This window comes from Ruditapes philippinarum, unplaced genomic scaffold (genome assembly GCF_026571515.1).
Source record: "Ruditapes philippinarum isolate M1 unplaced genomic scaffold, ASM2657151v2 ctg1948_1_1_1_1, whole genome shotgun sequence".
NCBI classification, from domain to species: Eukaryota; Metazoa; Mollusca; class Bivalvia; order Venerida; family Veneridae; genus Ruditapes; species Ruditapes philippinarum.
In genome coordinates, this window is record NW_026856822.1 from 20 (window position 1) to 72108 (window position 72089).

A 72089-nucleotide genomic window follows, 5' to 3' on the forward strand; every position below is an offset into this window, starting at 1 on the left:
ATTTAAGGGACCGACTTTAGGGTCCCCCGGGGTTAATCAAACAACGCAAAATTCAGCATTCATTTACCGATTCATTTATTTGGGGTTACGAAGTTGTTACTTAAGTTTTTTTCATGTCACTATCACAAAGTTAATGGCACATTATGTCTTAGATATCATTAAAGAAATTCTTTCTTAAGAAAAGGTAAACATGTGTTAAATTATGTTTTAATAATGGGAATGCTTATCAGAAAATAGCGGTGAATGAGAAACGATTTTCTTTATAAAGGTATAACAAAATGTAAACGAAGTAGTATTATAACTTCCATACAAAATAAGATACTAAATCACTATAACTGTACTAATTGACTCAGATATATGTCAGAGAAATTATAACAGGATTCCAAAAATAAAAATAAAACTTTTGAGAAAGAACGATTTAGCACTTTTAAGGCTGAAGGACATAAATACATTGCAAAAGTCAAACAAATAGTGATTATTGTAGTATTAAAGTTTCATATGTGTAGAATCTCTTAATATAGCTATGCAGCATAGCAAAATATGTTAATGTGCTCGACATTGTGGATTCGATTTCAGGGCTGGCCAACTAAAATTACTAATCAGTCTTTCGGATGAGACTTCTTTAAATCGAGGTTCCCGGTGTGAGTGCTTAAACACTTGGCACCCTAAAGAACCAGGAGAAGCTTCTGGAATTTGGGCATCTTTCTGTATCTTGCACTTTCCTCCAAAAATATAAAATGACTAATACTCTTCTGGGGGGAAGGGGTAGGGGGTGGGGCTCGCCCATATTGGCAACAGGAGGCGGGTAGAAATAAACTTAAACACACACAAATATTTTAACGGCTCCTATTGTAAACTGATGTTGTGGTATAAATCATTGTTAAAAGGTCCGTTTCTAAAAGCCAAAACACATTTATAAGGCTACTTGCTTTAAATTTAACATGATAAACAACAAGTTTTGGTATTCGAAAATTTAACTGTTGTTCTGTTATATTGTTCATTTAAAAAAATATGAAATTTCTATAACTTTCTTTAAAGCATCACACTTTCATTTGATAGGCTTTATAAAAGAAAAACAATACGCTATTTATCAGAAATAGATTTAGTTGTTTAACAAGCCACACAGTAAATGCCAAAGTAAGATGACGTTATTTTTCAAATATAATTTTTTTTGAAATAATGAAATCAACAATGTTGTCAAAAGAGTCTTTATCTAAGAAATGCACACACGTTTTCCCTGGTCTCTTTTAGGTCGGAATATTTTGTTGCACTTTCCATGAGCCCTTTAGAATACTGACCATCCTCAAACACCATTGCTTCCGGGGCGTCAAGGGCGTGTGCCTACAATTTACAAAAAACAAAGAGTTTTGTTAATACTTCGCCCGTACAGTAATCAATGTTAAAACTGATAACGATTCGCCTAAGTTAAAGAAACAATATGCCCACCCACTGTAAATAAATGGTGAATGTACTGATTAAAGTAAAAATAACTTTTAATTTTTCCATACATGTTTTCATTTTTATATTTGAGCCGCGTCATGACAAAACCAACATAGTGCGTTTGCGACCAACATGGATCCAGACCAGCCTGCGCATCCGCGCAGTCTGACCAGGATCCATGCTGGTCGCTTACAAACCCTGTTACAAGTTGTGAAACTGATAGCGAACAGCATGGATCCTGATCAGACTGCGCGGATGCGCAGGCTGGTCTGGATCCATGCTGGTCGCAAACGCACTATGTTGGTTTTGTCATGACACGGCTCATTTTACTTCACGTGTACAATTAGGAACCCATGTGACCCAAAGAAAGGTTAGATATATACGTTGAAATGTTCCGGTAATGCTCAATGTATAAAAAGTGTGGCTCTGGTCTTTTCATGTTTTAACCAGGTTTTAAACCTTTAGAATTTTAATTTATTGTTTTATTTTATAATTATCAATCTTTTGGAATATATGGTTTATTCAGTTCACCCTGACATTGAAAATATTGAGCATAACGCCACTTTATAAGTGACGAGTAGCATCAAAATTGTAATAATCATCAAGGCTTCATTTTTTCAGTTCATTTATTTTAACAAAATTACGAGTATCTATGAATTTGCTAGAAAATTGGTCAGTTTTCCAAAATACTTCTTTTGTTTTGTTGAATTTTTGAATTAAGAGTTAGCATATTCAGTATAACAAGGACATATAATTTTGACCATGTAACTAGCTGTAAAAGGACTGTGCCGTTTGGATAGCCGATAAGGTGAATTGTTATATTATTAGTTATAAAAATATCTGACAGGTTATATGGTACAGAATAAATGATTGTAATGCTTATATAACCATAGCCGCTAGGTGAGGGTTATATTGCAAACAACCGTTTATATACGATCATATAACCTGGTAGCGTCTCTATAAAGAATTTATAGTAGAACATAATTATTTTGTATGTGTAAAAAGGGAAATAACTTTATAAATCTACAACAGCCGTGTATATAGATTATATAAACGTCGCGATTATCCAATGAGAAACGGCGTTACAAAAGTGCAGTATTATGAAATTAAAACTACTTTATAAAATGACATGTACAGGATTTGTGGTTAATATATCAGACAGCAGCGTTTTGCTATATAAACTTTTAAACAAAAGGCTTACATAAATCTGGAAATTAAATAATTTGATAAATCTACCAATCGAAACGTTAATCTAGCAGTTTATCATTTGAGATTAATTTATTTCCATATGTAACTTTTCAACTTAAAATCTTATCAGCCTTTTCGTTTACAGCTATAGGAAGATACGAAGATTAATATATCTGTACCATGTTTGTGGTTTTTTGAAGATGAAAAAAATTAACCCATCTAAATCTAAACTTCTAAATAGAATAAGATATCTTTTTTTTAAAAAATGCAAATAAGTTCAGAGTAATTTTACTTTTTACAAAAAAACCGTATATGCTGAATAAATTCAGTTTATAAATATAGTTTAAACTTACTAATTTTGCAAAATGATTTACTTATATTTTGTGTTGCTTTTTTATGGAGCGGATGTTGGATTCGTGACTAAAGTGACGTCATTAATGACGTTATACTTGTGTTTTTCGTACATTTAACCTTAACAAGAAATCAATATAACCTGACATTTTTGTTATTATAATAATACCAAATAATTCAAATTGACAGACAAAATCTTAACTTGTAATGGGCTATTCCCGTCTAAATTTTTACGTATTTTTCTCGTTATTTTGATCATTAAATGTTTCCACCTTTATACAGGTGTGTCAAATATTTCAGTTCTTGTCCCTTCCCATTCCATGTTATTAAGGACAATGTAAAATATTTGAAAATCTAGGTTGTTTACTACATTGTTTACATCATTGTGCATAACGTGTTTACGTTATTTTACGGAAATAGACGGAAACGGGCGGAAACTGACGTAAATGAAATATAAAACATACTTTGATAAAATTTACGACAATGTTGACATCCTCCTCCTGCGTGGGTCTGAACAATCCAATAAGAAGCCCATGCTTGTAGGTCAGTAAAGCGTATGGCTGAAGATAATAATACAATAGATAAATATTAATAAAAACATAAACCCATATGCTAATTTATCTAGAATAATAACTATCAAATAACATGTGTTTATATTTCTTTCTTTCTTAAAATTAAGGTGTTCTTTAATGTAATTTTCTTTTTGTATTCAAACGACATGGGTATAAATAAACGATATGTTTGTACTTGTGTGACTGTGGCTAAATAAACAACTTATTTTGACACAAGTTTTTTGTTTGATAGATTAAATTTCATGAACTTGCATAACCTAACAATCTAACAAAGCAAATAAATACAACTACGTTATATTATACGAAAGTTATAAATTCTGAATGCGCTGTTAGGATATATAAATAGAAGTTAATAAAGAAGTTATAAATAGTTAAAGTTAACACTATGGGCGATGTCTATGGCTATACTCAGTGTAGATCCAAAGCAACCTTTGGGTGGGGGTGGGGCGTGGGGGTGGGGTCCATACTGTCTGACAATTATCTATACCAATTTCAGTTATCACAGCATTCTATTTCACTCTCTTTAAATTGATAATGGACTTTTCCGTAACAAATTTTAACAGAACTAGTCCTTAAAATATATATATAATTTTCGTTTTTCATCGTAAGGTTAAAAAGGGCGTTTTCGATGTGTTTTATTGAATTTGGAAATCGAACTTGATTTTCGATGATTGATTAGAATCACCAGTGACAGAAATACACAACGGTTTGTGCCATAAAAGAGGAGACATTATTATTCATCTCAAAGATTTTAACAGACTTAAAAGTTGCCTACGTCTGAATAGAATCATTAATTACATAAAAGTTATATCTTTTTAAATGATGTCCTGCTCCTAAAGGTAATTAAAAAAAATGCAATTTTGCGACTCAAAATGCAACCGTACCTCGTAATTTATGGGGTCAAGGGAGGGTATTATTTATTCATTAAAATAAATTTTGAACTCAGAGCTCGGATGAAAATAAACTGTTTACCGCTAGAAGTCAACTTTTGAATGTTTTCAACTTGGATCCTCAAGCTGACTCAAAATTCAACTTTAGCATAATATTCTTTTTCTATATACATTGTACTTTGACATGGTATCTTTGAGCAGCGTATGCTCGAGACTTTGGATTCTTTCATGTGAGGAAGCTATCCAGCTAGCTTACGGAACGCAGGTGCGGTGGTTCTGCATGTGTTCGTCTGTGATGAGCATTCGACGCCAAAAATTGAAGAGATACGAGAACTGCCAGAAGCGGTGGCAGAACATGGGAACGTTTCGTTTCCCTCCGTATATCAACCAAACCAACTATTCTCAAGATGGTTTGAGGAAAGAAACGATAACGTTCCCGGATTTCCTCACTGCTGTAATTCTCTAGTGGGTTCGAACGATCCCTAAATATACCCGCCGATCAAATGGTAGGCTTCTTAAATAACGCAACCGACGCTGCCGTGACACATAGTCAGCCATTTTTCAGAGTGTATTGTGGGATTGATCTTTAAGTTGATCCAACTAAATACGAGGATCAAAATATGGATCAATTTGATCCATATTTTCGGATCAGATTTGATCGTAATTCTTTGTGAACACCAACTTTGATCTTGATCCGAAAATTGATCCAAAAACTTGATCTTGATCCAAATATAAGGATCAGAAATGTTAGTGAACATGGGGCCAGGTGCCCGTTTGTGCCTGAAATAATGCACGGACGGGCACCTGCGGTCTTCCTCCACCAGTAAACCTGGAAAGACGTCATATGACCTATACTCTGTTCGAACATTGTAAATAAATAAATAAATAAATAGAATTCTCCAAGTTGCTAAAATTTTGGATCCTCCAGCTGGCCCAAAGTTCAAGGTTCACTCAAAATCTAATTATTTTTTTTTTATTTTTGCATTAACTTTATGTCAGTAGATCTTAGATGTCCGATCTTACTTGTTGTTACCGATCTGCGGTATGTATCTTTATAATGCTTTGGATTATCTGTATTAAACTTTAATCCTTTGTGATATTGGCTGTCAAACCATGCTGCAAGCCCATATATCAGTTTTAAAAGTTTGGTTTTGATTAATGTACCTTAATAATGTAGTCATTCAGGGAGTGTTCATTGAAAACATACCCATACATGTCTACACCTAATCAAGTTTCTTACATGTTACATTTAGATAAGCTAAATAAATGGCCCTTTCAATATTTAATCTGGCACAATTTTTAATGAAATGTCTAATTAAGATTGCCCACGATTTATATCTTTGTCTTTGAAATACTATCATGTTTCTGTAAAATATGTGAATAAAAAAGCGGGAAAATGATGCAATTAGCTAAAAACAATGGAGTAAATGAAATTGAAATGTGTACATTCTTTTAAAATGATGGAAAATGTGAGAAAAATATTTTTTGAGCTGGTAAATTGATGCAAATTTTTTATTTGATGAAAGTTATTCACTAAATCATGTAAATGAACAAGATCATTTAAAATCCATTTTGACTACTTGAAAAACTGATTTTTAAAAAAAATAATTTTTTGCTCTTCTGTGTATCTGTCATCAGTGTATTGATATGTTCCTCTGACCAAGATATTGTATACATTTACTAAAATTTACAGATCAGTAACGAAAAAGTCAGAAAATAATAAAAAAAACAACACTATCACACCTTCGGGGCACATGTTTTGTGTCAAACCGGTGTTATCAGTGTCTTGACAGCCAAAAACTTGTAGAAAAATAGAACGTGTTCTAACTTTCTTGCAAGGAATTATCTTCTTGGATGTCACATAATTTCTCTTTAAAACTCATTCAAGTAGGGTGTCTTCATTATCCAATACAAGAGAATATGATACTTGCATTCAAGACTTGGATAGGTGTTATAAAAGGATTTGTTATAACGTCAACGTCAAGGTTGTTTCCTATAGAAATAATGAATATGTAAATAAAGACATTATCAAAAAACACTTTTTTTTTGATAAATTGTCCTTAAATTGTGTATGTTTCTATATATAGGGCATTTATTTATTCATTCATTTTGATGGGTTTTCAGTCAAACTAAAAATGTAAAGGTCATACGACGACCTTACTGATCTTCAAGCGGGATCTTAGATGCCCTAACGTGCATTATTATAGGGCATGATTGAATAAATTGTCCTTAAATAGTGTATTTTCTATATATAGAGCACATTTATTTATTTATTCATTCATTGTGTTGGGTTTTTTTTGCCAAACTTAAACTGTAAAGGTCATACGACGACCTTACTGATCTTCAAGCGGGATCTTAGATGCCCTAACGTGCATTATTTTAGGCCATGAGCGGGTCTGGGTAAAACCATCAATCCCCGGTGAATTTGCACGATAGCTGCCTCAAAAACCTGAAAGTATACGAACATGTGAAAACAGAAAGAAACAACACATTAAATTCAGACTTTTTGTCGTATTTATGTTACGTATTTTCGTTTTTTTCGCCACATCATGGCGTAAATCAGTCACCATAATCTTGGGTGTGTGTAACTGCATAAAACAAAGCGATTATAAGAACAGTTTGCGACAAATTCATAGAATAATCTAAAGCAAATTAATTTTCAATCTCACCATGTTTCGGGTTATATGCCTGTACGGTGTAATGATATGCTTTCCAAGACAGTCTCGAACCAATGACCTCAATGCCGCAAGTTCCGGCTTGTCTGCCATGCATGGGTGGTACAGCAACACGACCGCACCATGCTTTAATGGGAAAACAAACACAAACAGTAATAAAAAGAAAACAGTTAACATAATATTATGTCGCACTGTTGTATTTCTACAGCATATATTAATCATTTACTTTATTCGTGTACATACATACATACATACATACGTACATACATACATACATACATACATACATGTACGAAAAAATAATCTAAAGATGTATTAGGTTGCCTGTACAAGATTTGTTTATTGATATAAAACTTGTCCTACAAAACGTAATTCAGTTAATAAAATGATATATGCCTGATGTATTCTCTCCTACTTTTTGGCGTCTATTTCATTAGAAAGCCCTTTTTAGTGGGAATGCTTGATTAGTTTTTTTTTCAGCATGACTTGATTGTTTCGTGATCTGTCTAATTACTTTCTCTAAAAGTTTTATGCTAAACTATGACTCCACAAACACTAATAATCTAATATATAGAAAAGTCTACCTCTAAAGAATGAACCCATCTTTGCGGCGGAAGGTATTTATATTCTCCAAACATTGGCCACAATGGACGATGGCTTCCACTGAAATAAAAACAACAACAATTTTATCAGATTACCACTTTCGACTTCCCTTCGCGGCGTGCATGTCGCTCGGAAGGCATATGTCACACCAGATGGGTGACCTAGTTAGGTCACTTAGCTGGTGTGACCTAACCAACGGCGAAGGGTGTGGCCCTAAAGAGAGCTGCTGCTCCCGGAAGAGGTGCCTTTCCTCTATTGTCAACCATTGTTCAAGAAGCGAAGAAACGGGTCCTAGAGAAGATCTACGACGAACGACAGCATGAAAAGACCTCCGTTGCGGCTCTACGATCGACGACGTTGCAGGCGAATTAAGTCCTCCGTTACAGGCTCTACGACCAGCAATCGTAACAGAGGCCGATAGTCTGGGACATATGGGTTTACCGGCGCCCAGTATAAATAAAACTAAAACAACGATCAGTCTAACATTTTAAATAAACAAGCCCAGGATATAGATATCATTATGCATGAAAAGAAGCAAGAGAACGAATGTGAAAACTTCTTTGCAAAATTGCTCTTCCAAGTGAGATTTTTTTTCGTTAAAATTTCAAACGCTCAGAAAAAAGCCTAAAAAACCTTGAATATGAATTTCTTCCATAGATTGGCTAGAACAATTAAAACTGAAAGAATATGCAAAAGATCACGTTGAAAAATACTGAGAAATAAATTCTTTGCACGATTTTATTGGAAAAAAAAGCGTTGCAACGCTTTTCGATTTTTGAACATTTTTCACAATTAGAATAATCATTCTTGAAAAACGGAGTGGTGATATGAAATATGAAATTTTTCACACACGTTATTTTTCTAAACCTACATCAAATGGAATATTAATATTGAAAAAATATTTCCAGTCCCGTCATTCCAACAAACCTCAGTGGAGTTTTTAATGTGAGTTGGCCTAATGGAATATCTGTATTACAATGAATAACAATGTTGAATGTATTTAGATCCAGACATTTCAATAAACCACGAAATAATTATTAAGGAAGTTGTTGTGAAGTGTGAGATATATGATCCGATATAACATATATATGTAAAGCAGATAATAAAATGTTCTAGAACAAAAAATATACTATTCATCATATAAATGTTTTTTTAAACCTCTTAAAGGGACTTCACTGAGGTTTTTCGAATTGATGGAACTGAAAATATTTTTTGTATCATTTGATGTAGGTTACGACCACTAATCTTTGTGCAAAATTTCAGATCATACGAGCACTTTGTTTTTCCAAATTGATAATATTCAAATTGATAAAAAAGTGACCCAAAATGAAAAGCGTTTAAACGTTTTTCACTCCAATAAGGCTAAGAAAAGCATAAAAATACGATTTATTGAATAAAATGTATTTCTTAGCTATCTCTGCATATATTTCTATTTAAAGTGCCCCAGATCATTCATGTAAGACATTCAGATGGTATGTTTTTAGGCTTTTAAACCTCAATGGAGTCCCTTTAAGAACTTTATCATTTTTGTCATGCAACTTTTTATAAGAATATCTAAATGATACATTTTTTACTGTTCTTATCAATATCTGAAGAAAAATGTGCCCATTGTAGTCCTATCCACTTTTACTATTTTAAACATGTTTTATAACTAGAAATTAAAGAAGCTATAAAAACTGTACTGATGTTAATTATCTCATTTTACGAATATAAAGAACGTGAATGCCTATATAACACAACTTCTTATTTCAAATTTATATTTAGAGGAAATTGTGAACAAAATCGTGACATTTGAGAGAAAAATAACGAGTTTTTATTCGAGACATTTTCTAGGGAATTATGGTAATTTTGAGAGACAAAAAAGCATCAACAGTATATTGAGACATCTACACAATAAAGCAAAAACAGCGTTACAAATATACATTTGGTCGTGAAATGATATGAAAGCAACAACAGCTGCAACAACAGCAGCAACAACATAAACAAAAAAATGTTGGAAGAATGAATTGGGCTTTACTCGGGTGTTACACACTTCAAAACAACAACAGGGGTTATAACCACCCTATCTTATGAAGCTAAGAGATGCATAATATTATACTCCAGTTATTCGTACCTATTAAGTCGCCATGGAAAAACGGCGGCAGCAATTATTATACCTAAATCATTAAAGCAACCACAAGGGACACAACAACAAAATACATATAAAACGCAAACACATAACAAAATAAATATTATAATGCTTTTTATATCGCCTATAACCAAATTATTGAAAGTGTAAGAAATTGGTTTCGTAGATTTGTGTATGTACAGGCGATGACTTGTCGCGACGGCAATTATCAAAAGTAGCCAGACTAAATCGGTGACAAGCCTTCAAGAGTTGTCTCCTCGTTACGGCCGTGAATGTATGGGTAATTGAAGGAGACAACAAAAGACGACGCAAAACGACAAATGAATAGAATATTGAGCGTACGTCTTGGTTAAAATCGCCAACAACTATAATTGGCATTATTTAAAATGACCATGAAGAAGACGGAACCAGTTGATGTAAATTGAGGATGAATAATTGGCTAGTTGTATATAAGATCAAAGCTAGATTAAATTCTCGGAAATCGGCTACAGTCTTGAATAATTGGTGCATAATGCTTCCCCCACACCGTCTCCGTTCCTCTAAATACGTCAAAACTTGTAAGAACACAAAAGTCGTACTTTAAGCATAACTGGGGTGACAAAGCAGTCCGAGAGAAATCATCTAGTATTCTTGTTTTATTGACAAGACACTTCTTTTGCAATGATGACAAAGCTGAAAATGCTTCGAAGTATGAAAATAGAATTTACAAATGATAATTATGTAACAAGTTACTTAAATTATTTCACAGAAAACATGAAATTAAAGCATTACTGAATAACATAATGTCAAATTTAAATAATAACTGATAAAGGTAATAGATAACAGGCGAATACAAAAAATTAATTTGAAAAAAATTAAACATATCATAACATAAAAGGCAACAGAAAAATAAAACAACAAGAAACAGAAAGATCTAATTATATATATAAAAAAACAACACCAGCAACATTAACATATTAACAAAACAGGCAAAACTTACGGTATATAACGAATGCTTATTATATCAAAGAAAATAACATCACAAAAACAACAAAAATAGAAAAGACAAATTCATTACATAATTGATTCATATCAATGTTAAAACAGAGAACAACACATATAAAAAATTGAAATCAAACACTTAACGACATTACATGTCATAAATGAACAACATAATTATCAGACAAACAGAACATTACAGGAAACACTACCACCACCATCAACAACAAAGATAACACTCTCTTACCTTAATGGCAGTGGTGTTTTATATCGTATCGGCGTATTCAAACAAACATGTATTGGCTGAAAACATTAAGATTATATTTATGGAAAATGCATGTTAAAATAATGTAGAACTGTAGGCCAAACACTAATTTGGAGAATCTAAATGTTAACTTTCACATAATTTGAGATTTTAAAATCGTTTAACGCGATAAAAGAAAGCACGCCGGTTGCATTACATGATGACACTTTAACGTTTCCGTAGAAACTCTGATAAGATGTTCATAATGAAGAAAAAAAATTCGAATTGAAATGTTTCCGAGTTAATGTACAATGTATTTAAGGTGTGTAAAAAAAAACAACAAAAAAAAAACAACAACATTAATTTATTTTTTCTATATGTGTTTCAATTGTTTTTCGTTAATAATTATGTATTTATTCTTATGTATATGAACTGTACTAGAACTTTGTGTTGCTCTCTGCTATGCACGTGGCTAATTGTATGTAATGTAATTGACATGTATTATCTGTTGTATTTGTATGTATGCAAACAGAGAATATGTAAATAAAAACTTGAAAGTGTACAGTTATTTCACGGGTGTTTGTAGAACAGTCAAAACAGTTGCAATAGTTAAAAATGTTGTCCGGTCAACAGTTCATTTCATCATTGCGCATGCACAGAATTTCAGCGGTCCAATTAAATAGTTGTAAATAAGGAATTGTCTTTATAGAAGGCATTAGATAATAAATTTGAATATTAAGCGATTTCGGTATTATATTCAAAGCCGATGCAGTAAAACAGTTGGGATTTCGTTATCGAATTATTGATAATAAGAACAGTACACAGTCTAGTTTTGAAAAGCATTTAAATATTACCTCTTCATGTTTAGTTTCATGGACTTCTATAAAACGTGTTTCATTCTGGAAAGGAACAAGAAAACAACTACTCACAACAATAGTTTATATTAGAATAACATCTTTCGTCCTGTAACAGTCATTTCCGAACCTTTACTGTTCAGATTAACGTATGACAAAGTTGTCATTGTCAATTACGTTCTAGGAGTAATGAGTATCTAGACTCATCATCAACAGCTGCCATCATCATCATCAGTTGACATCATCATTAATTGTCATCATCACCATACCCACCACTATCACCACCATCATCATCATTATTATCATCATCATCATCATCATCATCATCATCATCATCACCACCACCACCATCATCATTTGTCATCATCGTCATTAGCAGCAGTAGTTGCCATCATCATCATCATCATCATCATCATCATTGTTATAGTCATAATAGATCAACATCATTTGTCATCATCATCACCATCATCATCACCATTAGCATTGTTAAAGTCATAAACATAATCATCATCAGTTGCCATCATCGTCATTATCTTTGTCATAATCACACATCATCATTTTCATTATCATCATTATTATCATCATCATTATCATAATATTCATAATCATCATCATAATCATCAGTTGTCATTTTTATGTTACTGTTATTGTGAACATGTAGAAATATACAGATTCCTATTATACAATCTAAAAACTTTTTTTTCAAACTTATTTAAGAAACAAAACACGATCTCAAATGATATAGCTTGTCAGTGAATGGAGTATTTCAAACACGGGTATTGTCGTATTCTGTTTAGTTTTTGCCACCACTACAAACCAAGACCTGCCAGCAGTCTGGCCAACCTGTTTACTGTTACATGCTCAATTTTTGTATTTTGATCATTGAAATCCCTTTAATTTTGAGTGGACTGTTCCAAAATCAAAGCTAGACAAGTCAATTAGGTAAACATAATAGTAATAATACATCTTTAAAAGAAAATCATTTTGGAAGGTATGTTTTGGAATATTTCTTGACGAAATGTTTACGTTTACGAATCGTATCTTAAATGATTTATTATCTTGAAAAAATGAAAGTTTTTGTGACTTTTTTTTTTAAATGCCGCTTCTCATCGGAAAGGGTTATAGCTTGCACAGGGCAGAAATTGGCTGTCGACGGTTGAACGGTGTGTTGTTGTTGTTGTTGTTGTTGTTATACGAACAAATTACATGACTCTATACTTCTCATTAAAATATAACTTAATATTCTAATCTTCGAAGTAGCACTTATTTAGCATATAAATATAAAAGAAAGAGTTAAACAATAATTATAAATGTACAACTGCTTACGTTTACATCGTCAGACGGTAAACACTTTATTTCTGCCTCGCTTCTTGGGTCCCAGTCCAGTTCTATGCCATGCTGCAGTGATACACAAATAGTAACATTAAAGGCACATAATGCCTCAGAAACGAATAAACTGAAACTCAAGTCGAACCATTTTCATAAGTGCAAATTGTTATCAAAGCACAGAAAGTACCGGAAGGTAGTGAAACGTTTGAGAGGAGAAATAAAAGCACAGATTATTTTTAAAAAAATATGTGGGATCAGGATATATTGGGAATTTTGACAGCAGTTGTTTTAATTGCACTTGAAACAAACAAAACAAAACGTACGTAAGACTTTTGCCACGACTTTTATATAGAGGGAAATTGCTACATAAATATGCACGTGACCAGGCTCTATATTGTTAGAAGTATAATTTGTAACTGAAATCCCTTAATATTTGAATGGACTGTTCCAGTTTTAAATAAAGACAGACGCATTTCTTAAATTTAGCATTTTAAGCGCTAAGCAGCTCCAAGTAAAAGCTCTGGCCAGACGGTATGGCTGATCCGGCTTTGTGAAGACTCATCAAGTCTTAAGCGCTAAGAATGCCAGGAAACAAATTTACAGGTTAAGAGTAAAACAATGACGAAGTTATACATACGACGCCGTCGTCACAAGGGGTAAAAGGAATTCCCATCTTGACACCGTGATCTGGATCATCTAGACGAAAGGGTTTGAGGTCGGCAGGTAAGTCTTTAAAGTCTGAAATGAGAATCATCTAAGATCAGTATCCAGCATAAAAATAACGTGCAACATTAAAAATTATAAACTACCAAATTTTTTTTATAAAAGGCGATGAAAATGGACTAAACGGTTTTTCTGAAACAAAATACAATATGTAGGGCAAGCATAATTATCACAGTTTAATTTAGAACCTCAAACTCCCCATTTAAAGGTAAAAATGACAATTTTTCATGCGAGTTTTCAAGTTTACCACAGAAACCCGTAACGTTTTCCAGGAACTCCGTGACAGTTATCATAAGACCTCCAAGTTATCATAAGAACCCCACCCTTCGTGTCACAGTTCCTTCCCCGTGTGTGTGGGAAGGTGCATTCCCTATTACAGATCAAGTAAAATTGGTTCTTTCTTTAAAAAAACTGGCAGTTTTTTAATGACACTATATATTCATATTGTACCCTCATATAGTGTAGAATTTAAAACATAGGCTAACATATCTTTTATATGTGAAGTCGAAACATGTTGATTTTATATTTACAAAGACACTGTGTTGAATCTTTCAATATTTTTGATATCAAATTTAAGCGTAATATATTTTTAAGTATTATTCACCTTTATTCTACCAGCAATTCTGAATCAATGGCATTGTTTTTTTATATTAAAAAATCATGCTTTTACGAATCGATTCTGAGACGTCTGCTTCTTTTGAACGTTATTTAATTTCAAACAATATCCGATTGCTTTTTTGCAGACTCCATTATTTAGATATCTTCAGAAGAACTTCTCTCTATTGCCGTGAAATTATTTTACGCCAGTATTTTACGCAGGGGACCTTAAATTGCCGAAAGTTTCAGTAATTCTAATTTTCTCCCAGAAATCCCCAGATAGATTATGTCTCATTCAACAAAATTATCTTGCAATTCTGATCATTCATTCTATAAATTATGAACCGAGGCTTGTCTTAAAATTGAACAAGTAGATATTAACAAAGCCTTAGGGGAAAATACACAACAGATGAAAGTATAAATGTTGACCGTACACACCTGAATTTGTCTAATGGACTTGCGCAGATTCCATTTCTGGAACTGTCTATTATCAATTTTAGGGTAATCAAGATAAAAAGTTCAAGCTAGCCTGGTCAGACTGAATGCAACAAATTATTAGATTCTATAGAATTTGTATTTATGATAACATTAAAAGGTTAATTTTAAATGAATGAATCAACATAAGTGAATTAATCAATGTGAATATAAATGCATCAATATAAATGTAGGAATGAATCAATATAAGTGAATGAAATTCATATAAAAACAAATTAATCAATATAAATGCACGACTGATAATATGAATCAATGTAATCCACATGAATATCAATGCATCAATTGCGATGTATAAATGAATTAACATAAGCGAATGAAATCCTTATGAATATAAATGCATCAATATAAATATATGAATAAATCAATATAAATGAATGAAATCCATATAAAACAAATATATCAATATAAATGTATGAATGAATCAATAGAAATGAATAAATCAATTTCAGTGAATTCATTTTAATGAATGAAATACATATGAATATAAATGCATCAATATTGCAATATAAATGTATAAATGAATCAATAAACATGTAAATAAATGAATCAATATCACTATGAATGAAAAAGATTTGCTGAGCTATTTTGCTGAATATTTTTTAATGAATACCATTTATTAATTAATAAGTACATATTGTGGCAGTATTACGATATACTCGTATATGTTAAAGGGGGTAATGTTAAAATGAAGGCGATAACTGGAAAATGCTATATACGTGTTATCTAAATTAACAAATTTCATCGATGCATAGAAACGTAATGTATAAACTTTTAATGACGCCATGAAGAACAGTTTGTGGCGTTGCGCCAGATAAATCGGGACAATGATTCAAAGCAGCAAAAGACCTGAATCAGGAAAAAATCTGTTTGTTTAAAACTGAACATCCAATTATGTTTCGTGAACACTGGCTGTTAAATTTTTGCTCATGGCCATACTTCTGATGAAGTTTTACCATCTGTCGTCAAAGTAATTGAAAAATGTCAAAAATGTTTATACATGTATATGAATTATGTGTAGTTCTGAAACAAACGTACAGATATGCTTTAGACTAGGTTAAAATTTTACCGTAATGGTGGTCCCCTTGAAGTATTTCGTCGAGTATATCTCCAGTATATCTGCACAAAACCACGTGCACAAGCAGTGCCACCGCCACAGCCTTTAACCGGACTTTGTTGATCATTTTCTGAAAGAAATATTTTAATTGATAAATGATGCTTTCGTTGATATTGGATATCCTTTTCAACCATGTTTTACAAAAGGCGCTAGTGGCACCCAAATGCTCCTCGAATCATATGCCACTGACCAGTGTAGGTTCAAATCTCGGTAAAGAATTGTTTGCATTTTTTTCATAGAAGTTATCCAGCTAGCAAACGGAACGACAGTGGTTATCACTCGGTCGTACCTGAAACAATGTATGAAGAATCGTTTAAAAACGTTACAGTAATAATATCAACTTCCTCCGCTACCGAAACTGAAACATCCGCGAGCAAAACTGGAACCTCCGTAAACAAAACTGGAACATCCGTAAGCAAAACTTGGACCTTTGAAACTAAATTGTAACCTCCGCTATCAAGACTGAAAGCTCTGCAAGCAAAATTGGACCCTAAATAAGCAAAATTATAACCTCCGTAAGCAAAGCTGGAAGGTCGCCATTTAAATATTACAACGCCGGTTCAGGTAGTATTCAGAAACAACAACAACAACAACAAAATTTAATATTAAACATAATTCTACAGTAACATTCATTCATCTTTTGATGCTTTTGTTGTTTTCTGTTTTTGCTGTAACAGTTGTTGATTCTTGAATCATATAAACATGCATCTGTTCACATTACCAGCGAGTGAAGACCTCACATATCTTCAGATTATAGCTTTAATGAGAGGCACATATATAGGCACCTAAGTGATACGAAGCACCTGTAAAGAGGCACCTGAGCGATGAGAATGACCTGTATAGAGGCACCTGGGTGAAAAGCACATACAGTCCCTATTAAAACCTTTATAAAATACAATATAATGTAATTAAAAATGTAAATCCTGTCTGAAAACTGAAAAAAATTACCTTGCCCGAAGAAAAAGTTTAGAATTTTTTATGAGTATACAAATGTTCATGTATGTTTCATACGAGAAACAGCACGTGATTATAATTAATGGAAAACATTCCGTTTTGTATCCATCAAGTATTGCTGAATTATGTGAAACGCGACATCTGCAATTATTGTCGCCAATTCATCAACATTAAAACAATTGTCACATTTCAGCTACCTAGCAATTATCAGTAAAATTTGTAGCCATAGCAACCGGTGATAACGCAAGAGATCCGAATTATAAAATTATTCAAGACTGATGACACCGTAAAGTATTGAGAATCGATTACAACAAATATTGCATGACAAGGAGTGTTCAAAGAAACTATGGTTATTTGCAATTAGAAGTTGCAAGATTTTCCTTGAAGAAACAGTAATTACTTTTTATATCTGATTGTCTTATTATTATCATTTTTTTAACTATTATTATTATAGTTATTATTATTATTATTATTATTATTATAGTTATTATTATTATTATGATTAGTATGATTAGTATGATTATTATTATTATTATTATTTTATTATTATTATTATTATTATTATTATTATCAAAATAAAAATCAATTTGGATCAACCTTATCAATATCAACATTTCTTGAAAAGAAATTAATAGTACATGTATATATATTGTATATCTTTTGACAAATCATGACCCCTTCTAAGGAAATGTACGGTATTCTGATGGTACCGGGTTCCACTTCCAGTCCGGCTGCGATATATTTATATATTTATCATATTAAACTTTGATAACGGTTTTGATAAATGAACTTTGACCTTGATCTTGCTCCTGATCGAACATACGGGGGAAGGGTAAGACTTATAGTTATTAAAATCGCGACTACGAAACTGTTCAAATCATTCACGTAGAATTTACTCTTGTTATCTCGGAGCCGCGAGTCCGGCGAACAAAAGTCAAGATAACGAAAAATCGAGATAAACGTGTAAACTATAATATGGGTTTAGTTAAAAAATTGAAAACGCTTTTAAAAACTACCTTCAGTTTTCAGGTTTAAACATATTTTATATAGAATAAGTGTACATGTTCAATTTACAACAAAACAATTATTTATAGTTTATTTATAGAATTTGGCCGAAAGCAAACGCTTATGGAAGCCATTTTAAAATGTTGACAAGATGACGTTTTTTAAAGCCTTTCCGTAATAAAACAGTAGGTGAAAGGAGACAACATTTATTTAATAATATCAGAAACGAAGTAAAATAGAATTGTTCAATTGCAGTAATCCAAAGAAGTAAGTATAGTAATAAGAAAAGTATGTCTGTAATTGAGATCGGTAATTAGCATAACCGCAACGCACTGCTACATATGGAAACCTGTTGCCTCCATGAATAGTTTCGAGAAGAACTACACTATCCAAGCATAGGCATAACGAAATATAGATTCTATGAAAAGTTCGATACCATAAAAGAAGATTTCAAAAATGTGTATAAAGCATATCAAATTTTAATTTTACATCTAAAACTGTGCACATCCAAATTCCATAGCTGCACATCAAAGAACAAGAAAGTAGGTCACATCTTCAAAATATAGGTCAGCTGATATAGCAAAGTTCAATTCTACATCTAAAGATTGTGCACATGGTCCAAATTTCATAGATGTACATCAAAATACAAGATAGTAAGTCAATTCGTCAAAATCTAAGTCAGCTGATATCAAAGTTCATTGTTACCTCTAAAACTGTGCAAATGATCAAAATTTCATAGCTGGAAATTAAAGAACAAGAAAGAAGAATTTTACCTTATGTTCCAAATATCATTTCTGTAGGGCAAAAATAAGATAAATTCATAATTTTGACCTTGAAGTTGACGGTCAATGTCTATTAAAGTCAAGGTCACATCTAAATTATTCAATATGTTTGTTTGGTAGCAATCCTTATTTTGTCCAGATATAAGTCAAATCTTTAAATTGATAACAAAATTATGACAATTTAACCAAAATTCAATATCTGACCTTGACGATCAAGGTCATTTTAAAATCGAGGTCAGTTCAAGGTCAGTTCAATCTTAAAGAAAGTCTTGTCCAAAAGGTTGTTTTGTCCAAGTATGAAGATAATCCACTTATTCATTACATTACAAGTTACAGTAACAATAATAGTAAAAATCAGTGAACATTCAATAATTCAACCTTCAAGGTCAAGGTCATATATGAGCCAAGTTCAATTTGAGTTTGATATACACGAAGTTCTAATCCTAAAAAAGGTTGTGTCTTAATATTAAGTCAACCCATTAATTAATAACAAAGTTTTAGCCATTTACAGCAAAAAAAATGAAAATTTCAATAATTTGACCATTAAGGTCAAGATCATTTATTAGTATAGGTCAAGGTCTGTTTGGTTAACTTCAAAGTCTATCCTAAAAGGTTATTGCGACTAAGTTTGAAGAAAATCCATTAAAAAATAACAAAAGTTATGGCCATTAATAGCAAATATCAGCAATAAAAAACAAGCACAATTTAGGCATTTGATTGTGAAGGTCAAGGTCATTTATGAATGAAGGTCAAGTTTAGTCTGGTGTGGTCTACTTGAACGTATTGTGGCCAAGTATGAAGACAATACACTAAGAACTTAAAAAGTTATGATCAACGTTAAAGTTTTGAGGACGCAAAGACAACACGATATGATTCTAACAATACTTCTACTTTTTCTTCGAAAAATGTCGACCTGAAAATGAATATTTTATTATGGCCTTTCATCAGTATACTTAAAGTACTTTGATTATCAATGACACGCTGATAATAAGCATTCATAATCAATATGACAATTATCAGATAGTTATCAGACTTTTTTAACAAATCCGAGTTTTCAGCTTTGTTACAGAATAGACCCTTGGCTATTTTTAGAAAAATGAATCAGAACGAGGCTTAGATGACAAGCTGATTAACCAGCATTATGCTTTTAGTAAAACATGACTGCTTATCTATGGTTCATGACATAAACTTCTCATTTCAAAGAGTTATACATTAAACAAAACAACATGACAAGTTGAAATCTGAAACTTAATTGCCTTATCACAGCAACGCGACGGTGCCGTTTGGATTCCATAGTTACAACCCACGCCAACTTGTACCGGCTTAAGCGGTATTAATTACTACAAATATCATGTTATCCTTCACGCATATGATTGTACCTTCTTATAATTATGAAAATTATGTCCGGATTTCAGAAGAAATTCGTTTATGATCGTCGCTTAAGACCTATCAGCTGTCGACAATTATGAGATATTAATTAGATTAAATGTAAATACCCCGTATTCGGGATATATAGGTGACCTCTAACCCGACCAAGCTGCTGCAATTTACATAAGTATATTCAAATAGGAGAGAAAACATAGTTCTAAAGCATGTTTTGTTGTTGTTGTTGTTGTTGTTGTTGTTGATTATGATGAGGATTCTTGTGAGGCCCGGTTTTTACGTCGCACTAGTACTAAAAAGATCCTATGTCAGATGATTTTTCCAGGCCTTTATTTATTAAAAAAAGGCCATTCCCGGTCCTCGACGCCGCTCCGTACATTTTGGACACCTATTTCAAGAACAAACGAATTTCCTCGATTATCAACACATGATAATAATCACCGGCCCTTAAGTTACCAGCGATGATGATCAAGAAATTCGAAGTAATTTAAAAGATGACGATTGTCAATTATGACGTCGATGGAGGCTGTACGATGACGACAACGGCCACGAAAGTAAAACCTTATCATCAGAACAACGATGACTATGATGATAATGTTCATGTTGATTCTTCGATGTCGATGGTGATGATGATGTTGGTGATGATGATGACGATGCTGATAATGAAAATATCGAAGATGTTGCTGCTGCCGTTGTTGTTGTTGTTGGCGTAAATTATGATTATAAAGTTTATAATGATGATGATGATGATGATGATGATATTGATGATGGTGATGATAAAGATAATGATGATGATGATGATGTTCATGATGGTGATCATCATCCTCATCATCATGATAACGATGATCATGTCATCTTATAATTGAAAAATGTAAGAAAAATATTTCAACTAATAAAATGAATGCCAACAGTTTTAAATGCCTCTTTTATTGACCGCATGTCTCTCAGGGAATAACTTCATACGATCAAATTGCTACATAAATATTTAAACAAGCTTTCACGAGCTATTTTATATCGATACGTTCCCAGAAATTGCATTTCCCCACACACATGTGCTTGAATGACTTCACTCTGATCATGATGAAACGGTACAATGATAGATGAATGCTCTTTTACAAAAGCAAAAATGCAAGAGACACGCCATTTAATAATTAATCAAACGTTGAATGCATTTTGCATTATTTGCGTCTGCTTTATATATATCTTTTTTGCAGCTGTAAGTTGTAACAGCACCCACCGTATCCCCACTTTTTAAGACCGGGGCAGGTTGTACATAACGGGGAAAACGAGTCGAGAATTCACATTTCGTCTGCCTTAGTACTGATGGGATAATGTGACGGTTTTGCTTTCGCGCAAAAATGGAATTGGGTCTTTGCAAAAATATCTGGAAATAAGTGATCCCTTGGAAGCATTATAAACAGCAAAATTACATGAAAATTGCAGACTCGGTTTGATTGAGTTTGTGGGATAATGAAAAAGTGCAACATCCCTCACGCCCACCATAGCACCGGCTTGAGCTGTACTTTACTCTCAACACTTAAAAGTGCTTGACTCAATTATCCCAAAATATAACAACACTAAATTGAAGTACGGGGCAACTTTTTACTGCTGCCATGCACACAGTACTTGGCACCTGCAAGTCTGTAAGTCGCAGTACGGGGCATTTCATCTCAATGTTACCACAGGGCTGACCTTTACCGGGGATTTGAACCTCTAAAAATACAAGTCTTTATCATGGAAGTCAAGGTCGTCGCTATTCTCCTGGAATCAGGGTTTAGTTACAATTTCCTGGCGCATTTCTTTGATTTCCTGTCATGAACGGGTACTGAAGTGATTTTTAAGTCGATTTAATTTCCTTCACTTTTATACTATATTTTTAAACAAAACCAACTACGCAAAAACGCCTTATTTTAAGTTTCATTGCCTATAAAAATTGACAAAAATCTGTTTCTATAGTAAAACCAAATTAAGCGATAACCAGTACATAAACATGTTTAATATAATAATTGACACACGTGCAGTAAACTATGTGTAAACAATATCAAATTTAATTTTCGATGTTTTAATAATGTTTTTCAAATACATGTTTTTTGTATATCTAAAACATATCTTAAACTAAGATAACGCAATAAAAAATAAAAGCATATTCGTTATTTACAAACCTTTAGTTAATATCCCATATATCCATGATCTGCTATAGCCACTTGTTTAATTCCGAGAACTGTTATGCGTTATATAAAAGACTGCAATTTCTCCGTGTTTATTGTTCGTCTCCGATGACTTTTCTGCGGCCCCGTGGACGTAATAAATTGTCTTCTTGTCATCTAATTTCCGAGAAAATCTGTCAGATTTATTATGAGACACATCTGTATCGTCATAGGATGACAAAGTAAAGTTTGATACTCGTCTGCTGGCTATTGGAATTTGTCGTCTGCTGCTTGTATTAAAACTAAATAATTCATCCAAGCAGACGCTTTAAAAATTTTCGAAAATAATTGATTCTTTATAACATTTTTTTTTGCCATCTTAAGCTTTATATGGTGTTATTTTTACTTTTTCACGTTTCATCCAATGGGAACGAAGGAAACGCGATTTACATTGATTATTTTCATAACCATAATTAAGATTTTGCCAATGTTATCTCTCATATTTATTAATTATTTACATCACTTGATAATTATTTTCATTGAAAAGGCTAGACGCATAGCTCATTGTTTTATACATTTAAAAGGTATATTTCAACGTTTTGGTATCCAAGGAGATGAAATATAGGTAACAACACTCTTGTGTTTTATGTACAGAACAGAACAGACATTTTATTTTAATACTTTAACATATCAGATCGCCATGCAAAAAGATAAACATAACAATTATCACACGTCATGCGTTTTTTGTTTGTGTTTTTAGATGTAAAGTTGTTGTGGAAATTTTAAAGTATATATAACTCCACTGAGGTCCAAAACCAAAAAAAAAAAAAAAAAAAAAAAAAAAAAAAATCTCAAATAGGGGATTTAATAGAATAATATGTAAAGATTAATTATGAAATATACATGCACAGAAATAAATTGAAAGTCGAATATTTCGGTTATTCTTAGTCCGATTTGAATAAAAAGCGTTGTAACGCTTTTCAACTTGGGCAATTTTTACACAATTAGAATAATAATATTCTTGAAAAACAAAATGAGGTAATGATTTGAAATTTTGCACAGAATTCGAAGTTATTATCAAATGGAAAATTAGTATCGAAAAATTATTTCAGGCCTGTCATGTCAATTTTTAAGCCTCAGTGAAGTTCCTTTAAGTGTATACTGTTCCCGTTTGGTCCTCGCCTTTGGAATAGTTCAAAATAATTATGTAGATCTAACTCTTTTAATTAAAATACCCAAAAGACATTAAATTTAGGCACTAAAAGTCTTACTACATATGATAATGATACTTATATTTGCACGATTTATTTTAGAATAACAAGGATCTGATTTTCAAAGAAAATGACGAAAAAATATAAAGTTTTAAATTGAAGTACAAGCTACGTCTATTTGTTGTCTAACGGCACCTAAAGTACACCATAAATTATATTTTGGGTGACTTACGGCGCCTAAAGTACACCGTAGTTTATAGCTCCGAAGTTTGACGGAAAATTCCGAATTTCATCGGCTCTTCCCATTGCGGATAATAATAGCCGAGGAGATCAGATTGTTTGTTTGCGCTCCAGTGCGCTTTCGGTTTAATATCTATTTCGATTCTATTTATAGAATATCTTCCTATACACAAAATGGCAGCAGTGACAGGGTCGCGTGTTTCCCGTCGTATTTTAACAAAGTTAGCAGCCGATAAAACATGGATACTACCAGGTTTGAATATTATTTATAAATCGACTTTAAAAATAATTATGCTTTGAGCAATTTTATCAAATATCGAACAGTATTAATTGTAATAATTGCATGACGTGTATACGCTTGCTACACATGACGTGTTTTACCGTACTTACTCTTGTAATTGAACATATTTTTTTTATTATTTTTAGTTACCGGCTTAAAAGTTCAAAATGGTGCCACGTTATCAAGGTTTATGTCGAACAAGAGCGGAGAAAGGGTATAGATCTACAGGACTTGTGTATTTTTGTTTATTTAATTAATAGCAAATCCCTACATGTATATTAGTTCGATATAGGAAGCTTTAAACTTATAAAACAGACGCACACTTTCGAATCCGTTCCTGGAACTAACCAGTACTGATCAAAGAGTGTAAATTTTCTTGCTCAAGGAAACAATGATTTGCCTCTGTCGGGGTTCGAATCCATATGGCTCGCGATCATTAGATTACTAGTTCTGAAACTGTATCGCGATATCATCACGATAGCGTGCGTGTATGACGATACAGTATCACGATACAAAAATATAATGATGCTTACATTTAGACAAAACATGTGTGTTTGACTCATTTGCCGGCAAATGCATAATGTTACATGGGGAATTTTCCTTTCAAATGAAAATGGTTACTGAATAGAGCAGTGTTATTTTATACTTCTACAGATAATCTAATAACATATAATAACGCAAACTTAGCATTATCAATTTACCAAATAACAAGATACATGCCCAGGTCTAGGCATAATGTTCACGGGCCGAAGACACTATATTTTACAAAATTATTAATATCCTCTCTAATGTAACAATAGCCTGGCCAGCGATGATATTTTAATGATAGTCTGTTCTGACCTTGCATTTGCACTGTATTTAGGTCCAGATTTATATATAAGAACTTTATTTCCCGGTATAAATTACCAATTCACCATATGCCCATTATAATTATGTAACATTTTGGGAGGGCTGATCGCTAATGTTGAAAGAACTTGGGAGCATCTCTTTTTGCTGTTTATTATTTCGAAAAACTGTTGTTTATTTTTGTATGTTAACATGTATAATAACAACGGCAAAATATGATTAAATCTAACATAATATTTAATCAAATGAATTATGATTTTAAATATTTTATGAAATTTAAACTTAATTATTTCTACAGTGTTTATTCTAGGATTCGAAAAACAGGGGTGATTTTTATTGAAAAGCGAGAATTTATTACATTTGTTGATCTATTCCCTTCTTTCTTAAAGTAAAATTTCCCCCCTTCCTATGAAAAAATAGGGGGGAATCCTCAAAAATATGGGTGAATCCCCCCATCCCCCCTCCTAGAATAGACACTGTTTCTATATTTTTATTAGCAGTTTATGCAGTGCGTTTCCTGATCTTTATATGTATTTAAATGCACAGAAAACCACACAGTTAAAGAAAATGCTGACATCACCGGACCTTGAGTTTATTATGGAAGCGCACAATGGACTTAGTGCAAAAATTGTCGAGGAGGCAGGTTAGTATTCAGAGGGAAAAAAGATTTATGGTCTCTTAAAAGGAATAATTATCGTGCATGTCTTTTATTTGACCATTCAGGTTAAGATCTCCAATGATTTCAATATGATTGTTGCGCATGATAATTTCTCTTACCTTGACCTTTTCCTCTCTGTTATGTGTTAAATAAATGTTATAAAATGCCAGATTTATGTATTGCATTGTTGTGAAACATACATTTTTTATAAGCAGACACGTGTGCGTGATACTCAAAACATAAAAATGTTCACATGTGAAAGTAAGATTTTTTTTTACAAAGTTCATTTTTTACGTTTAACTATTACGTAAACATTGTTTCGCGATGTAATAATTGACTAAGAGTTAATACACGCATCTTTTATTATTCTAGGGTTTAAGGGAGTATGGGGCAGCGGTCTGTCAGTGTCTGCACAGCTTGGGGTTCGAGACAGTAACGAAGCATCGTGGACACAGGTTTGTGAGAAAGATTATCTAAGATTGTGGAGAACATTCTGCAATTGAAATACATCTCATACTTTGCAATCAAATATAAACTAAGAAATCAATTGTAATTTCATCTGCAAATTGCATAACATCAGGGACATAAATTAATATATATTTCTACAGTACCACCTCGGCAAAGCAACACCCTGTAAGACAAAGATTTTGATTGTTCAAGGGATGTTTTGCTCTTGAACAGTTAGTAACACAATTGTCCTGATCTAGATCTTTGACCGGGCGGAGGCTATTATTATAAAATTGAAGGACTTGAAAAAAGTTTGCTTGTGTTTCACAGGTTGTAGAAGTATTAGAGTTTATGAGTGACGCCACCACTGTTCCTATCCTGCTAGATGCCGACACCGGATACGGTAATTTCAACAATGCACGGCGTCTCGTGCGTAAGTTGGAGTCACGTGGTGTTGCAGGTGCGTGCCTGGAAGACAAATTGTTTCCGAAGACAAACTCTTTACATGACGGGAGGGCACAGCCGTTAGCTGATATAGAAGAATTTTCGTTAAAAATTAAGGTAAATTTTTAATGTCGTCTGGAGACTTAAGTTTGATATAGAAAATGTTTTTTTTTAACAAAGTTCTGTCCATGTTTTCTTCCTCAATTTGATAAGTTGTAGTTTATGCAGTCATATGTTATCATGAGTCTTTGTTTTGCTTTGGTAAAGTAAGTTAATATTTAATTGATAGGAACGAGTTAAGTTGTTTACATAAAAATAAAAATGCACTAGGAAAGATCTAACTGTGGCTGGGATTCGAACTCGCAACCAGACACTTATAAACAAAATTAATGATCCTTTGACACTGTTGTCAGATGTTGTACTTATAATAATGAGTGTAGGTGTGTATTCAACCCTAAAATTAATATTCGAATGTGTGGAATATATTCGAATTATCGAATTTCGGATGTTCAGATAGATATTTGATTTTTATTTAATTCTTTGGTATTTTAATTAATGAAATATATTTGGATAACAACTAAAACTAAGTTTTCATGTGCAGGCTTGTAAAGACAGCCAGAGCGACCCAGATTTTTGTATTGTTGCACGTGTCGAGGCATTTATCGCTGGTTGGGGCCTTGACGAGGCTTTAAAAAGAGCGGAGGCATACAGGAACGCTGGTATGATTCTCTACTTTGTTAAAAATGTTATTTATAAGTTTAAATTCGAATGATTGATGATAACATAGAGTGGTACACATCTATTCGAGTTTTTACTGCCACATCATTGATTGATTGATGATTGGTTGAATGAATTGACGATTGAATGGTTAATGATTAAACGATTATTGATTGAATTGAATGGTTGAATTTGATGATTGAATCGAATGATTGATTATTGATAGATTGATGATTGAATCAGTGATACTTAAATATTTAACTATGACCAGCAAAATAAATGGAATGCTTTAATAATTCCCAATGTCTGTGCAAGTCTCGACAGGGGTAACTTTAATGATTTATTTTAGGGACTCAACCGACTCGCCTCTCACCGCATTGATACCTATTTCTCAATTAAAAATACCATTTAGAGAAAAATAAAGAGATAAAAAAAACTTTATTTATGGAAAAAAATTATTTATAAAATAAAAAATTTATAAAAAAGATATATGAACTGTTAAACATGTTTTAAACTGGATATTGCATTAATTAAAACGTTGTAAAATATTATGCTGTTGAATTAATTTTAATTTATCTGTCTCCTATGCAGTCCTATTTATAGTTACGAATTTTATTAATTTAAATAGAAAACGAAAGTAGCATGCGGACGATGTTGATACTGTGAAATAAACTTTAAAGATCACTTAAAATCATTCGAGTAACCGAGTACTCGATAGGAAAAGTGACCGAGTACTCGAGTAGTGATTTTTGTATTCGTTGCCATCCCTAGAAATAATTATGAAGAGGTACCCTTAAAATATGTGGTAATCTGAAATATGTTTAATCTAATTTCAAGGTTTAAACATATGAGAATCACTTGAAAAAATGAGTTAGCAAGAAAACACCATTTTATCAATATTTTCAATATTCCTTACTGCAAATTTATGAAATATAGAAATTTGTTACTGTTTACTTATAGGTGCTGATGCCATTTTGATGCATAGTAAGAAAAGTGATCCGTCCGATATTGAGGCCTTTATGAAGGCTTGGAACAATCAGGTATGTTTTCATAATCAGGCTGTTAAGACCTACCTGGCTTCTTGCGCTGCCGCGTCAGTACGGTGGTTTTGTTTTGGCGCCTGAACAGCTATGGTCATCTGCTATGACTGAGTATTAAACCACGCCCACGTGTGACACATGGGTGTGTCTGTGATTTTGTTAGAAAAGTGCAATGCTTTATTCAAGTTAATGTATTCTTTCAGGGACCGGTTGCAATGGCACCTAGGAAGTAAATGGCATGCATTTCAGTCCATATATTCTTTCAGGGATCAGTTCTGATCGAACAAGTACCTACAAAATTGTTACCACGCCGACTCAGAATTTCTATAAATGGGCGTGTCTTTGGTTTTATTGGGAAAGTTAATGCCATGCACGGAAGTTAATATTTATTTTCAATTCAGTGACAAAATATGTGACCACGCCAACACAGAATATTTATGACATTAAGGCGTGTCAAAGATTTATTGGGAATGATAATGGCATACATTGTTATTACATTCAAGTTATAGTTAATACAAATTCATTTTAGTTCGATTGTGTTGTAAGCTATAAGCTTATTGAAATAATCTCGAATTCGTTCCTGGAACAAACCAGTCCTAAGCAATGAGAGTAAAGTTTTTTGCTCAAGGAAGCAACGGCTTGCCACAGACAGGGTTTGAACCAACGCGGCCAGCAAACCTTAGATCATTAGTTCAACGCGTTAACAACTCAGCCACGCCGCCATACATTCATTTTCATGTATTTCTTTTCAGGGACCAGTTGTGATAGTACCTACTAAGTATTATACCACGCCCACTCAGCACTTCCAAGACATGGGCGTGTCCATGATTATATGGGCCAATCATAATCTCAGGTCGTCCATTAAAGCTATGCAAGAGACATCGGCTCGTATTTTCAAAGACTCTTCACTGACTGGAGTAGAACCTAATGTAAGTCCTGTGAAATTTCCTAATTGAAATACAAAATGTACGTGTATATTGAATATTTCAGACACTGCATCATACATTATGGATGATTTATTCAAACGTCATTTTTAAACCGATTTGCCTAACATTTTGTGATAAATTATTTATTCATAAAACTTACAACTGTGTCAGCAGATTTGTTTAGATATGAATGAATGAATGAATGAATGAATGACTGGATGGATGGATGGATGAATGAATGAATGAATGAATGACTGGTTGGATGGATGGATGGATGAATGATGAATGAATGAATGAGTGGATGGATGGATGAACAAATGAATGTTCATAGAAAGAAAGAAAGAAAGAAAAGAAAAGAAAAGAAGAAAGAAAGAAATAAAGAAAGAAAGAAAGAAAGAAAGAAAGAATGAAAGAAAGAAAGAAAGAATGAAAGAAAGAAAGAAAGAAAGAAAGAACAAACGACCGAACACAATAAAAGTTTTTTTTTTTCTGTATTGATTTCAGATTGTTTCAGTGAAAGAGGTATTCCGGCTACAGAATGACCAAGAATTAGTCAAAGCTGAAGATATATACCTTCCAAAGGAGTAAATAAAATATAGCAAACTAGTTATTTAAAAAATGATGGGAAAATAGTGGGATAATAAGGTATAAACGCTCTAATAATAAAGAGTACATTGCATAATAATTATATTTATACATGTTGTTTAGGAGCAAATACTTAATCATGATGATAAAAAAAGAATAATAATGATAGAAATGATGATTAGGATAAAAATGATGATAATAATAAAATCATAACGAAAACATTCATACTGAAAAAATAGAAGAAAAAAATGATAATTATAAAAAAGATAACCCGAAATTGTTAAGATAATAATAAAAATGATATTGATTATGTTAAAAAAGTGATAACTAAAGTGATAAAAATGATGATGAAAAAGTAAGTAACAATAATTATAAAAATGATAATCATTTTTCAAAAATGATAATGATAGTTAAATGATAATAATGTTGTTTATATTGATGGTAGAAGGACAAAAATGAGACAAAATGGTTTTACATGTTAATGGTCTATCTAAAGAGTACATATAGCGTGGTCTTGATAATTAAAAGATAATCAAAATGATGATAGTAATAAGATAATAAGGATAATATGAAATTATATTCATATTTGGTCTCGCAAAGGTGGAAACATAAAGTATAATAATAACATGAATGAAATAATCACTATAGGACAAAAGGGTATATTACATGTATTTTTCTTATACATGTACATTCATATACAATGTATACATAAGTATATTTTACATGTTCAACTCATATGTAATCAAAATGTGTCTAAAACTATTTATACACCACCAGTAGGCTGTCATTGAATATCGCGATACCGATATATCGTCATTATTCAACACTCGATTCAACACTAAATTCACAATTTAGAATATTGATACAATTTCAAACACATTTCCCCTTGTCTTGTACAATTTCAAACACATTTCCCCTTGTCTTGTGCAAGTAATCTCTAAATTTTGTCTGAATACCACAACAATCTTTTCTCTCACTGTTTATTGGCTAGTTCGGGAACCCACATTTAATTTTTATAGGTCAGTTAGGCAGAATTTTAAGATAATAAACTTTCTTTTAGTTATATAAGATAATAAACTTTCTTTTAGTTATATAATATAATGTTGTGTGTGTGTGATGAATAAAAAAAATCATGTATATTACCATGATGACAGTTTGCGACACATTTCCAAACTGTTTCAACCGTACTATGTGTCTATATCGATATATGGCTCTCGATATATCGATACACGATTTTGAAAATTCATGAGAGACTGTCCTACTAGGAAGCCATGCAGTTGTAAGTTAATTTTAATCTGAAAAAAAAATCATCATACTGCTGATTTCATGTTATTGCACCAAATATTGTAATAATATATATTATATGAACTTAATTTGATACTAATTTTTGTCATTGTGAATGTACTAACCATCTATATATACTTTTGTAATTCTTTACGTATTTATTGTTATAAACTTTCCTACACACTCTTTTTGATACGTCCATACATTATGATTTCTCTTCGCGGAGATATATTCTGCTTTCTTGCTTGTATTTCAAGCTGTGTGTTCAGGAATATACAGTACACAGGGTAACATCTCCACATGTTTGGACGCTCCATTTTATATCATCTCCGTAGACAATCAAATTTCTTTAGTCATTTCCTCAATGTTTATGTAGTTGTTCGGTCAAAATAGAAATTTATGATAGTTCACTTCAGTGTTCTTACTGTAAAGTTTTGACATTGAGTTTGAAAACTGACCAAGACAAACTTGCAGGACCATAAAATTGATATAGGCATTGTGATTGTCCAATAAAAAGCATTGTTACAAACACACAGTACCATAAAACTGATATAGACATTATGATTGGCCAATGAAAATCAATGTTACAAACATGCAGTACCATAAAACTGATATAGACATTATGATTGACCAATGAAAATCAATGTTACAAACATGCAGTACCATAAAACTGATATAGACATTATGATTGACCAATGAAAATCAATGTTACAAACCTGCAGTACCATAAAACTACTATAGACATTGTGATTGACCAATGAAAATTAATGTTACAAACCTGCAGTACCATAAAACTACTATAGACATTGAGATTGACCAATGAAAATCAATGTTACAAACCTGCAGTACCATAAAACTACTATAGACATTGTGATTGACCAATGAAAATCAATGTTACAAACCTGTAGTACCATAAAACTGATATAGACATTGTGACTAATGGAAATCAATGTTACAAACCTGTAGTACCATAAAACTGATATTGACATTGTGACTAATGAAAATCAATGTTCCCAAACGTGTAGCATTATCAAAATATACGTACAGTAAAACCTGTCCAAAAGAAGACCTTTATACAAATACGACATACTTTCATAATAATAGGACACCTATATATTGCTGTTTGATAATTACGTTGTCACATAGAATTCTTTGAGATATGTTTTTTATCTTTATATACTGTATACCCTTTAACATACTTTCTTTTTATTCTCACATTTCGTACGCAGTATATGTTGATCCTTTATCACATGTTAACAGAGACTTTTTTAAACCTTTTCTCTTAAAACGGGTTTTGTAGACTTGTTTGACTGTACCTAGCTATTACCTAGCTATAGGATGATTGTACAAAAATGTCTTTGCTCCAAATGTAAACAATCAACAAGATATAACCTCATTGCGCATATTCAATATACATATTTTATTGTATACATGTACATTAATCAAAATAGTATTTAAAGTTAGTCATTTAGATAGGTATCGGACGCCAATTGATTAAATATTATTTTAATTATTTAAGTATTCTCAGCCCCCTTGTCAGGGAAAATTTTTAAATAAATAAAATTTAAAATCTATTTCTATATAAATTTAAATTCAGTTTTTAAAATATCTTTTTAACATTTTGGTTTTTAATTTCATAAATTTTTACAGTACTTTATAACACGGGGGGCTTTACAAAATTTCAATTTTTTAACCTCCCAAACATTTATCATTTTCCATTTAGATCTTTTTTTTTGTTATTTATTCATTTATACTTGCATTCCAGTTATTTGTTCTTTTTCTTCTTTGTGTTAACTCATATTTATTTTATTCATGACTCGCCGAATCTCTTTGTTACTGATTATTGTGTGTTTACTTTACAGAACTTAGCCAATTAACTTATCCTTCATTTTAAGACAATGAAAACGCTTGACAGTAGTTAAATAATTAATTCATTTCGATAAATCGTAATGAATTTTGGCTGCATATAGTTTCTCGGTCTTTTTAAGCTCCACCTACTATCGTTACTATATTTAGACATGTCACGTGTCATTATTGTTAAAAACTCAAGCCAATGAAAATGAAGTTTATGTTTCAAGTCAATTTATATCAATTAAGTAAAAACTTATTGTTTTGAGAGAGGCTTGATCACTACTTCTTGCCCCGCCCACCGGGAATAAGCGTTTACTAAATACATTAAACATGTAGCTATTAAAATGTTTATAATAGCGAATCTCTTAACTTATGTTTCTCATAATCTATTTTTATCTTTTTATTAATTTAAAAAGTTGTTGTGATTCTTAAAATAGATATGATACAATGTTGTTTTTTATCTTCAATACTCTTTACATATTCTGTACATGACCAAGTTAAATTTGTTTAATTTATAAGTCATTATACTTTAATTGAGTTTCTCTTCTGTTTCGCCACTTTTACGCACGTCATTTAGCTAATGACGTCACAATTCTATGTTAAACAAGTTTTTGTTTTTTGATTTTCTGGTAATCGATATGGAACTTCAATATTTAATGTTTAATTTTGGTTAATGATGATAAATTATCAATTGTAAGGGATTATCAATAAAATCAAAGTGGTAACCTGTTGTTGATGTTGTTGTTTTTATCAAGGAGGAAAATGATTGTCGGAGGAGAAAGAAATAATTAAGATCCGAGACACTATGAGTTTAAGCATGTGAGATTTTAGACAAAATACATCATCTGTAGTGCATATTTATATTCATGTGATTTGTTCCAGTCTATCAATCTATTAGTCTAGAGTTCCTTCCCCTTGTACTACTTTCCGTAGTAAATGTAGGCAGGGAACCAGTCTATCAAACTCTGTGGTAAATATGATCGAATCACAGATAGATACCAATTTTTAGCTCTCCCAGCTGAAGGTGAGCTATTTTGACGCGGCAGTGTCCGTCGTGCGTCGTCAACATCTGCTAAACCGTTGGATCAATTTTGTTAAAGCTATGACGGATTGTTCTTGGCATGCAGTTTTTTTTCAAAATTGTTTAAAGAATTTCATACCATGTAGAACTTTGGTTGCCATGGCAAACGAAAGGGAAAAAACTTTAATATATTTTCCACTACCACAATGTGATAAGGGACAGAACTTTTATCAAGTTTGTTCAAAGTTCAAATTGGCCCACGTCTGGAGTTATGGTTTTCCTTATATGTACATAACCATAGCTTAAAAATATTTTCATCAAAAACCACAAGAGTTTAGATATTTGGTATGTAACAATGTATAGTGGGTCTCCAATGTTCGTTAAGTTGGCAGCCTAACAGCCTGAAGTTGAAAGCCTAGCAACTAGCCTAAAGAAAGCTAACAATAGTACAAACATGAAAACGGTCGGAAATGTATTGATAGCACTTCCTTAGATCATTCCATGCCTTTTTTCAATATCGTGATCTTTATTTTTGACGATGTTTTTTTTTATTCTGACGCTTTGAAATTGTGAAGTTGGCAGCCAAGCAGTCTAAATAAAACTAAGAATAGTACAAACATGAAAACTGTTGGAATTGCATCTGTGGCACTTATTTATACCATTCCACGTTTTTTATGCTCCCGGAGTCGCCGCCTTGTCCGTCCGTCTGTTCGTCCGTTGTCTTGTCCGGAGCATAACTTGAAAACCTTTAATGATGATTTGTTTAAGCTTCATATAGTGGTAGAGGGCATTGAGCCAGAGTGCAGTGTTAAAGAACCATATAACTCTATTTTGCACCGTTTTGAATTATCTCCCCTTTTAGAAAAATATTGTCCGTATCTATAAGAGATATCAACATGAAACTTTGTAGGTAGTTAGATCTCAATAGGAAGCTGTGCAGTGCACAAGAATCCGTAACTCTGCCTAATCTATTTTTGGAGTTAATGCCCTTTGTTCATTTTTACACTTTGCCGGAACATAACTCTAAAATAATAAGAGATATCAACATGAAACTTTGTAGGTAGATAGATCTCATTGAGTAGAAGCGCAGTGCAAGAGAACCAAGTCTGGGCGGGAAAACGCTCGACTTTTTTTTAAAGCAACCAAATAGACGTTTAATCAAATAAAAGAAAATTAAGTTTTTCCTTTTTAGCTCACCTGTCACAAAGTGACAGGGTGAGCTTTTGTGATCGCTTTTCGTCTGGCGTCCGTCCGTCGTCCGTAAATTTTTACTTTAAATGACAACTCCTCATAAACCAATAGGCCAATTTCATCCAAACTTCACAGGAATGTTCCGTTGGTGGTCACCTTTAAAAACTGTTTCAAAGAATTTAATTCCATGCAGAACTCTGGTTGCCATGGCAACCGAATGAAAAAACTTTAAATATCTTCTTTTAAAAAACCCTAAGAGCTAGAGCTTAGATATTTGGCATGAAACATCTTCTAGTGAGTGTCTACCAAGTTTGTTCAAATAAAAGCCCTGGGGTCAAAATTGGCCCCGCCCCAGGGGGTCATTGATTTTCCCTATATGCATACAGTAAAAACTTAAAAAATCTTCTTTCAAAGAACTCAAAGAGCTAGAGCTAAGATATTAAGCATCAAACATGTTCTAATAGGTGTCTACCAAGTTTGTTCAAATAAAAGCCCTGGGGTCAAATTTGGCCCCGCCCCGGTGGTCATTGATTTCCGTATATGTGTATAGCAAAAACTTAAAATCTTCTTTGAAAAAACCCAAATAGCTAGAGTTTAGATATTAAGCATGAAACATCTTCTGGTAAGTGTCTACAAAGTTTGTTCATATATAAGCCCTGGGGTCAAAATTGGCCTGCCCCAGGGGTGTCATTGTTTTTAACTATATGTGTATAGTAAAAACTTAAAAAAATCTTCTTTTAAAAAGCCCAATGAGCTTGAGCTTAGATGTTTAGCATGAAACATCTTCTTATGGGTGTGTGTGTGTGTGTGGGGGGGGGGGGGGGCTATATACAGGTGATCGACCTCAGGGCCATCATGGCCCTCTTGTTTCATTTAAATAGGTATGTCTATAGTCACACTTGTTTTGTCCAAATATGAATTATTTGCATACATAAATGACAAAGTTAAGAAAATAACAGCAAAATTCAGTCATCTGACCTTGACGGTCAAGATCATTTAAAGGTCAAGGTCATATCTAAATTATTCAACATGTCATTTTGGTGGCAAGTGTTGTTTTATTGATATACGAATAAAATCCGTACATAAATAACAAAATTATGACAACTTCACCAAATACAATCATTTGACATTGACAGTCAAGGTCATTTAAAGCTCAAGGTCAGTTCAATCTTTTAGGTATTTGTTTTGTCAAAGTATAAAGATAATCTATTGATTGATTACCAATTTGCAGCCAATTATAGTAATATCAGTGAAATTTATATAATTTGACCTTCAAGGTCTAGGTCATACACGAGTCAATGTCAGTTTGGCTTTGATATACATGAAGGTCCTAACCTAAAAGATGTTGTGTCTAAGCATGAAGTTAATCTTTTTATAAATAGAAAAGGAAAGTTATTGCCAGTTACAGGAAAAACCAAGAGAATTTCTTTTATTTTGACCTTGACAGTCAACGTCTATTAAAGGTCAAGGTCAGTTCTAAATAAGTTTGGTAGAAAGTCTTGTTTTGTCTAAATATAAATCAAATCCGTACATAAATGACAATTTAACCAAAATTGAATAATTTGACCTTGACCGTCAAAGTCATTTAAAACTCAAGGTCAGTTAAACCTTTTAGAAGTCCTTGTCCAAAAGACTGTTTTGTCCAAGTTTAAAGGTAATTCATTTATTTATAACAAAGGTCTTTATAGCTACCCACTTTGCATAATCTTCTTTAAACGATATCCTCTTTTACACATGCCACATGCACTTGTAATTCTAAACTGAAAACAAAATCGGTGATGAACAAAATTTAAATAAATGCTCATTCTTCAGAAAAAAGGATATATGTCGTGTGACAAAGGAATCTCTGTCTATTGCTGCTTTGTCCAGTAACTTGAATCAGGCATGAAATGAACTGGGCCTTGAAACAACAACAACAAAAAAATTTAAGGTTATTTTGTGAAAATCCACATTGTAACATAACAATTGCGTTGTTTAATCCCCGTCGCCATTTTGTTCTGTGTAATCGGTTAGTTTCCGTAACGACAAAGTAAACAAAAGATGTTTCGGTTGCGTTTATCTCAAATTGTATCGCAAAAAGGAAGAAAAAATGTACAAACAGTCATGTTTGATATAGCTTACTATTGTAAAATAGTCCTTAATAATATTTAAAGATAGGTTCAGTCCGACCGATTTTTTCAATAATTTTTGACGTTTCAAGCAAGATTTTTTACAGAGAGACAATTTATTAACAAGATCTTCATTTATTTTTGCATCATAATTCTATACTGTTTAAATATATCGATAATAAATGTATCTATTAGAAACATGACGATTTTTAATGATGTAAGCGATCACTGAAGCATACACTTTTATGGAACGCCGTTTCCCAACGAAGTCTTCCATCTTAAACATATCCATTATCCCGGCAAGCACGTGGCTGTGTTAACTTGGTGTTTGGCATTTACTTTATCATTGTACACTTTTTGTTTTGTGTAGAAAGCTTTGAAATAGGACTCCAAACAGAAATTATTCGTGTGGTTTTGCAAACCTTACAACTTAGACTGAAGGACAACGATACAACAGTTTCTCTGTCGTAAAATAAACTACTTCGGATCACGTGATAAGATATAATAACAAAATAGATTCTGTTGTTGCCAATTTTATTATTTTCCAACAAATAATAAAAATATGAACGCATAACAAAAACACGAATACATTTCTGTTGATTTGAAGCCTAACAAAAAAAGGCCATACTGAGATTCGGTTTTAACAAACAAAATATGATAAACAAGTTTACTTATTCAGCAAGTCACGTGATAAATTAATGAACTCGAAGCATAACAACAATACAAATATCGGGACATCATGAAATACTCGTACATGTACATACAATGTTGTATTTTTAACATTTACAATTGAGAATTTAACGAAAAAATATTAAATATTAAATGCCCAATGAAAAACTTTGATAATGAACATGAAGAAGAATAGAAATGTTATTATTACATATACACACGTGACTATCCTTGTTTCAAGTATAGGTAATAACCTATTCAAACAAACAACTTCGCTTATAACGTCATCTCATCGATAAAAATGAATAAGAAACATTATAGGAGATTTGACACGATATCTTTAATAGCTGGAAATGTATCTTTGATTAAAAGATATTTCCGGTTTATACGGGTGGTCCAAACATACAAGTTTTATCCTATGACTTAATTATTACATTTTAGTATATACAGAAATATATCAAGAAATCTAAACCAGATTCAAGCAAAACAGTTAAAATAATAAACATTAAACATGGACTATTATAACAACCTTTTATACCTGTTGTTATTTTAAATGATAATTCGCAAACGCACTATGTTGGTTTTGTCATGGCGCGGCTCAAACATTATAAATACGTAAAATCTCTGGTAAAATTAGTAGATAAGTAAATAAACAAAGAATTCTTTATACTGTACAATAGTACAAGTGTCTGTCCGATTTAATTATTTAACACAGGCACCACCAACGCAGACCAAAATCAGCAGTTTGTCTGATCATGGCATGTTCTTGTCACTAATCACTCAGTACATATTTTAAACTTTTCCCTTTAATGATAAATGGTTTGGCCCATATTGAAAGATGGACACGTCCATTATTAGATATTCCCATGATCAGTAAGTGTTAATGTGCATGCTCATGGGTAAAAGAATGGTCAATGTCGAAAATTACCCTCCATTTTTTAAAGGACATAATAACTTATTCACCATTCGTATCGCCGAAACTATCTTGAACATTTGAGTCACTAATTATTACAAAATCGAGGCAAATGTAACAAGGATACAAATTTTATCTGATTTCTTTCTGTGTTCAAGTTCGAGTCTAAAATTATTAATCTTCTTGAAAAAATATAACTATTTTCTTGTAATAAAAACAACTAAATATATCTACTATATCTTAACAACAAATTCTTCTCTTTTTAAAAAAAAAAATATTTCACTGTTTATAATGTTTCAATGTTCTAGCTGAGGGGTCTGTAGTTTGAGTCCATTTAGGCATCCAAAAGTATGGGATCCATTGACTATGGCCGGCGTTATATTTCTCAAACATTCGCCGGTAGTAGAGCGCTTCTTTCGATCGTGGGGCATTGTGGGTATATTTCTTTGCTGCATCTTCTACCTCGCTGTCGTTTATCTGATAAAACAGAAGAATGCATATTTAATTCATTATTTTAAGTGATATGAAAAAAAATCTCAATAAAGGCACATTATGCCTCAGAAATACAATTTTTCTAAATTCTTTAGCAATGTCAAACATGTGTTTAAAATTGTTTCAATAATGGATTTAGAGCATGTTACATGTTTAACATACAAAAAAAGTAGTGCTGACTGTGCAGTAATGTGCTGTAAAGTTAGCAAAACATAAACAAATTAGGATTTTGACTTCCATACAAAATACTAATTTAATTTAAATATATCAATTGCTTACAGAGCGAAAGAGGCAACAGATGCTCAATATGCCAAAGATGTGTCGTTTTTGGAAATGGTAACAAAATACCAAACAGAAATCTAAATGGTAGCATTTTTGAGGTATAATAGGCCTTAAAGAAATTGTAAATAGGATATGATCACGAATTCATATACCAGAAGTTTAATAATAACCTTTAAACATTTGCAAAGAATAAAAAACTAGATGTTCCAAAATTAAAGATAAACGAAACCTACCTGAACGTCAATATGGTTCTGCAGAACTTCGTACCACGACTTGGTAACGGATGACACGCCATCACTGAACGCTTCCTTTGGACGCCATAAAATCTCCTCTGGTAATAAACCAATACCGGAAAATGCAGACCGCAGTAAATATTTTTCAATACCCTTTTTTGGGCGTTTATCACCATCAGGTAGAGACATGTAATAATGGCTTAAACGATGGTCCAAGAATGGCACACGTAACTCAAGTCTAAAATTAAAATAGAGGAATAATTCTTTAGTTTATACATTTATTTAAGCTTGATTGCGAAACAAGTTCTTGCAACTTATATAAATCACTTTCGAGTCTGCTACCTGGAACAAACCAGTACTGGTGTCATATGAAGAAACATGGTCACGACTCGTGACCCGAGTAGGGTAGGGCTCCAGCCCATGGTCCCTGGGTTAAGAGACAGACACCTTAACCACTAGGACACACTAGGATCATATTTAGTTATACAAAAAGTATTTTTAATTTTAGAGATAAGATTATCCCTATAACAAAAAAAAAACTTGCAAATTAAATAAACTTACAAATCTAATTTTATTAGTTAGAAAAAATAAAAGAAACGTTTATTTACATACCCCCAAGCCGTAGTTGTTCTGTCAGCACGGAGGACATCAAACATGTATAAATCTTTGCAAAGTCGTCTGCTTTCCTCGCTAGCTTCCTCGATAGATGGCGCTTTATGGAAATAAATGTATCCTTGCGCCACTTCGTCGGAACCCTCACCTGACAATATCACAGTTGTGTCCGTCTTCTCTTTTATATACTGACTAATTAGATACATTCCTGCAAATAGATATATCATTTTAAATACATTCCTGCAAATAAAACTCTTTTATAAACTGACTAATTAGATACATTCCTGCAAATAGAAATATCATTTTAGATACATTCCTGCAAATAAAAATATCTCTTTTAGATACATTCCTGCAAATAAAAATAATACCTTTCATTATTTACAATAAATTTTTTACGGACCGTTTCAAAAATTCTGATTATACTAGTATACAAATGAAATCCAAGTAAATCGTTGACCCATTTACATGTTCATAAAGGGGCATCCGTGACCGAGTTGGGTAAGGTCGTTGACTTCAAGCCACTTGCCCCTCATCGCTGTGGGTTCGAATCAAGCCAGGAATTCTTTCATGTGACGGTGCTTTCAAGGAAGGCTATGCCTGTTTGTGCCTGAACTAGTGCACGGATGAGCACCTGAGTTTCGTACATTACTCCACCGCATGTCTGGTGATTGCAGATTGATAAGCCGTAACAACTGGTAATACCAATTAAACACTGACAACAAACTGTACATACACTGGCAATATTATTAATTTTGATAAGGTAATTATTCGTGTCTTACCAACAGATGCTCTTACGGTCGTGATGTCATAACTTTCAAGATGATATATGACGTTTTCTACAGCTTCTATAACATACAGCCAAAAACCCATCTTCTGTTGTAATTCGGAAACCAGGTCTTACACCGAAGGTATCCCGGCCAAGAAATACTTTTCTGTTAGCTGTGTCCATAAGACAGAAAAAAACACCCCATCTAAATGTTTTGCTGCAAATTCTATACCATACTTGGCATAAAGATGAATAATTATTTCCCCGTCACAGGCTGTATCTTGTTTAATGTCAAATTCTTTAGCAAGCTGAAAATGTCTATAGAATTCTGATAAGGTGTACATATATTAGAATAGTAAATCAATTATTATACAAATGTATGTTACATTACTTGAAGGCCTCTGGGGATGGATGATTAGGTTTAAAGGGGCTCCACCGGGGTCCAAAGGCCTAAAAACATTAACTTTGAAAACCTTATTAAAATCAAACGTAGCACTTGAAATGACATTATTTTCAAACGATAATAAAGAAAAATAGTCTGAATTAAATCGAAATTCGATTTTTTTGGGGGCGATCCAAGATTATATTGAGCTAAAATCATTGCAAATCTCGGAAAATATATTTCTAGTCGAAAAACCTCAGTGGAGTCCCTTTAAGGTATCTGATAAAAATACGCTTAGGATCTCACAGCTATGGGTTCAAATCTTGCCATGAACTTTCCATATTCTTTCATTTGTCATGGCAACCAGAGTTCTTCATGGAACTTAATTCTTTGAACAACTTTGGTAGAGCTTTATGTAAGAAACATCCCTGCAAAGTTTCAACAAATTTGGCCGTGTGGTTTAGGAGGAGAAGTTGTTTAAAGAAATTGTTGACGCACGGACGGACGATTGACAATGGGCCATCACAAAAGCTCACTTTGAGGACATTGTCCTTAGGTGAGCTTAAAAAGTCCATATCTGTTTTTATAATATAATTTATAAATAGCTTTTATATGGATTATCAAATCTGTGTATTCACCCTTTTTGTCATTTCCATCAGGATTATCTTGGTTTTCCAGAAAACTATTTTTAGAAGAAACTCAAGTGAATATAATATGATATTTTTTTATAAGAAAGCAAACACTACGAAATATACGTGTCCAGGGGCGTAGACAGCTTTTTTCAACTTGCAGGCCCATAGATGGGAGTATGGGGGCTTTTCTCCAAGAAGCCAAAAAAGAGCAAATTGCGCGTTCCAAAGTACGTATTTTCAAGGAAAATTATCAAAACAATCATTTCAAACTATTTTAAAGGCACACTATGCCTCAGAAATGAATAAATTTCAACTTCTTTGTTTTAAGGCAAACATTAATTTTATAACGATTAAATAATGGTTTAAGATCATGTTACGAGATTATTATAAATTGAAAGAAATAGCGCTAAATGAGAAATTATTTGCCATTAACGTAGCAAAATGTAAACAAAGTAGTATTTTGACTTCCATACAAAATACTAAATCACTGTTACTGTACTGTATGCCAAAACTTTCACATAGGCAAAAGATGGTTCAGGTAAATGACCAATCAGTAACCTTTTAGAAACTAAAACAGGACATCATGAATTAAAAGCTTTTGAGAAATAAAATAATAATGCATTCTGGGGCGTAATGGGCTTTTAAACTTTGAATTTTATGAGATGCAAACTTAAACAAGGACGGTATTTTTTGGGACTTTGGAAAATGTCAATTTCTTGACCAGCTTTAAGTAGAGAATTGAAAATTGAAAATTGACATTTGATAATTGATACTGTATGTACATGAAACTGTACATTTATGCGTCATAAAAATAATGCGAGAGTCAAAAGTGGACTTTTTGTGTGCGGACAGTGGCGGATTCAGGCCCGGGCTTCAGGGCTGCAGCCCCCCCCCCCCAGCTTGACCCAAAGATATGTTTACCAGCTGGACTGGAATATATTTTTGTCAGTATCAAACTTTATTGGCTGTAGTGCCCTTATCAAAACATTAATTGCTGTCGACCAATTTCAATTTTTCAATTTTATTTACAATAACACTCAGTTTGTATAATGTACAAAAACATGAGCAAATCAAATATGTAAACATATAAAAGAAATAGGTCACTATGAAAAATAGGTATATAACATAGAGGACAACAATATAGATTTATGTTTGTAAGCTGATATATCATATTTAAAAAATATAGTTTTTAGTTTTCGTTTATTTAACAAAAAAATAATAAATAAATAATAAATAGATGTTTAGTACCGTTTGATCGAAAAGAAAAAAAAGTAGTCTAATTGCGTAAACCGTGGGAACTGCACTCAATAACTTTTCAGTTGTTAATCTCCTGCCTATGGGCTTGGCAGAGATCTTTATCTATCAGCATGCTTGAATGACTTCGATGTTTAAACTGCATAATTGATTGGTTTATTACTTTCCAAAGGTCTAATGAAATCAATAGTCACTGATAGCGGCAAATAGATGTGTTACAGTGTGCACCATATTTTACTATCTTTGGTTTACCAAGCCCTATTATTAAGAAATTTAAAATTATTATTTGTAAATTAAAAAGATGGCGAGTGTTATAGTGATAATATTAAAGGAATCGCGTTTTAATCACTACCGGTAGTTTTACTAAGATTTTTATTAAGATGACATTATTGGTCATATGCTATTAATAACTTTTTATGGCAGTTATATTTTTAAATATAATTTAAATTGTACTGACCTCTTTAGTATCTAAAATAGATTCATTGATGGGAAAAATTCTTATTGAATACTAGTGTTTATTTTTTTTATTTTTTTTTTGGTACATTAGGAAGGCAGTATTTTAATATCACTTACAATTGAACTTTGGAAAATCGTCTAATATTCAGATGAATAAATTGATCAAGTGTTTGAATTTATTTTTATCAACAGTTGTGCATACATTGGTAAGTGTGCTGTTATTTTGTAAATGCTCACTACTTAACACTAGGGGAATTCTTTTTGAAAGACCCTACAAACAATAACCTATACAAAATACATTATTTTGTAAAACCATCCAAAAGGTACAATAAACAGCACTAGAAAGTCAAGGAAATAACACCATTTTCAACCTCATATTTCAAAATTTTCTCGGTCTATGGGAGGGGACACCCCGCTCATGCCCACCCCAATTACATATATTTTTCTTAATTCCATATCAACTAAATATTTACAACTCATTTATAAGGTATGTGCATCGCCACTCATAAGATGAGCTATAAAACACATCAATTACAATTTTTGTCACATGAACAAGATGCTGGTCCAATCTTCAATTTTAGGCCTGTTGAATTATGTTTGTCAAATTCGTCAACCCATATGTCAGCCCCCGCACCACCACCCCAGGAAACCATGTTCTGTATCCGCCCCTGCCGGAAATGACGCTTTATGAGATAAAGTAGTTTATACTAATAAATATTATTTTGTTTTATTATGGGGGCTGTCAAGGGAGTAAGGACCAACGACTTGTCCTTGATTTAAGTACTTGTTGGTATTTTTCTTCCTTTGGACTAGTTACCCATATTTATGTTGTTTACATTCGCTATGACAGATGGTTAACCGATGGTAAACACTTGAGGCGCGCTAGACACTTAAATTACCGTATATATTGTAAGCGATTTTGTAGTCATTTGAAGTATCGAGAAGTTGGCACTGACATCGAAGATCGAAGATCGAAATTCAGTTTCTAGTGAATTTCGAGCTAGCTTTGAACTTCGAGCTAGCTCGAAGATCGAAATTCAAAGTAAACAAAAGCTCAATTTCGAGCTGGAGTTGAATTTCGAGCCAGCTCAAACATCGAAATTCAAAGTTAGTTTAAGCCGGATTTCGAGCTGGAGTTGAATTTCGAGCCAGCTCGAAGATCGAAATTCAAAATTTTCAAAAGTTGAATTTCGAGCTGGAGTTGAATTACGAGCCAGTTCGAAGATCGAAATTCAAAGTAAGCCTAAGGCGAATTTCGAGCTGAAGTTGAATTTCGAGCCAGCTCGAAGATCGAAATTCAAAATTTTCAAAAGTTGAATTTCGAGCTGGAGTTGAATTTCGAGCCAGCTCGAAGATCGAAATTCAAAGAAAGCTTAAGGCGAATTTCGAGCTGGAGTTGAATTCCGAGCCAGCTCGAAGATCGAAATTCTAAATTTTCAAAAGAATCATTTCGAACTTGAGTTGAATTTCGAGACTGTTCGAAGATCAAAATTCAAAATGTGAAGAAAAAAAACGAATTTCGAGTTAGAATTGAATTTCGAGCAAGATCACAAATCGAAATTCTAAATTTTCAAAAGTCTAATTTCGAGCTTTAGTTGAATTTCGAGCCAGGTCGAAGATCAAAATTCAAAATTTTCAAAAGTTGAATTTCGAGTTGGAGTTGAATTTCGAGCCAGCTCGAAGATCGAAATTCAAAATTTTCAAAACCTGAATTTCGAGCTGGAGTTGAATTTCGAGCCAGCTGAAAGATCGAAATTCAAAATTTTCTAAAACTCGAATTTTGAGCTGGAGTTGAATTTCGAGCCAGCTCGAGGATCGAAATTCAAAATTTTCAAAAGTTGAATTTCGAGCTGGGGTTGAATTTCGAGCCAGCTCGAAGATAGAAATTAAAAAATTTTTAAAAGTTGAATTTCGAGCTGGAGTTGAATTTCGAGCCAGCTCGAAGATCGAAATTCAAAATTTTCAAAAGTTGAATTTCGATCTTCGAGCTGGCTCGAAATTCAACTCCAGCTCGAAATTCAACTTTTAAAAATTTTGAATTTCGATCTTTCAGCTGGCTCGAAATTCAAATTCAAATTTTGATACTGTCATTTGATCAAGTATTTAATCGGAAATAGTAATTAGCATAGTATTTTTTCAACGTATGCATATTCCTAAAGAAATATATCTATATATCAAGAAGCTTTTAGCATTATTATCAGTGTCACTACATCTGCATTGCAACATATTTAGCTACGCCCCTCAAAATTTTATATCATAAAATTTTAATGACACGTGACAGTGGCACGTGCGTCATTTTAAGCTAAGTGACAATAGAATAAAGTGAAATTTTATAACATTGACTAAAAGATAATGGCAGGAAATTATGATAAAGGTAAGCATTGTTTTTCAATACTAGATTTTTTAATATATATTTATTTCTTTTTATGTACAGCTATTTGCTGTAAAAAATTCTTGACCCAAGCCAATTCTAACAACTTTGATGATATTTCAAACAGTTATACATATTAATAATTCGTGAGAAGTTCTTAGACAAATGATAAAACCTTACATTCAATGTCCTAAATAATTTCTCTTTGCTCCGGAATAAAACTAGCGACCCTTGCATGGATAACACATCTTAACATGCTTAACCGATACAATAATTATTATCTTATAAGAATTGTTTCTTTGTCTGATATTCGCGTTGATAATATTTAATTCCGATGGCCACATAATTGATTTGAATAAATCTACAATACGGATGACTGGAATTCTCAATGATTTATATTCCGGTACATTATACTTCTTGCGTTATATTAAATTGTAAACATGTACCATCTTCATGAAAAGCATCATGTACTGCTTGTGTTTTCATACTTTTTCTTTTTTGTTAAAATGTATTTATAAGATACAATCAAAATTCTATGATACATTATTTGTAAAATGGATATCTCGTTTTATTTTCTAGATTTGGATGCGTATGAAGACTTAAAGGATGAGAATGAACGACTACGAGCCGTTCTCTATTGTATAATGTGTAGGGAAAGACCAAAGAGCAGGGTTTTTATGCAATGTGGGCATCTTCTAATGTGTGAGAACTGTTATTACTGTTGCAAGTACTGTCCTCTGTGTGGTGTTCGTATTGAAATGACCATCAAAATTCTTCGAGCTGCGTAAAATATAACAACCTATTGCTAAAACAATAAACCAAAAAAAAAAAAAAAAAAAAAAAAAATACAGGTACATGTATATCGTTTCTTTAATATATGTTGAAATCCATCGTGAACAATTTTTATACGACAATGAAATGACCAAATATTAAAAAGACAAATCATTATACATGTATTAGATCTGATCTTGCTGATCTTGAAACTGTGATATTTCATCTGTGATTACATTACATTTCACTTACTGTATTGTTTAATCTTAATTAAAGTTTTTTAAAACATTTCATCTTTGTTTTGCATTGAATAATTTCTGTGAATGTTGTTTCCTGCTTTTTATACGATCTGATTAAAGGTCTTAATTAAAAAAAAACAACAACAACAAAACAAAAAAAACAACAACAACAAAAAAAAACAACAGAGGTTTTGTTACCTGCCGCTGACGTTGCCGTCCGCGAACTTGTATGTTGATCATAACTTTTAAGTTCTTGGTGTATTGTCTTCATACTTGCCACAACATTCCTTGTGACAAGACATTTAAGAAGACCAGACTAACCTTGACCTTCATTCATAAATGACGGCAAGAAAACGTTGTGCGGCGTGCACCTGCTTTCAGATCGAGAACGTTTAGATTTATTTTTCTCTGGTATTTTAGCGGTTCCCACTGCCTACTCCCGGTTCTATAACATCCTGAACATCGTAGCTTAACATCCCAGTCTAGTTTACGTCTTGCCTACCTACCATAAGGCTCAAGAAACGGGTTTTCATCACCCTCCTTTGTTCCTAACGTAAACAACCGGACTTCCGGTCACCATTTTTCGGACATTTCCTGATTCGGATACGGACTATAGACCACAAAGCAAAGCATCTACTTATTAGTATTTGAACCATACAACTATCTAACTTTTATTAAAACACCAGATTAAACCTGTACCTGGTCAAAAGTGACTCTTATGCAAGAATTTTCCAACTTCCAGCATATTCAATGTAAGCACTTGTAGCAAATTCGGACAAATTTATTTCGAATATGTGACTTACGTCACCATTTTTCTCCTGACATACACGCTACTAGCTCTTAGCAGCTTCGGTCCTCCACCTTTGGGATTATCCTACGCAGAACCTACTAACTGGAACCTCCATGCCCACCAGCTTTTATTGTCAGGTGACCGTCACCCAAACCCAGGTCCTACTTACAAGGTTCCCTGTGGAATTTGTGCCAAGCCATGCAAAAGTAACCAGCACGCTGTTGCCTGTGATAGTTGTAACACATGGTACCACATTAAGTGCACCCAGATGTCTCTTGCTGTATACAACGGACTCACCCAGAACACTAGTTGGATCTACTTTACATGTGGTATACCAAACTTCTCAACAACACTTTTTGAAACCCTGTCAGCTGACTCTATCAACACATCCATTGCAACAAACAACTCTTACAGCGTACTGTCAGATGGCCCCCAACCCGGACTTCTCCACTCACAGTTTCTCATCAGTCAGCTCAATTGGATCTCCACAACACACCTCGTCACCTTTCAGGAAAACAAGGCAACCACACCAGGTAGCTGCAACCATCCTTCGCATCCTCGTAGTAAATTTCCAGAGTCTGAGGGCTAAACGGGCATCCTTCTGGCTGACTTTGACTGAAACCAAGCCAGACATCATCATTGGCTGTGAGACATGGCTCTACCCTGGTATCCATGAAAAGGAAGTTCTCCCAGCTGGATACTACTTCGTAGCCAGGAAAGACAGAGAGGCAAATCGTTATGGTGGTGTCATCATCGCTGCGAAAGACAACATATGCGGCACTGAACTAGACACAGAATCAACATCAGAGATAGTTGCAGCTTCCTTCAATGGTCCAAACAACAGCCAGCTTGTCATCTGTTCTACATACCGCCCACCAAGCAGCGACCTCACTTACATGGAAAACCTCTGCACAGGCATCAAGAAACTACACACAGAGAACAAAAACGCCACCATCTGGATTGCAGGTGATATGAACCTACCAGATATTGATTGCACCTTAAACTCTGTGGTTGGGTCAAACTACCCAAAGAACATTAGCCAGTGCATGCTTGACACTATGTATGACATTTCATCTGAACAGATTGTGGATTTTACAACCAGAGGCAATAACACCCTGGACCTCTTCATAACAAATAGACCTTTTCTTATCGAACGCAGTAATGCACTCCCAGGACTCAGTGACCATGACATGATCCTTGTGCAGGCCAGGACTATAGCAGCACGAACAAAAGCACCACAGAGGAAGATACTTTTGTGGAAAAGGGCTTACCAGACCATCAGACGCTCTGCTGTACAAGTTTTCACAACCAACTTCATACAGGACCACTCTGCCACATCTGCTATTGACAACATGTGGACTGACTTCACATCTGCAATCTCACAGATCATAGAAACCACGGTCCCATCCAAGATGTCAACAACTAGGCACAACCAACCTTGGATCACAGCAAAGATCAAGCGCCTTTCTAGAAAAAAGAAGAGAGCATTCAAGAAATCCCAGTGCCAAGGGACAGCAGACGACATCAAGCGGTACAAAGACCTTCAAAGGGAGCAACACTATGAATGTCGGAAGGCAAACAAAGCTTATGTAAGAGACATGGTTACAGAAAATCCTAAGAAGCTCTACACTTTCATCAAAAGGAAGCGGTCTGACAGCACGGGAATCTCTCCACTAAAATGTGATGGTGTAACTCACAGCGACCCAAGTAAGAAGGCTACAATATTGAACAAACAGTTCACTGGGGTGTTCACTACAGAAGACACAACAGATGTGCCAGCCATGGACGGAGAAAGATACCCAGACATGCCTCACTTCACAGTAGGAGCTGTGGGCGTCAAGAAACTTCTCCTCAACCTGAAACCCCATAAAGCATCTGGTCCTGACAACATACCTACACAATTCCTGAAGGACTATGCCGAAGACATTACTCCGGCTCTCACCCTCTTGTTCAACGCCTCTTTACAACAAGGAACAGTACCTTCAGTCTGGAAGAAGGCAAATGTATCACCTATCTTCAAAAAAGGTGACCGTAGCAACCCTGCCAACTACAGACCCATTTCTCTCACATCAGTATGCAGCAAACTCCTAGAACACATCCTACATAGCCAAATTATGAAACACCTTGACCATCACAACATCCTTTCAGATCAACAACATGGTTTAGAAAACAACGCTCAACTGAAAGCCAGCTTCTTCTTACTCTTCAAGACCTGTCATCAGCCCTGGATCAAGGGGAACAAGTAGACGCCATCCTACTAGACTTCAGTAAGGCGTTCGATGTTGTGCCTCACCAACGACTCCTTCTCCAAGGTGGATCACTACGGCATCAGAGGGACAGTCAGAAGCTTGATTTGAAGTTTCCTGTCTGCCGCAGCCAGTTTGTCGTTGAAGGCCATTCATCTGCATCCTCCCCCAGTTACATCCGGTGTACCCCAGGGGACAGTACTAGGTCCTTTACTGCTCCTCCTTTACATCAATGACCTACCAAGGTGCGCGACTTCCATCAGCCGCCCTATTTGCTGACGACAGCCTGATCTACAGGAAAATCAAATCAGAAGCCCTCCAGAAAGACCTAGATAGACTCGCAGGAATGGGAACGCAAGTGGGATGATGTCTTTCAATCCCAGCAAATGTGAAGTCATACACATCACCAGGAAAAGAAGCACCATCATTAATGCTTATACAAGGTCCATCAATCAACTCTTTAATCTGTCAAAAGTGGAAAAGTTACCTTGGTGTCAACATCGCAAAATAATCTTTCATGGAACATACATACAGAATCTACCATCAAAAAGGCCAAAACAACTCTCTATCATTCATCAGAAGAAAACATCACAAGCTGCCCACAAGACATCAAGGCCCAGGCCTACAAAGACCCTTGTTAGACCAGTCCTGGAGTACGCAGGTACAGTCTGGGACCCACTCACAGCCACCAAACATCAACCAGCTTGTAGCTGTCCAATTGCGAGCTGCCGATTTGTAAAAGGCGACTACAAAACTACCAGCAGCACCACTGCAATGATCTGGATAGACCTAGACTGGCCAACTCCTACAGCATCGCCGCTCCAATGCCAAGCTAGTGATGGTCTACAGGATCACGCACAACCTCATAGCCATCCCAGCTGCACAGTACTTCCACCCCCTGACACTTGGTGGCCATGGCTACGGATACAGATTCCATGTCCCATTCTGCAGAACAGACACCATGAAGTTCTCCTTTGTACCCTCGGCAATTCGCCTGTGGAACCAGCTTCCAGAGCACCTAGCCACAGCAGTCAACCTTGAGGCCTTCAAAGGGAGGACTAGTCATGGGGCCCTAATATGCCGGAGTCAATTTTATTTTTAACATGTTCTTCTTTTAAATCTGCACTTATTCGCCGCACAACACTTTGTACATACACCCTGTACGTCAATGCTCCACAGTGGGTTATGTACAGTATTGGAAGAAGAAGAAAACTTTCAATGTCATAGTTCTAAAGTTTGCTTGTTATTTGCTAATTCTCTAGTTAAAATTTGGACTTGTCCCAACTAGTGCCAATCGCTTATCCCAAATTTCAAACCGCACAGGGTAACGCCCACCGCTGTGCGTTTCAATGCCCCTATATATTTCATATTGTATCTATGGTGGCTGATTTGTTCCATTCGTGTTTTCGCCCCGCGACCCCGCCAAGCGAAAAGTCGAGAATTAACAAGTTAAAATGGCGGGAGCATGGAGCAATAACACGCTAATAAGCGTGGGCGCGGATCGAAGTTTAATAAATAAAACGGCGGTTCGCGGAGCGAAAACAAGCTAATTAGCGCCTCCGCTAATTAGCGCCAACACGCTTATTAGCGGAGGCGCTAATTAGCTTGTTTTTGCTCCGCGACCACGACCACGCCAAAATAATTGACTTTTAATTATCGACTTTTCGCTTGGCCGGGTCGCGGGACGAAATCACGCTTATTATCGGGGCGCGCGGCGAAGTTTTATTTAATTAAACTTCGGCCCGAGCCCCCGCTAATTAGCGTGTTTTCGTATCGCGACCCCGCGTTTTTTTTTGCCTTAAATCTCGCTCTGCGCACCCGCGGGGCGAAATTTTATTTAATAAACTTCGCCCCGTGTCTCTGAAATGTGAAATACAAGTTGTAGATCATATCTGATGGTAAACTAATGAAGCTGGTAGAATTTTACCCCTTGAAATTTTGAATTGGAAATATAGCATAATTTGTCCGTGAATTTCGTGAAAAGTGTGCGTCTGAATCTATATTTAGAACAGTTTGCATACAAAGACCTCCCACGCACAAAATTTTTAACATTTACACTGAGCGCAAAAACTTTGTAACAAAATGAGTGATATTGAATTCACAACACCAAAAAGTGACCTTATCAATAAAAAGCGGGAATTATCATCGCCACTTGACTTATTAGACTCTAAAGTAGCAGAGATAGTTCTTTCAAGTGATGACATCAAAGCAATTGCAGACGTCCTAAGGGATACGTTTAAATCAGAAGTCCCTAGTCATAGTCATGCAGACACACACGTCCAAGCTATTGTTGATGACGTCCTTGCAGGGCTGAATGTGAAATAAAGTCTTTAGAGGCCGAAAATGACTAATTGCGAGCTCGCGTCTCCAAACTTGAAAGCGATGCTGATGTTGCTGAGCAATATAGCCGACGAAATTGTTTACGTTTTATTTTTTTATTTTTATATTTTTATTATCTACACATGTCTCACTTAAGTACGACATTCCATGTCTTCAATGTTCTATGAAAATTTGTGGAGATATATAAGCCCGAACATTCTTGTAAAAAGTTTTAACAATTGGTACTGCATCAAAGATTTAATTTGAGCGCAAGTTTACTAGCCTATTGGTTTGATTTTGCTGGTGACAATTGCTTTTGCAAGGAAGGGGTACAAAAACAGCATGTCTTCAACTAAATCCAAGTATGTTTCATTGCACGTATCTTCGTACTAAAAGTCGTGATTAACAGTAAACACAGCTTATTTTCGTTATTCTATTGCAGATTTTGACATAATATATAAAACTGTTTTTGATATTACGAAAATTAATTGTCTCAAAATCAAATTTGAATTGCTTGTCTTCAAAGTCGGTATCATTTACGAGTCTTAATTGCACAACAATGTGAATCACACATTGTAACGTATCAATGGTTATTTCAATAGCAATATTAAGTCCACAGTAATATTGTTAACATAAAATATGAAGATTAAGAGTATCTGTGCAACCATTTTGTTACGGATTTCACGTTAATTTGGATTTTACAAGCGTAATTTTTACAAAATCATTTACGAGGCTCATCAATACCAAGCGTTTTGCAATATATTTTCAATGATTTCAATGTTATAATACTTCAGATATCTAGAGCGGATATTTGTCTTGCTTATATTCTGTCATTCATGTAAACCATTCACAATTTCCCATAAAATTCCCTTGTCAAACAGAAATTTTCAACATTTACGAGCCTATCATTTACGGGACTCACCCTCTTTCACATTCTCTTGTGATTTACTCTGCTAGATTTGTTGAATTATTTCAACTTGTTAATGGACGTTGGTATTGTTGGAATAGTATTCTTCCACGAAAACAAAGAAGTATCCATGTTTTTTAAACATACGCATCTGAAATGTGTTTTTAACTTGCAGTAGCTTCTAAAAATCATAAAACTGATATTGTAATTGGTATTCAGACGTTTTGACTATTATAGAGTTCAATCATGGATACTTACTTTCATAAACGAATACATTTAAACTTATACTTCAATCACAAAAATTAAGTAAACATGAAAACAGGCGTGTCCCTTATCTGTCTATCTGTTTGTGAAGATATAATTGGTTGATATTGGTTGAATGTACGTTTGTCTGATCAAGATTAAATGGTAAAATTAATTTTGGAATATTCATTCGAGTAATAGGAAACTTTGAGTCCACGCTTATCAATGTTAACGTAATAATATTGAAGTATCTTGTATTAATTGTAAGAAAGTTTTTTGGAGCAGATATGGTGTAGAGAACTACCTAGTATTTGTAGTTCTGAAAACTTTATAACATTTTCATAGATGTTTTAGTTAAATGGGATATAACTTTTCATGCATCTTGGTAAAAAATATTTTAGTTTACCCAGATACTTAATATCTGTTTAAAAAAACATACTGTACATTGTTGGCTGTCACGGGAGTTAGGACCACTGACTTGTCGCTGCCGCGGCAGCGAGTTTTTGTGGGTGTGATAATCAGTGATGTAAAACTGTCTGTTATAAACCCTGAACTATAAATAGCATGCAGTGTTAACCTGCAGAGAGAATGTTAACAAAAACAGCTGATTTTACACTAACTCAAAGATTTATTAAAGACATTATCAAGTCATCTTGACCAGATATTATTTTTGTAGTAAGTTGTTTTTTTCTTTTTTTTCACTGGAATGCTGTATGTGTCCTTCATCAAGTCAGACAATTATATCAACATCCAAATGATGTGCCTTACATGGGGCATTTCTTTTAGGAACAACCTGCTAAAAAATGTTCTTGACAGGAATTTAAAGTATTTTTTAAACTGTAATTGTATAAATATTTTATGCATATGCAACATTTAGTTTGATTAACATTTGTGAAATGTAATTTTTGACTACAAGATATTCACAACAAAATATAGTGTAAATGAAATATACCTGTAAGTTACTTTTGCTGTTTTCATGAAGTTTAAACCATTCAAATACAAGTTAAATCAGTACTTTGAAATTTAAAAAAAAATCATAGATTAATGGATCATTGTAAATTTGTTGGATTTGATAAAGCAAGTCAGTAAAAGTTATTGTTTTATTCAGCATTCCAAAGTGTCGTCTGCTGAAAATCTCCCTCCCTGAAAAACCTTTAAGTACTTGTTACCTTTATTTATATGTTTGTTTCCCTATCAAGTAAAAACCGATGCGTATGTAATTGGTAAACATTTGAGACGCTAGACACTTAAATTACCGTATATATTCTAAGAGATTCTGTAGTGTTAAAGGTAATCTTACTGTCATTTGATCAAGTATTTAATCGGAAATAGTAATTAGCATAGTATTTTTTTCAACATATGCATATTCTTAAAGAAATATATCTATATATTAAGAAGCTTTTAGCATTATTATCATTGTGACTACATCCGCAATGCAACATATTTAGCTACGCCCCTCAGATGATATAAAATTTTAATAAAACGTGACAGTGGCACGCACATCATTTAAAGCTAAGTGACTATAGAATAAAGTGAAACTTTATTATCATTGACTAAAATAATGGCAGGAAATTATGATAAAGGTAAGCATTGTTTTTCAATAGTAGATTTTTTAATATATATATATATATTTTTTTTTTATGTACAGCTATTTGCTGATATTTGCGTTGATAATATTTAATTCCGATGGCCACATAATTGATTTGAATAAATCTACAATACGGATGACTGGAATTCTCAATGATTTATATTCCGGTACATTATACTTCTTGCGTTATATTAAATTGTAAACATGTACCATTTTCATGAAAAGCATCATGTACTGCTTGTGTTTTCATACTATTTCTTTTTTGTTAAAATGTATTTGTAAGATACAATCAAAATTCTATGATACATTATTTATAAAATGGATATCTCGTTTTATTTTCTAGATTTGGATGCGTATGAAGACTTAAAGGATGAGAATGAACGACTACGAGCCGTTCTCTATTGTATAATGTGTAGGGAAAAACCAAAGAGCAGGGTTTTTATGCAATGTGGGCATCTTCTAATGTGTGAGAACTGTTATTACTGTTGCAAGTACTGTCCTCTGTGTGGTGTTCGTATTGAAATGACCATCAAAATTCTTCGAGCTGCGTGAAATATAACAACTGTATTGCTAAATCAATAAACCAAAAAAATAAAAAATACAGGTATATCGTTTCTTTAATATATGTTGAAATCTATCGTGAATAATTTTTATATGATAATGGCTACGAAATGAACAAAAATTTAAAAAGACAAATCATTATACATGTATTAGATCTGATCTTGCTGATCTTGAAACTGTGATATTTCTTCTGTGATTACATTACATTTCACTTACTGTATTGTTTAATCTTAATTAAAACTTTTTAAAACATTTCATCTTTGTTTTGCATTGAACATTATCTGTGAATGTTGTTTCATGCTTTTTGTACGATCTGATTAAAGGTCTTAATTAAAAAAAAAAACATTAAAAAAAAACAACAACAACAACAAAACATCAAAAACAAAAAAAAAAAAAAAAAAAAAAAAAAAACAAAAACCAGAGGTATTGTTACTTGCCGCTGACGTTGCCGTCCGCGAACTTGTATGTTGATGATAACTTTTTTAAGTTCTTGGTGTATTGTCTTCATACTTGGCCACAACAACCCTTGTGACAAGACATTAAAGAAGACCAGACTAACCTTGACCTTCATTCATAAACGACATTGACCTCCAAGGTCATAGTTCTAAAGTTTGCTTGTTATTTGTTATTCTTTAGTTAAAATTTGGACTTGTCCCAACTAGTGTCAATCGCTTATCCCAAATTTCAAACCGCACAGGGTAACGCCCACCGCTGTGCGTTTCAATGCCCCTATATATTTCATATTGTATCTATGGTGGCTGATTTGTTCCATTCGTGTTTTCGCCCCGCGACCCCGCCAAGCGAAAAGTCGAGGATTAAGTAGTTAAAATTGCAGAGGCGCGGAGCGAAAACACGCTAATAAGCGAGGGCGCGGGGCAAAGTTTACTAAAGAAAACGGCGATTCGCGGAGCGAAAACACGTTAATTAGAGTGTTTTTGCTCCGCGACCCCGCCATAATAATCGACTTTTAATTATCAACTTTTCGCTTAGCGGGGTCGCGGCACGAAATCACGCTCATTATCGGGGGCGCGCGGCGAAGTTTCATTTTATTTTTCGCTAATAAGCATGTTTTCGTACCGCGACCCCGCGTTTTTTTTTTTTGCCTTAAAACTCTCCGCGCCCCCGCGACCGAAATTTAATTTTTATTTATTAAACTTCGCCCCGCGCCCTCTTTAATTAGCGAGTTTTCGCCCCGCGCTCCCGCATTTAAATTTCTCGACTTTTGGTTTATGACGGAATGCGCCGGGTATGTATAGGTAGCATTCTTTGAATTTTGATAACTTGGCCAATTGTGGAAGTATTTTGATTTTATTTCGCAATGACACATATAAAAGGTGTAATGACTTTTCCCTATAGCTAGAGGACTCTATTGTATTATAATTGATTGAGGAACAAACTTTGTCTACGATATTTTGGGACAACCCTCGTATTTTATAGTGATCATTCGACCGTGACTTATTTATCTCCAAGAGAGAAATCAAAGTGCTGTGCACAGTGCCTGCAGTTGGGACGTACTTGAATTGGTGGGTCCCAAGCTCAAAATTCCCTTATAGTTAGAGTGGACTCACGCCTGGTAAACGATAGAGCTACCTTTTTCGGAGGTTTACGGTAAATCGCTCTATTTCCATTTCTGAGGTGGTGCATGTCATTAAAATTAGTTGTCAACAAAGGTAAAGGGTTGTCATTTTTATATGTATTGAAAACTCTACACTTAATATCGATGTGTGGAGATATGGCCTGTAAATTTGAATAAGATTTCCAGACAACGTAAGTTGTTAAAATTATGTTTGAAATGTAGTTGTAGCGACGTTTCGATCTAACTTTTGAGTTTTGTCGTATCTTAAAATACAATATCGTATATATTACGTTAAGGATTTTTATGGTCGGTGTCCGAAACATTAGCAAAACTACCTTTATTTTGATATTTACGCTGTAAATGCAGTGGTCTGCATAACATTGTATTATGTTTATGTTTTGAAAGTTCTACACAAAAAAGTTAAAATCTTAACATGTTTTTTTTAAAGTTAAGTTCTTAATGTAATGTGGCAAATGTGATTACATGTATATGCATAAACTAGAATAAACACAGGTTCAATACTTCATTTATTATTGAACCTACACGAATATAGATGATATGGTATGCTATGACGAAAGATATTAATTTGTGTGCTGTAATAATTAATGAAATATACAAAAACAATCAGATGCTTTGTACGTAAGTTAACCAGAGAGCTATCTCCTTGGCGACATGACTACCTCCTTCACGACAGAGCTGTCTCCCAGAACAAATATCCTATATTTTCTTTAATTACTAATGTTTTGATATGATTTCAATTTTATTTGATTTCTAGACCTTATATCTACTTGATAATTTGAATCACTGTTTAGATGAAAATTGGAGGAAAAATAATCTGCTTCACGACGAAACGGTCAATTTCAAAATTCGCTAAATTCGCTAACTGGGAAACGCCGCTACAACTACATTAATACATTTCAAACATAATTATAACAACTATACGTTTTCTGGAAATCTCATTCAAATCTAAATGTCATAGCATTCTCCAAAGTTCGATTTTTGGAGTTTTCAAAATATTGTTGACACCTAATTTTAGCGACATGCACTAGCTCGGAAGTAGCGATAGAGCGATTTACCATATACCTCCGAAAGAGGTAGCTCTATCGTTTACAAGGCGTGAGTCCACTCTTAATTATAAGGGAAATGTAATGCTTATAGGTTTTGGGCTTGGGGGTTGCAGCATAAAAAACAGAGACGCACTCTCTGAAAATATTTATTATCAACCAAAAGTCTGGCTCGCGGCATGAAAGCCTTCAATACGAGTGTGCATGCGGGAATAGAATATTTAGGATTGAGGCCCGTACTAGTGGTAAGTACATTCGTGTTAAGAAATGAATGAATGAGTAAATGAATAAAAGGATGAATGGATGAAATATTGGAAAAGGGACGCAAATACAGGACTTCACAAAATATATATGCAGTAATAAATACAACAGATATGACATGGGCATGTACATAACACAATGTACGGTGTACAATACAGACATTGACAAACAACATATAACATTTAAACATCAATATGACCCTACGACATCCTCCGCCTCAAAGGGATTATGTCCCGACATTTTAAACAACCAATTCCAAGAAATCTTACAATGTAAATGCTTCAGTTAGATAGAATAGAGAAAATAAGAACCCCTAAAGAAAGCCCAAGACGGCAAAATTGAAAATGTTGCAAGCTCGTTTTGATTGAGCCTATTCATGGACTTTACTGTCAAGTGCAAACAACCGTCCACGCCCCCTAGCACCGGCTTAATCAGAATTCAAAATTTAACATGAACTATTACAATTTTGAAACATCCGCAGATGTGTTCATATGGTACTTATCATGGAACCTTCAATGTGACACGTAAGTGTCATGCCATGAAAAGCGGCATATAGCCCCAAAGTAAAAAAATGCGTGTGCCCTTAACGAGAAAGCAATAGGACAATGGGCGGAACTAAATGAAATGAAATTTTGAAAGGGGATCAGAGGTTATGAAAGCTGCATATCACAGATAAGACGTCAAAAGACAAATTTAAAAGGCAGGAAACATATCCTAAGTGTGATTCAACAGTATTTAAGTGAGGAATACTGGAACCACCAACAATAAAATAGCCGAAATGGAAGAACTAAATTACCACAAGCGCAACAGTAATGTCGTGCTGAAAGATCTTTAAGGATTGGAAATATAACATCCCTGATTGAATGTACAGGGCGACTTTCTACAGCCTCCACACGGCACAAACAACGCTGATGTGGCGATAAAATAATAGACACTTACACATAGAGTTCAAAAGTGTACATACACAATAAGCGTAAAATAAATACCCAATCTTCTGGTAAATCAGCTGTTTCAAAAACTATCAAAATACTTAAATGAACATCTGGCTCTCATGTTCATATAGCAAATTATTCTGAGCATATTCATATCTCGTTAGAGTTTTGATCTTATCGAACAAAAAACAATTACAAATATAGTATGTACTCTTAAATTACATCATATTAATTCATACATGACACTTAAGTCTCTGAAAAATAATATTATCGTTAACAGCGTAACTTAGGGCCTTAATTTCCGAATAGAGCCTGTATTTTACAAAGACGCTCTACGATCTCATATAAAAATTCTTTCTGTATTATATACATATATATGTAAACAACAAATCTTTGCTTAAGTACTCAAGTTTACAAAAGTATACAATCTCAGAATCCTGCATCTTCAACTATCATAATCAATCATATGATCAGAGTACCAATAACATTTTACACATAACCATTTTCTCACAACAACCATCAAAATTATAGCATCTAGGTAAAATATAGAAAACAAGAATCCCTAAAGAAAGCCCAACACGGCATAATTGAAAATGTTGCAGTCTCGGTTTGATTGAGCCTGTTCATGGACGGTACTGGCAAGTGCAAACCACCGTCCACGCCATTTAATCATGGTAATGGCGAAATTTTGAATTTAGAAACATCGGCAGATGTGTTCGTACGGCGGTTACATGTATCACGGAACTTTCAATGTGACACTTCCGTGCCATTCCATGAAAAGCGGCGTACGGTCCGCAAGTAAAAGAATGCGAGTGCCCTAAACGAGTAAACAATAGGCGGAACTAAATAAAATGGAATTATGAAAGGGGGTCAGAGGTTATGAAGCCTGCATATCACAGATAAGACGTCAAAAGACAAATTTAAAAAAACCAGGCAACATATCCTAAGGGTGGTTCAAAATTATTCAAGTAGGAATAATGGAACCACCCAATTATAAATATGCCGGAAAGTGAAAACTATAAGTACACAAACACAACAATAATGAAGTGCTGGACGATCTTTAAGGATCGGAAATATAACATCTCTGACTGAATGTACGGTCGGACTTTAAGCCCCCGTTTCTGACCAGAACTCTGTCATTCAGTTCAATTTTGGCATGTCTTACCCTTTGATCATATCGTCGCTTGTGGCGGTAAGTCTGCCGCTTACACTTACGACTAGCTATTTTATAGACATAGCTCAGGCGTGTTTGCATTCCCATGGCATAGTTGGAATGACTCCGGTATTTTTAAGAATCTTCGGGTTCGATTCCAAGGAAGTCATCAATTGTAAAGCGTGGATGTCTACCAAACATTAGAAAGTGAGATGTTTACCCGGCACTTTCATGCCTAGTATGTACTAAAAGCGGTACATGAGCCTTCCAATTGGACTTCTGAGAATCTTCAAGAGTTCCCACACATATCCAACAGGGTTTGATTAAACCGTTCCGCCATACAGTTACCTTGTGGTGTTATGGGGTGGTTCTACTCTTCTCTGTTAGCCAACTTACACAGCTCAATATAACAGCGCTTTCAAAATTGCGACTTTGGTCACTGTGTAAGGGGCTCTGAAACCCAAAGTGACAGATGAACTGTTTAAAAAGGATTTTAGCTGTAATATAAGCTATTTGATTCCGAGTGGGTATAGCCTGAACATAACGAATGAAATGATCGGTAATGACCAGTTTATACTCATATCCAACGGAAGGCATTTCAAGAGATAAATAATCCTTACAGACTTATTCTAGAGGAAAAGTCGATTCAACTGAGACAAGGGGTGTTGCGGTACTGACTGTCGTCTTCTGCCAGATACATCTTTGGCATTCTCGTATGCGTCTATCAACAAAATGATCTAGACCAGACAAATTAAACTGGGATTTTATCAAAGAAAGGGTACGGTCTCTACCCAGATGACCAACATCGTCATGTAGCCCTGAACATATAAATTCATGAAAAACACTGGGGGCTACTAATTGAATAACTGGGTGTCCAGAAACAAAACCATTTTTGTAAAGAATACCTTCTTTCAAGAAAAAATTAGGTCACTCGAGTTCACCCATGCAGCGAGAGTGGCGGGAGCGTTATTTATTCCAAATGCCATGCGATTGCATTCATAGAGACCGAGGGTCCTACTGTGAATGCAGTCTTGGCTTTGTCCGACTCCCAAACACCATGCAGTTTAATTGCTGACCTTTATTACAAAAGAAAACTATGTTGTTACAATTTGTCATTCTATGAACTGGGAAATGGTAACGGGACTTGTTATCTTTGGGATGTGACAAAGTGGAAACGAGGCTCTTGCGAAGTAGGTACTTGTGTGTAATTGTATGTTACTTTTGATGCAAGTAAGACATCTGTTATTGAAGAAGTGACATTATATAGTGATACATGTGGGGGACAGAATCGCAATCAGTTTGTTGTAAAATATGAAAAACAAGATCAACAAGGAAAGGCGGCGTTCAATGAACGAATATAAGTTGCTTAGTTCACTGTGTCTAGTATATTCCTCACATCAAGTGTATAAACCACAATTTACTCGAAAGTGGTCATTCAGAAATGGAATGTGATTCCATACATGCATCTATCGAGCATGCAAAAGGCCTCACAAAAGTACATGTTCCATCTCAGTGGGAAAAAATTATATCATTAGCACGCCGGAAGCAACCATATATTGTCGTTCTAATAAGTTACACTGACATACTAGATTACAAGTTGTACAAAGAACAAAACTGTCGCTCAATGAAAATTGATGTTGATGGAGAATGTGGCTGAATATAAAATGGATTCAAGTTCGTAAAGACAAAGAAATGAAAGAATACAAGAAGTACTTTTATGAACTATGGTTTTTGATGTTAGTGAGTTCAAGGAAGTTAGGTTAATGCAGAAGAAGAGCAGAAGCAAAGAAAAGTCTCTTACGGCTCCACGAAAGGCTTATACAGAGAAACTTTCAATATACTAGTATGCTGCAAAAAAAGCTGATTTGATGTCACTTGTTGCCTCTGGGACAATTCCGAAGGAGCACGAATCATATTACGAGTCATTGCATTGCAGCAAATCTATAAAAGGCAAACTGTTAGTGAGAGTGAAGAAGATGAGTGAACTTCATGGAATAATTAATGACAAACATTTACATTTTGTGACATGAAACAGTAGTCTTTATTTACTTAACTATGATATGGGTCATTAACATCCTTAACTGCTGATGTCTGGGGTCTGTTTGACTTGATTTGAATTATATACCAAAGAACATTCAAAATAAATTAAAATTTGTAAACTTAGATTTTAGTGCCTATTATCCTAACTTTTTAGTTATCAATTTTTTTCTGTAGAATCTAAATATTGAGCAGGTACATATTTCATATTTCTATGAATGAAAAGTGTCAATTTTGTGTACGAGTATTATTGTGCATGTGTGTTAATGACATTGCGTAAGGTTCTTCAAAGTAAGGACATAATTAATAAATTTGCAACAGTAACAATTACTGCAACATCTAAATTCTTTTCAAAGGAACAAGGCTATAACTGCACTTATAACCTTTTACCACAATTTATCCCGAACTTTTATTGATAAACCTTCAGAAGTAAAAGGTAGTAAGTGCAGTTATTACCTTTTATCGCTCAAACTTGTTGTTTTGACAGGATCTTAGTACATTTATTAACTTTTATTTCTGTAAAATGATATTATTTTGATCTTAGAACTTTAAAGCAAAACATAATAACAGTGTTTTATCAGCACCAAGCAAGGTAAACTAAACAAAATATGATCTAATGTAGTCAAAAATTATGGGAGAATCAAAATTGTTATAAAAATATTACGGAAAATAAAGTTGTATTTAAATATATGTTTTTTTGCGTTTTTCTCGAAATCTATAAAATCGCAGTTATTACCTTTTACCTTTGAACCTTTTTACGACGCGGTCCGTTGCTATGAAAAATTGACCGGAAGTAGTAGTTGTTCGCGCATGCGCAATTTGCGAGGGCATAAAGTGCCTTGTCCTACATAGAAATGTAGTAGAAATTCATAGACAATTCCGAGTTAGTTTAAGGTAAAAATAAGAAAATCATATAAAATAGCTTTTAACAGAAACACAAAAGATGCCTTCATAGCTTTGTGGCCAAGATTGCCCAAAAAAGGCACAGAAAGACGATTTGTTTAAGAATTCCCCCTTACGATCACGGAACTAGCCTTGCCAATCCACTTTCAAAGGAATACCAATTGTGTAATATTATGTAATAAATGGGTTATAAAATGTGATCTTTAACACCACGCTGTTTTAATTTAAATCACTGATGAAAAAGTCACCTAATGTTACCTCGAACAGATGACTTTTGGTCCTTGAATTATAATTAAGTCCCGCTAATTTTGTATATCTGTTATAAATATCAATTCACGTTTTAAGTACTTACCGCTTTAATTCATCCCAAAATTTCGTTCTTCTGGGTGACATAACTTGAAATCACGCCTTTTAAAGTCTTTAAGTACACTAAAACGTATTTTATCTTTATTTGGCTTTTGCCCTACGCAGAATGCGCATGCGCGAAATGCAACATACTTTGTTATGGAAAATCGTACTGTAAAAAGGATACGCTTTTTTCTCATAGGTTGAATGATATATTGCCATAATGAGTTTCGGCAATAACAAGTTATGTTTTTTTTATTATCTTTAAGCACGGATTTATATATAAATCCGTGCTTTAAGTCAATATCTTTTTTGATATTATGATATATAATAAGACATGCAAAAAATTGTTAGATTTGACCCACAAATAAAAATACTTTTAAGCAAATACTTTGCACATACAGTAAAAGTCTTATCCGTGGCAGAAAGAAGATACCGGATAGGACTTAGATTAAAGGAGCGATGAAGTGAAATGCAGCTACTGTTTATTTAGCACAACAACAACAAAATACCAAAAGCACAACAACTTTGGTTCTTTAAAAGAAGATTTTTTAAGTTTTTACTATATGCATATAGGGAAAATCAAAGACCCCAGGGCTTTTACTTGAACAAACTTGGTAGACACTCACTAGAAGATGTTTCATGCTAAAGGTCTTAGCTTTAGCTCTTTGAGTTCTTAAAAAGAAGATTAGGTTTTACTATATGCATATAGGGATTTTTCAAAGATGATTTTTAAGTTTTTCCTATACACATATTAGGAAAATCAATGACCCCCGGGGCGGGGCCAATTTTGACCCCGGGGCTTTTATTTGAACAAACTTGATAGACACCCATTAGAACATGTTTCATGCTAAAGGTCTTAGCTTTAGCTCTTTGAGTTTTTAAAAAGAAGATTAGGTTTTACTATATGCATATAGGGAAAATCAATGGCCCCCTGGGGCGGGGCCAATTTTGACCCTAGGGCTTTTATTTGAACAAACTTGGTAGACACTCATTAGAACATGTTTCATGCTAATTATCTTAGCTCTTTGGGTTCTTTAAAAGAAGATATTTAAAGTTTTTTCTTTCCGTTGCCATGGCAACCAGAGTTCTGCATGGAATTAAATTCTTTGAACAATTTTTAAAGGTGACCACCAAAGGAACATTCCTGTGAAGTTTGGATGAAATTGGCTTAGTGGTTTATGAGGAGATGTCATTTAAAGTAAAAGTTTACGGACGGACGGACGACGGACGAAAAGCACCCTGTCACTTTGTGACAGGTGAGCTAAAAATACAACCCCCCCCCCCACACACACACAAAAAACAACAACAAAATGAAAACAACTTTTAAAAATATCAGTCCTCTCCGGTATTTTCTTTCTGTTACGGATAGGACTTTTCTGTAAGTGCAAAGTATATACCTTACAAGTTTTTTATTTGTGGGTCAAATTTAACGATTTTTTGCATACATTGTTATTTTGTTCAAATATATCGATCATAAATGTATCGATTATAAACATGACGATTTTTAATGATGTAAGCGATCACTGACTCGCATATACTTTTATGGAACGCCGTTTTCCACCGAATTCTTCCAACCTAAACAGATCGTTATTACTGGCACGCATATGGCAGTGTTAACTTGGTATTTGGTACACTTTTTGTGTAGACAGCTTTGAAATAGGACTCCAAACAGAAATTATTCGTGTGGTTCTGCAAACCTTACAACTTAGACTGAAGGACAACGATACAACACTTTCTCTGACGTAAAAAAACTACTTTCGATCACGTGATAAGATATCATAACACAACAGATTCTTTTGTTGACAGTTTTGTTATTTTCCAACGCATAATAAAAGTATGAACGCATTGAAGCCTAACAAAAAAGGCTATATTGAGATTCGGTTTTAACAAACAAAATATGATAAACGAGTTAAAGATCGTGTATGTTTTGTGATAGATATTGTTACTGTGTATATATTTACTGTGTGTATACCACACTTGCAAAAAAAATGATATGTATATAACTATGCAAATAAAACAATTTTCAAACATCGAAGAATGTGTAAAATGTGTACTGCCAATACATGTATTTGTGCATATTATATTTAATCAATAAATTACATGCATTCATTTCTTATTGGAAATTTTGACTTAGAATTCATAGATAATAAATTTATAATTACCTCCCTTTATTTACATGAAATGTTAAATTGAGTAATATCTTTATAAATAATGCTTATTGGAGCTTACAATATTGACAAATCTCAATTTGAGCATCATATCAAAGAAATAAAACCATGAAAAAATTGTGTTACAGGATAAGTATAAACAGAAATATTTCAAGAAATCTAAACCAGATTAAAGCAAAACAATTAAAATAATAAAATAATACACATATAAAAATTATAACTCTTTTATACTTGTAGATATTTAAATGGTAATTATCGCAAACGCACTATGTTGGTTTGTCATGGCTCAGCTCAAATATAATAAATAAAATCTCTGGTAAAATGAGTAGATTATGTAAAAAACAAAGAATGCCTTATAATGTACAAGTGTTTGTCCGATTTCATTAATTCAACACTTACAGTGCCGACGACAACACCAGTGTCTGTCTGATCATAGTTTGCTCTTGTCACTAATCAGTCAGTACATATTTCAAACTTATCCCTATAATGATATATGGTTTTACCCAAACTGAAAGATGGAAGCGTTCATTTTTAGATATTCAGCATGATAAGTAAGTGTTAATTCTACTGCGCATGCTCATGGGTAAAAGACTGGTCAATATCGGATCAATATCCATTTTTAAAGCACATAATTACTATTCAACATCCGTATCGTAGACTGGTCTTAGATGGTTTATAGTATTCCGTGTTTATCAGCAGGGACTATTTTTAACATTTGAGACAGTAATGACCCCAAAATCGAGCCAAATGTCCAAGGATACAAATCATATCTGATTTCTTTATGTGTTCAAGTTCGCGCCTTAAATTATTAATCTTCTTGAAAAAAATATAACTTTTTTCTTGTAATAAAAACAACGAAATATATCTACTATATCTTAACAACAAATTCTTTTCTTCTTTTTTTTTAAAAAAAAAATATTTCACTGTTTATAATGTTTTAATGTTCTAGCAGACGGGTCTGTGGTTTGAGTCCATTTAGGCATCCAAAAGTATGGTATCCACTGACTATGGCCGGCGTAATATTTCTCAAACATTCGCCGGTAGTAGAGCGCTTCTTTCGATCGTGGGGCATTGTGGGTATATTTCTTTGCCGAATCCTCGACCTCGCTGTCGTTTATCTGATTAAACAGAAAAATGCATGATTATCTTTTTAATTTTTGATTATTAATTCATTATTTTAAGTGATATGAAAAAAATCTCATTAAAGGCACATTATGCCTCATCAGTGTCTATTCTAGGATTCGAAAAATATGGGGGGGGTGCTTCTACGCTGCCAACTGCACGAAGATGGAATTTTATTGAAAAGTGAGAATTCATTACATTTCTTGATTTTTTCCATTCTTTCTCTTTTTAAATGTCCTCCCCTGTCTCTGACAAAATAGGTAGGAATTCTTAAAAATATGAGTGAATCTCCTATCACCGCCAGAATAATCACTGCCTCAGAAATTCATATTTTATAAAAAATTCTTTAGCAATGTCAAACATGTGTTTAAAATTGTTTAAATAATGGATTTAAAGCATGTTCCATGTTTAACATCCGACAAAAGTAGTGCTGATTGTGCAGTAATGTGTTGTAAAGTTAGCAAAACATTAACAAATTAGGATTTCACTTCCATACAAAATAACTAATTCAATTTATACATATCAATTGCTAACAGAGCGAAAGAAGCAACAGGTCCCATAATGAGTATTGTTTTAGGAAACGGTAACAAAATACCAAACATAAAAGTTTTTGAGAAATCAAAATGGTAGCATTTCTTCTCAGGTATATTGGGCCTTCTATTAAGAAATTGTAAATGTGATGTGATCACAAATTCATATACCAGAAGTTTAATAATAAACTTTAAACATTTACAAAGAATAAAACCTAGATGTTTCAAAATAAAAAATGAATGATATCTACCTGAACGTCAATATGGTTCTGCAGAACTTCGTACCACGACTTGGTAACGGATGACACGCCATCACTGAACGCTTCCTTTGGACGCCATAAAATCTCCTCTGGTAATAAACCAATACCGGAAAATGCGGATCGCAGTAAATATTTTTCTATACCTTTCTTTGGGCGTTTATCACCATCTGGTAGTGACATGTAATAATGGCTAAAACGATGGTCCAAGAATGGCACACGTAACTCAAGCCTAAAATTAAAATAGAGGAATATTTCTTAGCTTAGTGTAAACATAATTATTTAAGCAAGATTGCGAAACAAGTTTTTGCAAATTATATTAATGAATAATCACTTTCGAATCCGCTTCCTGGACCAACCAGTACTAGTGTGACCCGAGTAGGGTAAGGCTCGAAACCATGATCCCATGTTGAGAGGCAGACACCTTAACAACTAGTACACCGCTTCCCCCATTTTCCCCTTAAAATTGACAATATCATATTTAGTTATACATAAAGTGTTTTAAATTTTAGGAAATAAAACAACAAAAATTTTCTAGTACAAATTCAATTTTATTTAGTAAAATTTTAAAAAAAGTTCATTTACATACCCCCAAGCCGTAGTTGTTCTGTCAGCACGGAGGACATCAAACATGTATAAATCTTTGCAAAGTCGTCTGCTTTCCTCGCTAGCTTCCTCGATAGATGGCGCTTTATGGAAATAAATGTATCCTTGCGCCACCTCGTCGGAACCTTCACCAGACAATATCACAGTTGTATCCGTCTTCTCTTTTATATACTGACTAATTAGATACATTCCTGTAAATAAAATATCATTTCAGATACATTCCTGTAAATAAAACTCTTTTATATACTGACTAATTACATACATTCCTGCAAATAAAAAATATCATTTCAGATACATTCCTGCAAATAAAAATATCATTTCAGATACATTTCTGTAAATAAAAAATATCATTTTAGATACATTCCTGCAAATAAAACTATAATTTAAGATACATTCCTGCAAATATAAATATCATTTAGATACATTCCTGCAAATAAAAATATCATTTTTCATTATTTACATTTAATATGTACGCACTGTTTCAGAAATTTCGATACCAAGTAAATAGCTGGTCAACCCATTTACATGTATTAACAGTGGCGTCAGTGTCCGAGTGGGCTGAGGCCGCTTACTTCAAGCCACTTCGAATCCAGTCAGAAATAATTTTATGTGACGTTGCCATCCAGGCCCGTCATGCTCATCTGTGCCTGAAAAGCACCTGAGGTTTGCACTTTACTCCACCGCGAGTCAGGTGATTGCAGATTGATAAGCGGGAAACAAACTGGTAATACCATGGTTAAACACTGACAACAACTGTACTAACACTGGCAATATTAAAGATTTTGTTAAGGTAGTTACAACATGTATTCGTTTCTTACCAACAGATGCTCTTACGGTCGTGATGTCATAACTTTCAAGATGATATATGACGTTTTCTACAGCTTCTATGCCTTCTTCCGGCGTAAACACTAACTCGTGATGTTCTGTTCCCAAAAAATCAGCAACCTGAATCAACAAAATACATTTTAAAATTGGCAATCGCTGATTGTTTTTGTATCACTGACAAATAAGTAAAAGACATCCACTGGGGTTCAAAAAAACCCATAAAATTTCAATTTCTAACATTGATCAGCTGGGTCACTTAAACAGAAATATTAAGAAATTTGCTCTGATTGAAAATAAATAAGAAATATTAATGAAATTTTACCTTTTTGGCTGCTTTTAAATCCGTCGATCCTTCCATACCAATTGAAAATGTTTGAATTTTATAATCCAAGCCTAATTCTTTAGCTAGTTTTACCACTAATGCAGTTACAAGACTCGAATCCAGACCGCCCGACAGAAGGCAACCTATCCGTCTGTCTGCCATGAGTCGTTTCTTAACCGCCATTGTCAAAAACTCTCTAATGTTCTGTTTTACGTCCTCACCTAAATATATATGTATAAAAATAGTTACAGTACAATAAGCATTAAGCTATTCACTAAAATAGCCTTCAGTACTATAAGAATTAAGCTATTCACTAAACAAGTCTTCAGTTCTGTCAGTATTAAGCTATTAACTAAAATAGCCTTCATGTTTGTATTATCGTATCATATAAAAGCTAACTTCATGCTGAAAATACTTTGTTATAAAATCATAAAATTAAAAACTAAGCAAATAACATCATACGCACCGACTGTTATAGGAAACGTAGGGTAGGCAGGTTCCTCGGCTATCTTATGGAATCTCGTGCACTCGGTTAACACCGCTCTCCCTTCTTTGTCAAGTGAATACGTCTCCACGTGACCAGGCGGGAAATGCTCCACCTTTGAAATCCCACATGCATCGGAGCTTGTATATGATAACCCTACCAGACCTGACAGAAAATAGAAAGAAAAGAAAACTTAGTCAAGAGTGGTCTATATTCAAGCGGAAAGAAAAAAAACATCTTGAATAGAAGTTACACATATAGCTATGTCAGAGACCAAAAAAAGATTCTTATACTTTTGCACAAGTGATTTACTTTTTAAGATTTATCGTGTGTTGGTTCAAAATTATCTAACAACTAAGGCATTCCTCCTTAAGCATTGTCAGTTATAAATGCGCTTAAATAAAGCATTTTATCTATTCAGTCTTTTGAATAAATAACAGCAATTCAAAATCAATAACAGAATAGTGATCGTAATTTCATTGAGTAACGATTTATTACTAGAATTGATTAGCAAGTATATTCGCTTGAATAAAAACATTTCTGTGATAAATTCGCTTGAATAAAGCATTTCTATGACAGATACACTTGTATAAAGCATTTCTATGATAGATTCGCTTGAATAATCCATTACTGTGATAAAATCGCTTGAATAAAGCATTCGCTTGAATAAAGCATTTCCATGATATACAATTGTACTCGCTTGAATAAAGCATTTCCGTGATAGTTTTTGCACGAATATATCATTTCTAAGAAAAAAATTGAATAAATTATGCTTGAATAGCATTTCAATGACATTTTCGCTTGAATAAAGCATTGATATGATATATTCGCTTGAATAGAGCATTTTTATGAGAGAGATATTGATCAATTACACCAATACTCTCAGAACAGTGTATTTACCTTTAGCCTCGGAACATACAGCCAAAAACCCATCTTCTGTTGTAATTCGGAAACCAGGTCTTACACCGAAGGTATCCCGGCCAAGAAATACTTTTCTGTTAGCTGTGTCCATAAGACAAAAGAAGAACACCCCATCTAAATGTTTTGCTGCAAATTCTATACCATACTTGGCATAGAGATGAATAATTATTTCCCCGTCACAGGCTGTATCTTGTTTAATGTCAAATTCTTTAGCAAGCTGAAAATGTCAAATAGAATTCTGATTAGATGTACATATATTAGAATAGTAAAACTATTATTATACAAATGTATGTAGCATTACTTGAAGGCCTCTGGGGATGGATGATTAGGTTTAAAGGGGCTCCACTGGGGTGCAAAAGCCTAAAAACTTTAACTTTGAAAACCTTACAAATATCAAACGGAGCAATTTAAATGGAATAATCTGCCAACAATAATAAAGAAAAATACTCATGAATAAAAATCGAAATTCGATTTTTTTTTTTGGCCATTGATTTGATTGAAAAGCGTTGCAAATCTCTGAAAAATATTTCAATGCAGTCCTATCATGTCGAAA

General features: G+C 33.7%; 4 protein-coding genes across 5 annotated transcripts in view; 1 reads left to right on the forward strand and 3 right to left on the reverse strand.

Moving 5' to 3' along the window:
• Positions 1–1086: 1086 nt before the first annotated feature.
• Positions 1087–22785, reverse strand: LOC132747812 (uncharacterized). 2 transcript variants are annotated; one of them, XM_060737319.1, is made up of 10 exons: positions 22468–22785; positions 16134–16251; positions 13890–13990; positions 13250–13321; positions 11924–11968; positions 11073–11128; positions 7701–7779; positions 7111–7242; positions 3444–3539; positions 1087–1341 (listed from the first exon to the last, which is right to left on the reverse strand). In XM_060737319.1, exons 2-10 carry the CDS (start codon positions 16246–16248, stop codon positions 1210–1212), a joined length of 828 nt encoding a protein of 275 aa, XP_060593302.1. In that variant the 5' UTR covers positions 16249–16251; positions 22468–22785; the 3' UTR covers positions 1087–1209. The 2 variants fall into 2 exon arrangements, with proteins under 2 accessions (XP_060593302.1, XP_060593303.1); XM_060737320.1 differs by lacking the exon at positions 22468–22785 and adding an exon at positions 17130–17248.
• A 1215-nt stretch (positions 22786–24000) lies between these two features.
• Positions 24001–30082, forward strand: LOC132747811 (phosphoenolpyruvate phosphomutase). The gene is made up of 9 exons (XM_060737318.1): positions 24001–24156; positions 24330–24397; positions 25576–25672; positions 26060–26142; positions 26465–26695; positions 27180–27297; positions 28256–28335; positions 29088–29264; positions 29766–30082. The coding sequence occupies exons 1-9, from the start codon at positions 24078–24080 to the stop codon at positions 29847–29849; spliced, it is 1017 nt and encodes a 338-aa protein (XP_060593301.1). The 5' UTR covers positions 24001–24077; the 3' UTR covers positions 29850–30082.
• Positions 30083–39155: 9073 nt separating this feature from the next.
• LOC132747817 (asparagine synthetase [glutamine-hydrolyzing]-like) lies at positions 39156–41612 on the reverse strand. Its single transcript, XM_060737325.1, is given in 6 exon segments — positions 39156–39360; positions 39891–40128; positions 40503–40710; positions 41282–41354; positions 41356–41462; positions 41465–41612. Coding segments are annotated over 6 exon segments (972 nt in total). The 3' UTR covers positions 39156–39162.
• Positions 41613–67382: 25770 nt separating this feature from the next.
• LOC132747814 (asparagine synthetase [glutamine-hydrolyzing]-like) overlaps positions 67383–72089 on the reverse strand; it is a 7328-nt gene continuing 2621 nt past the window's right edge. The window contains exons 3-9 of the mRNA XM_060737321.1: positions 71516–71753; positions 70598–70780; positions 70132–70352; positions 69803–69929; positions 68968–69175; positions 68373–68610; positions 67383–67587 (exon numbers count right to left, since the gene is read on the reverse strand). Of these exons, the coding sequence (XP_060593304.1) occupies positions 67390–67587; positions 68373–68610; positions 68968–69175; positions 69803–69929; positions 70132–70352; positions 70598–70780; positions 71516–71753 (1413 nt within the window). The 3' untranslated portion in view covers positions 67383–67389. The remainder of the gene's footprint in view (positions 67588–68372; positions 68611–68967; positions 69176–69802; positions 69930–70131; positions 70353–70597; positions 70781–71515; positions 71754–72089) is intronic.

What these genes read in the sequence shown, in the direction of transcription:
- LOC132747811 (XM_060737318.1), top strand. Translation starts at nt 24,078, where the DNA reads ATGGCAGCAGTGACAGGGTCGCGTGTTTCCCGTCGTATTTTAACAAAG. An exon ending in AAAAATTGTCGAGGAGGCAG is followed by an intron (nt 25,673 to 26,059) that starts GTTAGTATTCAG and finishes TTATTATTCTAG; the next exon opens with GGTTTAAGGGAGTATGGGGC. An exon ending in TGACTGGAGTAGAACCTAAT is followed by an intron (nt 29,265 to 29,765) that starts GTAAGTCCTGTG and finishes TATTGATTTCAG; the next exon opens with ATTGTTTCAGTGAAAGAGGT.
- LOC132747812 (XM_060737319.1), bottom strand. Translation starts at nt 16,248, where the DNA reads ATGATCAACAAAGTCCGGTTAAAGGCTGTGGCGGTGGCACTGCTTGTG. An exon ending in TCAAGGGGACCACCATTACG is followed by an intron (nt 13,991 to 16,133) that starts GTAAAATTTTAA and finishes TTCTCATTTCAG; the next exon opens with ACTTTAAAGACTTACCTGCC. An exon ending in ATGAAACTAAACATGAAGAG is followed by an intron (nt 11,129 to 11,923) that starts GTAATATTTAAA and finishes TAATGTTTTCAG; the next exon opens with CCAATACATGTTTGTTTGAA.